Source organism: Ovis aries, chromosome 3 (assembly GCF_016772045.2).
Source record: "Ovis aries strain OAR_USU_Benz2616 breed Rambouillet chromosome 3, ARS-UI_Ramb_v3.0, whole genome shotgun sequence".
NCBI lineage: Eukaryota > Metazoa > Chordata > Mammalia > Artiodactyla > Bovidae > Ovis > Ovis aries.
In genome coordinates this window covers 136,282,153-136,338,831 of record NC_056056.1, presented here as the reverse complement: position 1 = coordinate 136,338,831, position 56,679 = coordinate 136,282,153, and the positions used below count along the sequence as shown (strand labels likewise).

Below are 56,679 nucleotides of genomic sequence, written 5' to 3'. Positions count from 1 at the left end.
CAAAGTTGAATTAAATTATTAAAGGGACACTCTTTGTTTCTGAGGCTTAACTCAGTAATCTATTTTTGGATGAAGATCAGATGCTACATGATCTGCAACCAAGAGATTAATACCAGGTTATGGTCATTTAAATTTAAAGGCTCCCTTATGTTGGGGACAATTAAACCATACTAGAGATAACCAGCCTAGCATCACTAGGAAGTTGGGCTGGGTGCTTCATGGACAATGCCGATATAGAATTTCCCTTAAAGATAACAGCTGGTATAGAACAGACTAAGTCAGACAAACTGAGACATACTAGGCTGCACCTAATGGAATTTCTTGACTTAAATTCTTACTTATGACCTTACTAATACTGCTAGCTATATTATTTTTTTATGATACCTGTTTTACAAAGCTGCTTTTTAAAATTACAAAATGTGTGACTGAACCTCTGATAAGATGATGATATAAGTTCCATATGAGATTCATGATTGTAATAACGTAATTCTAGATATGGGAAGAAACAACAAGAGGGGATGTTTTCCTGAACCATAAGAGACTAGTAAGAGACAGGGAGTCTGGAGATTTGGGGCTACTATTAATAAGGTCTAGTCCAGTAATAGCACGTGAGTAGCCTATCAATGAAATCTTCGCCAGACCTGGGAGTAAGGATTCTCAGCACTGTGGGATGAGAGACCATGAAATGACTCCCACCAAACTACGGTCAAATTCATGACCCTGAAGGGGCTCTGCCAGCTGAAAACTGGCACTGGCCGTCTGCCTCTGCAAGGATTAGCTTAAGGCCACTGCAGCCACGGACCTTCAACACACCCTGAAAGGAGCTCAGGGTGGAGATCAGGATGAGGTACTCTGTGCTCTGGAAAAAAAACTGGAAGAACAGGCCTTCAGATAGTTGGACACGCAGGAGATTTTACGAGCCCAAATTCTTGCATCTTCTCATATCAAGAAAAGCACTGAAATCATTAACAGTGACATCTGTTTTGGCCATGAGGAGGGAAAAACATTTGAAAATCAAAATGGAGTGTCTGTGGTTCAGACATCCAAGGTAAAGTTAAGTGACCATTGTGGATTTCAGACACCTTCCTGGATTGCTGAGAATTTGAATTTTCTGAGCTGCGTCACACTTAGGATGCGACCAGTCATTCTCAAAGCAATGTCTGCTGGCAGTTGGTAGCTGCAACCAGATGGTTTCAAGGTACCCACTTTAAATGATTAAATTTTTAGACAATAAAATTGGTTTAGGTCAGATGTTAGCAAAAAGAAAAAGAAAAAAAGGCGATATGTGTAGCGGTCAGTATCTCCTGTTACGTATATGTTAATGCTGTTAAAAACCTCCTTAGGTAAAATTAGATAACTGGCTACAATGAGTCTCTTCAAAGGGCCAGTTCCAGACTGAGTTTAGGTTTATTCTCCTGAATTTCTCAAGGAATGTGATCTATTTTGTCTATTAGAATTCCAGTTGTCACTATTCCAACTACTTCTAATTGGATCTGTTGCGCCAAGTTGTGGACCAGGGGTTTGCGATTTTAATCGAAACAAACTCTGATCCAGGATTTGAAACTCATGAATATTTCCAATTCAGTGTCTTGTTGAGGCAGGACTATGCCCTATTTTAGAAGGAAGTAGCCAGAGCGGCCACCGCCACTGAAAAGATTTCAGGAAGGTTAAAAAGAGAGGAGGAGAATTTCCTTGGTGGTTCATTAGTTAAGAATCTGCCTGCCAGTACAGGGGACACAGACTCCATCCCTGGTCCAGGAAGATTCCCCATGCCATGGGGCAACTAATCCTGTGAACTGCAACCACTGAGCCCATGCCCTAGGGCCCACACGCCACAGCTACTGAAGCCCACACACTCTGAGCCCATGCTTCACAACAAGAGAAGCACCAAGGAGAGGACCACACACCACAGCTCGAGAGGAGCCCCTGCTCACCAAAGCTAGAGAAAGCCCGTGTGCAGCAGCAAGGACCCAGTGCAGCCAACCGATTAATTGTTTTAAATGTTGGGACTTCCCTGGGGGTCCAGTGGCTAGGACTTGTGCTCTCAATGCAGAGGGCCAGGGTTCAATCCTTGGTTGGGGAACTAAGATCCCACATGCCACATGGTGTAGCCAAAAAAGAAAGAGAAGAAAGGGAGGACTGAAACTGAATCCCCCTAAGATTGAGTTCCTCTGCTGAGTTTATGATTAACATGCTTGCCTGCTAAGTTGCTTCAGCTGTGTCTGACTCTGTGTGACCCTATGGACCACAGCCCACCAGACTCCTCTGTCTGTCCATGGGATTCTCCAGGCAACAACACTGGAGCGTGTTGCCATGCCCTCTTTCTGGGGATTTTCCTGACCCAGAGACCGAATCTGCATCTCCTGCCTTGACAGGCAGTCTCTTTACCACTAGCACAGCCTGGGAAGCGCTTAGGATTAGCATCTGTATCCAAAATGATTATTCCCCTTCTTGCCCAACACCTGTTCTCCTCAGGATTGAGAAGTATCAAAGAAAAGAGGGTACTGAGATCAAGCAGGACCCTATGGAACTCTTGGGCACAAAAGCCTTTCTGAGTCACCTTCTCTGAATTCCAAAGGGCAGGTTCAAATAGTTGTTGATCAGGGAAGGGATGGGATGCAAAGACAAGGGAGGAGCAGTCAAGAAACAGTAGTACAGCCTTGGGGCCAGGGTCCTGGTTCCCCCTCAAGGGATATCCATAATGTTATCTTTGAACTCTTGCACAAAACTAAAATCCCCACCAAATGGAAGACATGATGAAGCACTCTTCGTTCCAGAGAAGGTCACAGTTCACCTATCACCTGATGCCATATGATCGCTAGGTTGAAGGAATGTGGGTCCTGCATGCACCCTGATCCTTATCAGCAACCCTGTCCCTGGACAATAAGACTCCTCACAGGCCCCCTCAAAGAGGGGACACACAGCTTTGAGGGAATTAGCCCACTGTGGCCCCCTTTGCCAGGCAAAGCAATAAAGCGATCCTTTTCTACCTCACCCAAACTCTGTCTCAGAGATTTATTTCAGTTTCAGGGTTCAGAGGCCAGATTCAGCTTTACTCTTCAAGTCTTTGCTCAGATGTCACCTTTTCAATAAGACTCTCACTGACAACCATTTAAAATTACAAAGAACCCCCTTACATATAAAAGTCCCCCTTAACATATTTTATTATTCCATAGCACTTCACCGGACTCTATTGTACTACATATTTTCCATATGTCTATTATTTATTGTCTGTCTCCTTTCACGAGAATATTAGCTCTACATGGCAAAGACATTGTCTGCTGTCTCATGGATATATCTCTAGTGCCTAGAACAGTGCCTGGTATGCAGTAAGTGCTCAATAAGCCTTTGGGGAATGAATGACTGACTTTTCCCTAAACCTGGGGGTGTGTGGAATCTTGGCAGCATCACCTACTGCTAACTACCCTGCCATTTCTACCCTCAGCCTGAAACTGCTGCCAAAGAACCAAGGGGGCCCAATATCAGGAGAAAAAGAAGGGGTTCCTCCTGAGAGATTCTAACTTTCCCTGCCACACACAGGGAGATCCATCTTCCAGCCCAGAGAGGTCCCAAGGAAGCATTCCTCTGGGACTGACCAGGAAGGATCCAAGTGCTCAGGGCAAAGCTAATTCCAGCATATGGGCACTCTTGTGACAGCTTGGGGGCAGAGGGACCCTGACGGTCAGAGAGAGGTAGAAAGGCCTCAAGCCAGGCCTAGGAAACATAACCAGCTGCCCTCATTTGAGCCACCTGGATAGATAGGGTCTTGTTCTTCAGCTACACCAGGTCAGTCCTGAAGCGCCTGTGGGTCTCATCTTAGCTCACTGTGTGACCCTGGGCAAGGCAGAACCTCTGAGTCTGATTTCGCTCACAGGTAGCTCAGAATTTAATCACACAGTGGAGGCCAGAGCCCTTGGTTAGCTGTAAAAGATTGGTCTCAAAACCTCAAGTAGGAGCTTCCTTCCCCTGAACACTACTGAGTCCTTCCCACTTTAAGACTGTGGAGTTTAAGATTTGTGGATTTATGAGAGCAGTGCCTTGAAGAGAGAGAGCGAAAAAAAGGATGGAAGGGGGTAGACTGGAGGCAAGACAGAGGTGACAGAGCTTAGTCCTCAAAGGCCTCTGGGGTCACGAATGTCATTGTTCCAGTCTGCACCGGTCTGTACCAGGCCCACAGACCCCTGTGCCCCCAAGCCCAGATGAAGATCCTGTCACCCTCTGCCAGGATCAGGGCCACAGGACCCAGGGCAGATGGCCCCCTGTCTTAAGAGGAGAGACCTGGGGGAGGAGCAGCTCCCGCAGGAAACCAGGGCAGAGCAGGAACAATAGCAAGGTTTCTTCCCCCCTTGTTTTCTTTGGCTTCTTAGCTGCCATGGAGCCCAGGTTCCTCCTCCAGGTCCTTGACTTTCCTCCAGCCCGCCCCTCAGCCCTCTGACGGAACAGCACCTGTTCCCTCCCTCTGCAGGAGGCTTTTAAAATTACAGTCACCATGTGAGGAAACTTTACTGGAGCCTCTGTGCCAAGCACCAGACTGTGCTTCCCAAAGATGGGGCATGGGAGCGGTGGAGGCGTCTTCAGTGCAGCTCCACTCCTGGAATCTCGGGGGTCAGTCTTTGCCCCTCTTCCAAGCTCTCAAGGGCCCTCCAGCCTCATTCCCCACATACCTACCCGGGGATTAGGAAAGAGGGAAGGATGGGAGGGGTGCGGGTCGGGGGAAGAAGGGGCGGCGGAGAGGAGGGACTGGGAAGGACTGGAAGAAAGTGTTACCCAGTTCACGGGTGGGAGAACTTGACTTTGGGGGAACTAAAAAAGACCACATGTAAGACATTCAGACGTGGAAAATGATGCAAAGACTGACAAAGTCACAGAGAGTAAAAGAGATGACCAAAGGTGAAATAGAGAGTGGATGCGAGGATGGCCAAGTCCGGGGCAGGCTGGCACGGTGCTCATTAATCCCAAACGCCCCGGCTCATTAATCCCAAACGCCCCGGCTCCAATCCAGGAGGTCTGCCCCGCCCGAGTCAGGGAGAGGCCCGCGATGGCCTGACCGCCCCGCAAGGCCCTGCCCGGCCGTCCGCCCCCGCCCCCGCCACCGCGGGCCCGCAGGGAGCTGGGTGGCGGCGGCGCTGTCCTCAGGGAAGCGCATCATTCCAGCCCGGCCGGGCATGAGGCCGGGTCAGGATGCCCAGGTCGCAGGAGGAAAAGGAGGAGCTGGACCCAGCGCCCGGAGAGAAGAAAAGGGGAAGACCACGCCAGAGATCAAGGCTCAGCGGAGGCACCCGTCCGGAGGGCCGAAGAGCGGCAGAGCCCAGAGCCAGCAAAGTCTCCCCGGGAGCCCGGGACAGACAGTGGAGTAGGAGCGCGGGAGCCGCCCGGAGCGCACTATGCGCGGGTCCCAGCCCGCCGGGCCGGTCTACACCGCCGGCCGGGTCACGTGGCCCCAGAGGGCGTGCGGCTGCCCGGGCGGGGGGGCGCGCGGGGCCGGGGGCGCGGCGGCCCTGAAGTGCCCTCCGTGCGCGCGGTGCTGGCCCCCGGGCGCGGGAGCCGCCCACTGCCCCCCCGGGCCCGCCCCGCCGCGGGCCGCCTGCCTGGTATATAGCGCGCCCCCGCAGGCCCCGTGCCACGTCGCTAGCCACGCCGCGGGCACCCGAGACTGTGCGGCGCCCCCGAGCCAGCCCCCCACCCCCTGCACCGCTGCCGCCCAAACGGGCGACCCCTGCGGGGGCTGCTGCCTCGACACCATGAAGAAGGAGGTGTGCTCCGCAGCCTTCCTCAAGGCGGTGTTCGCAGAGTTCCTGGCCACCCTCATCTTCGTCTTCTTCGGCCTCGGCTCGGCCCTCAAGTGGCCGTCGGCAATGCCCAGCGTCCTGCAGATCTCGCTGGCCTTCGGGCTGGCCATAGGTACCATGGCCCAGGCCCTGGGGCCCGTGAGCGGTGGCCACATGAACCCCGCCATCACGCTGGCCCTCCTGGTCGGTAACCAGATCTCCCTGCTCCGGGCGGTCTTCTACCTGGTGGCCCAGCTGGTGGGCGCCATTGCTGGCGCCGCAATCCTCTATGGGCTGGCCCCGTACAATGCCCGAGGCAATCTGGCTGTCAATGCGGTGAGTGCCCAGGGGGCTGGCTGTGGGGCAGGGACCCTGGGGTGGGCTCTGGACCTGGTCCCCAAGCCCCATCTCCAGGATGGGTGGCACAGAGTAGACCAGCCAGCTAACACCTTTGCCAAGAAGGTCATAGCACCCTAAGGCCAGGAAGATGAATCTCCATGGTGGTGCGTGCTCTCCGCCAGCTCCTCGGTTGGTATCCGCCTCCTCTGCCCGCCCACCCACCTCGCGCTGCCTCATCCCAGCCTCTCTCCTGGTGCCTGCTGTTTGCCTTTTCTTACCTCTCTTCTCCTGTCTTACCTCCGAGCTCTTCTGTCCTCCTGGGCACCTCATCGCTCCTGTGATGTCCTCAGTGGAGTGGTCTCATGGAACCATCAGTGACAGATGGGTTGTGATCCTGGCTTTGGTGACCCCAACCTCTCTGGGTTTTGTTTTTCTCATTCTCATTACATGGGAATGGCCATGACCTCCATAGAGTGGGACTCAGGGGGGTATGTTTAGAAGCCAGGTTTGTGGGCTCCCTAATCAGGTGCCCGTACATATGGTCTCTGATGAATATTGCTTTGTGCTCCTGGACCCCTCCCCTTCCCGCCATCCCTAGAACTCCAGTTTCAGCCCCCTTGTCCCATGCAAACTGGGTTCATTAATCAAACACAGAGGAGGATTTTCTCGGCCATTGTCAAACCATGAGTCAGCCCCACCGGAGAGACGGGTTTGAGGTTTGGAACTGGCAGTGGGTCAGGCACGGGCGGGAGGCGGGCTTGGGGGGTGCAGTAAGCAAACTGGGCAGCTGCCCACAGGAGGAAGGGTAAATGCCAGCTTGTGGGGGTTGGGCCTGGGCAGACTGGTGACGGGCCAGTGTCCAGGAAGAGGTCCCCCAGCTTTGTCACTTTGGCCACAGCTCTGCGTTCCAAGCTTTCTGAGCACTAGCGAGTATATAGTCTCTTTGGCAGATGACCTCCCTGAAGTGGCAGGGCTTGGCTTCCAGGCACTTGGGCCCTAGGAGTCCCTGGAGACCAAGACCCCCATCCCTGCGGGTTCCTGGCCATAGAGTCAGAAGAAAGCAGGGATCCTAACACACCATCCCCTTGCAGCTCAACAACAACACGACTGCGGGCCAGGCTGTGGTGGCGGAAATGATTCTGACCTTCCAGCTGGCACTCTGCGTCTTCTCTTCCACTGACTCCCGCCGCACCAGCCCAGTGGGCTCCCCAGCCCTGTCCATTGGCCTGTCCGTCACACTGGGCCACCTAGTGGGGGTGAGCAAAGGCGCCATTTGGCCCCTCAGGGCAAATAATGGGGCCCTGGGGCAGCACCTTCTGGATCAACGAGCACCCCAGTGAAGACCTAGAGTGGAGCTGCTAGACTCTGGCCCAGACCCAATCCCCTCCAGTGTGAGAAAATACAGGAGCGAGGGGGAGTTGGGATGGGGGCAGGAACCAAGCCCAAGCTCAGGACAGAGAGGAGAGGAGGGTCCAGAGGGAACTGTGAAGGGAAAGGCACCAGGCTAGGAATCGGGGGACAGTTGGATGCCTGGCTGAGCCCCTGAACTGCTAGGGGACCCCAGCGTGGGTCCAGGCCTTGTGAGTGTGGACAGGCATGCTGCCCTCCTCACGGCCTCCTTCTCTCTGTCTAGATCTACTTCACGGGCTGCTCCATGAACCCGGCCCGATCTTTCGGTCCCGCAGTGATCATGAGTCGGTTCAGCTCCGCACACTGGGTAAGGCTGGACCCTCCCCTGTCTCCCTGGCAATGAGTGCCTAGAAACCCAGCCTTAGCAGTTGACAGTTAACAGGACTTTCTGGATGATGGGGGCCCAGAGCTTGGGGGTGACTGGAGAGAGAAGGGGATGCAGCCAGAACCAGGGCTAGATTTAGATGGCAGGGGACCCTGTTTGGGGGGCAGCGACTATGCGTGTCTGTCCCTCTAGGGAAGGGAAAGGCACCTGTGCTCTGGAGTTGATCTCTGAGGATTTGGTTTCCATCTTTTGGGGTGGCAGGGGGCAGGGAGGTCCAAGTGTCTGTCCTCTCTGATGTATTATTTATCTGTCCCTGTTGGGGACTGGGGAGAGTCTGCCTTCCTGTGGGTCTGTCCCTCTGGACAATCTGTCTGTCATCTCCTTTGAGAGTTCATGGTCTCTCTCCAGAGTCTGTCTCTCTCCCTGTGTTCATCTCTCTGAGGTTCTCCATGTCTCTTCCCTCTGAAGGTTCATTTGTCTCTCTTTAGGGTGGGGTTGGTGGGCTTCCCAGGTGACGCCAGTGGTAAAGAACCTGCCTGCCAATGCAGGAGACGTAAGAGACTGCAGGTTCGATCCCTGGGTTGGGAAGATCCCCTGGAGGAGGACACGGCAGCCCACTCCAGTATTCTTGCCTGCAGAATCCCATTGACAGAGAAGCCTTGCGGGCTACAGTCCATACCGTCGCAAAGAGTTGAATGCGGCTTGCAGCAGTGGCGTAGTGGGGTTGGCGGGGGCCCTGTCCCTCTGGACCCTTTCAGCACCTGGGTGTCAGTGTCCTTGGTCATCGGGGAGTGGGGTGTCAGTTGATCTGTCCCTGAAAAAGGGCAAATTCTCTCTTTCCGGAGGTGTGGGCATGTCTGCGTCTGTCTCCTCTGAGAGGCCCGTGGGTCTGTCCTCTGGGGGGAAGGCTCGGCCCCAAGGCCTGGGCTCAGCCCTGCCGCTGCCCTGTCTCTGCCAGGTGTTCTGGGTGGGGCCCATCGTGGGGGCTGCCACGGCTGCCATCATCTACTTCTACCTGCTCTTCCCCCACTCCCTGAGCCTGAGTGATCGTGTGGCCATCCTCAAGGGCACGTATGAGCCGGACGAGGACTGGGAGGAGAGCCAAGAGGAGCGGAAGAAGACCATGGAGCTGACTGCCCACTGACCAGCATCAGACAGGGGCCAGCCTCTCAGCCCCTGAACTGCAGGGGAGAAGAAGAGAAGCGCACCACAGCAAGGCCTCCTCCCCCCACAGCTGGGTCCTCCGGGCTGGGAAAGAGGTGCTGCTCCCCAGGCTGTGCAGTGAAGAACTGGAAGCAAGAGCACAGGATGGGACTCTTGGGGTAGGGGGCCAGGGGCTGGGTGCTGATGGGGAAGAGACAGGGAGGTGAGCTCAGTGCAGGCTGCCCTGGGGCCAGGCCAGGAAGGGGTGGCTTGGCAGCCTGCATCCCCTCCTCCTCCCCAGCCCCTCTTCCAGAGCCAGGAGGACCCCAGCCCCTGGGGCGACAGGGGTTGTGTCACCCCAGAGCTTCTTAGGTTCATTATATGCCACCTTATTTATTTCTGCTCAAGGATGCAGGGGGTAGGGTGCTGGTGTTTAAGGTGGGGGCTTCCCAATAAACCACTGACATTCATGTTTGGCCTGTCTTGCTCCAGAAGATACTCAAGATACTGTAGCTCCTCACCTTTCCTCCGCATCATCCCACACCCCCCCTCCACATTCTCCGCAATCCTCCGCGGAAAGACGGGGAAACTGAGGCCAGGGGAGGCTTAGAGAGTCAGAGAGGCAGGGTTGAGAGGGCAGAGAGACCAAATGTAGGAACAGAGCGGGAGGTCAGAAGGGGGCAGTGGGAACAGAGAAGGTCCTCACCAAGCGACCGCCTGCTCACCCCTCCCTTCTCAGCTATGTCAGGTCCTTGCCACTTGAGGAGGGCCTGGCACCTGAGTCAGGGTGTGCTTAGCAGGGTGGAGGAGAAGTGAACCGGCCAGCAGCCCCTTGAGATGCCAAGGGGCTGAGCAGCCAGGTCTGTCATCGGGCCAGGGGACACAGTCCCGACTCCCCTCTCGTCCCCTGGAGGTTCCAGAAAGGTGCCACGTTGGGAGCCTGTGTCCAGAGGGAGAAGCCCCTGCCCCCACCCCTATCGGAAGCCATACCCGACGCACCTCTTCTCTGGGTCTGCCTCCACCAGCCAGGGTTCCCACTGTCCTCCCCTTGGCCTGTAGCGCTTACTGTCTTGTTCCCTTGCCATTGACGCTCCTTGGGACACCTCCTTAAACTCAACAAGCCTCTGCCTCTTAAACTATAAAATGAGAATAAAAAAGTGCTCCCTCACAGGGTTGTTGTGGGGTCAGATGAAGGGAGGGAGGGAGATTCCTGGGACTGGGCTGCTCTCTGTGTGGAGAGGGGCAGATAAAGCTCAGGACACAGCTCTGCATCAGAGTTAGAATCTGGCTTTGAGTTCAGTCTGGTTGTGCAACTCTGGATGACACAAGCTGTCCAAGTTTTAATTACTTCGTCTGTAAAAATGGGGATATTTGTACCCATTTCGTGGATTGTTGTGAAGATAAAATGAGACAATGGATAGAGAGGAAACACTTGGGCAGACATCTCAGATCATGGGCTTGATTTGCTTGTATGCAAAGAAACCAGCTGGGCCCCCAGCCACACCCCAGTTCTGGAGGGCCTCTCCTTTCCTGAGAAAGGTCCCGCTTCTCCCTGGCATGGGAACCTCTCCTTGTGGTTTTCAGTTTTGCTCCAGAAGAGAAGGGGCCAGGAAGGCCAGGAGATGGACTGAAAAGGGATGGGAGAAGCTACTGACAGTGGCTGACAAGGGTCGGTCTCAGGGGGTGGGGGTGGGGGTGGGGGCAGATGCTCCAGCCCTCCTCCCAGCTTGGGTGGTGAACGTGTGAGTGCTCGGTTGCTTTAGTCGTGTCTGACTCTTAGCAGCCCCATGCACTGTAGCCCAGCAGGCTCCTCTGTTCATGGGACCATGCACTGTAGCCCAGCAGGCTCCTCTGTTCATGGGACCATGCACTGTAGCCCAGCAGGCTCCTCTGTTCATGGGACCATGCACTGTAGCCCAGCAGGCTCCTCTGTTCATGGGACCATGCACTGTAGCCCAGCAGGCTCCTCTGTTCATGGGACCATGCACTGTAGCCCAACAGGCTCCTCTGTTCATGGGACCACGCACTGTAGCCCAGCAGGCTCCTCTGTTCATGGGATTCTCCAGGCAAAAATACTGGAATGGGTTGCCATGCCCTCCTCCAGGGGATCTTCCCCATCCAGGGATGATTGAACCCGCGTCTCCTGCATCTCCTGCTCTGCAGGCAGAGTCTTTCCTGCTGAGCCACTGGAGAAGCCCAAATTTGGGTCTGAAGAAGTGAAGTCGCTCAGCCGTGTCCGACTCTTTGCGACCCCATGGACTGTAGCCTGCCAGGCTCCTCTGTCCATGGGATTTTCCAGGCAAGAGTACTGGAGTGGGTTGCCATTTCCTTCTCCAGGGGATCTTCCCAACCCAGGGATCGAGCCTGGGTCTCCCACATTGTAGACAGACGCTTTTACTGTCTGAGCCACCAGGGAAGTCTTGGGTCTAATATCTGTAAAAGGGAGCTGCGGCCAGCCCTGCCCTGTCCTGCCTGCCTGCCTGGCAGCTTTATAGTTAACATCAAATGGCAGTGTGTGTGAAACCCCAGTAAAGGAGTGCACCCACCCCGACAGCTGCCACCACCCCTGCCTCTACCCAAGAGCCGAGCTCAAGTGCCAGCTCTGACCAGCAGGGGGGGACCTCGTCCACCGAATCCACCGCTGCTGAGCTTCCTAGTCCCGCAAGTCTCGGGTCTGGGCTCCAGTCAGATGGAGCGCCGACGAGAGGGCACCTGGAGTCTTTCAGGTCTGGGTCCTCTGGGGTGGGTCCCCAGCCCACCCCACCCCACCGCACTGTCGGGGAGTGGTCCAGAAGAGAGGGGATTCCTTCCCTTCCTCTTTGCCCAGGGGCAGCCAGTTTCACCAGGTAGGAAGGTGGACACGGTGATGGATGGAGAGATGGAGGAGGATCAGGGATCAAGGCAGAGAATAGACAGAGTGTTGGCTGTCCAGATGCATGGACAGGAGGGGTGACTGGGAGGGTCAGCTCTTTCAACCCCAATCTGTAGATCAGTATATCAGTATACAGTATACAGTATATCTGTATATCAGTATATCAGTACCTCACCTTTCCAAACGGCTCAGGTGAGGTACAGTCGTGACTGGGAGCCTGGCCTCTCCATCCAGCCCAGAAACTTGGTTCCTTTCTCGGACGGACCCCAAGGGAAGCAGGACGCGGTGAATGGCGGGTCGATGAGGGACAGACTCTCAGGGATGTGCGGGGCACCCCGTCTGAGGGAGGTTCGCCTAGGGCTTGAAGCGGACTAGGTGCCACGCGCCCGGCTGTTTGGCCAGCAGAGGGCGCTGCGCCCCCTCCTGTCGGATCCTCTCCGAGCAGCTCGCGTCCAAGGCTGGCAGAGACCTGCGCACACACGAGTCAGCACACGCTAACCCCGCTCTACGCGGATCTCCGGTTGCACCAAGCTGGCTGCGTCTTCTCCGCATAGACTTCTCGCTCCGCATGAGTGCGGAGCCGCATCGCCTGTCCCCCATTCCTTCTCACAGGACCGCTGGGCATCAGACCTTGGTACCTGGCTCCACGTGTTCTCTGAGGGGTACACGTGTGTGTCGTATCCAAGCACACACATGCTCAGTCACCCCCTCTGACCCTCTGCTCCATCTGAAGACAGAACCCAGACGAGCCTTGCTTCTCCGTAGGCTGCTTCCTCCCTTTCCCCTCCCTCTGCGCTCAGGGACGGCCAGTTTCCCCAGGTGGACATGGTGACATGATGGAGAGGTGGAGAACTAGGGGTCAAGGCAGAGGATAGGCAAAAGGCTGGCTGTCTAGATGGCTGGACAAGAGGAGGGGTTGCTGGGCAGGTCGGCCCTCTCAGCCGCCCTCTGAGCCTCCGCTTCCTCTGTCCAGGTTTTAGTGCAGTGGGTGAGGGGATACAAGGGAGATGACCTTGAATCCTCCCCTTTCTGTCATGTTGTTTCTCCTCCTCATCTCCCCATCATCCCTCCTCCTTCTTCTCCGTCTTGCTCCCCCATCCCTTCCCAGCCCTGAGATAGGACCTTAGCACTCACACTGCCCCAAGCGGACTTGCGCACACACACACACACTTGCTCATACACAGAGATGCCCACCCTGGTAGTCTAGAGTGCCCGGAAACAGGCCTCCGAAAGAGCGAGAGCACACAGCTACCTGGCAGGCAGCTACAGACAGCCAGGTATGGGGCTTGACAAAAACTCTTTTGCAGCATGAGTGACCTCAAAAGCATGCCACTAGGGCCCAGGAAGGCTAGGTTCAGGGACATGCTGGCTAGAGCGAGTTCTGGCCGATGTCCACCTGTCCTGGACAGGTAAAGGACCAAGTTCCAGGCCAGGCAGGGTCCCAGGAGACTCTGCTCCAGGTCAACTGGAGACCAGGGCCACCGCCCACTGAAGGCTCTCAACCCCGGGTCCCAGAGCAGGGGCCTCAGGTGCTGCTTGTCCTGGACCATTTCTAACCCAGCACGGTCTTCACAGCTCTCACTGGAGTGGGAAGGGAGGTGACAATCCTAATAGTCACCATTTTCTGACTTTCTCCAAGGCATCAGCACATTCACTCCTAACAACATACTGTTGCTGCTGCTGCTAAGTCGTCTCAGTCATGCCCAACTCTGTGCGACTCCATAGACGGCAGCCCACCAGGCTCCCCCATCCCTGGGATTCTCCAGGCAAGAACACTGGAGTGGGTTGCCATTTCCTTCTCCAATGGATGAAAGTGAAAAGTGAAAGTGAAGTCACTCAGTCATGTCCAACTCTTAGCGACCCCATGGACTGCAGCCCACCAGGCTCCTTCATCCATGGGATTTTCCAGGCAAGAGTGCTGGAGTGGGGTGCCACTGCCTTCTCCAACAACATATTAGGGAGGTGGGAACTAACATCTCCACTTTTTTGTTTGGCCTGGAGGCGCAGTTTGCAGGATCTTAGTTCCCCAACCAGAGGCTGAAACTTGGCCCCCAGCAGTGAAAACTCAAAATGCTAACCACTGAACCACCAAGGAATCCCCATCATCTGCACTTTAAAAGTGGGAAAGCTGAGGTGACAGGAGTTAACACTGGTCAGGGGTGCGGAACACATGGCAGTATTCAAATGCTTCTCTTTCTGGTCAAAGGTTCTCAACAGACAGGCGTGACTGCTGTTTGGTGCCTGTGTACAGTGCAGAAGCTGAGGCCAGGTAATGTGCAGGGACTGGGAAGCGTCTGTCCTCAGGCCCTCTGTGGCCCTGTCTGAGGGGCGCAAAGGAGGGAGATGCCCTTGAAATTCGTTGGGACAGCCCCTGGGCAGGGAATTCCCCCCACCTCTCCGTGCCAGGGAGTAATGTCACTCACACTGTGCCCACAGCCACATTCCTTCAGTCTGAAGCATTTCTTGTAAAACGCCTTCATGCCACGCAAGCCTGGGAGTCTGCACTGGAACAGTGGCAGGACCAAGGAGGTCAAAGCCAGAAGTAGCCACTAGTTATTCCCAAGCCCATCTTCTCTATGAAGTTTGCCCTGACTCTGCTGGAGGGGGGAAATTAGGGCAGGCTTCATAGAGGAATTGAACTTGAGCAAAGTCTTGAAAGAAAACCAAAAAAGAAAGGCATTCCAAACCCAGAGTCTCCCCTACTCGGTGATTACCCAGGCACGTTTCAAAGAGCCAGCCAGGCAGAGGGAGAAGTGAAAGTCACAGATGAGGCTGGGAATGGCCGAGAGAGGTCCCCAGTCACTCGAAGGGAGCCAAGAACCCAAGGAGGGGCCTCGACTCGAACCCAGGAAAAGGGCTGCCTCTTCTTCAGGACCAGAGGGAAGCTGGCAAGGGAATAGGGGGCTGCAGGGGCAGGGGATGGGGGAGGATACGTGAAGTCTTGCCCCCTAGTTTCACTTTCTAGGTAGAACAAGAGGCAAATCGATCTGCTGGAAGAAAGCCAGAGCAAGGCAGGGTACTCGAAGAGAGTAGGGAAGATTTGAAGCAGGGCTTAGAAGAATAGGGAGAGGGCTGCCTGGGGACAGTGTGGTGTATGGATTACTGAGACCCCCACTGAGGCCAGAGACCATAGGCTTGTCAAGGCATCAGTCTGCATGGCTGGCTGAGTTTCTCCAGCAGTGCTCAGCAGCACAGATGGGAGCAGAAGGGTGTGGAGGAGAATGTGCATGGGGGTCAGGGAGGACAAGGTGCAGAGAATGGGTAGCTGGGACAGGGACACTGCAAGGTGAGATGCCAGGGGATCTGGCTGGATGGAGTAGAGTCAAATCAGGAGGATGGGATGAACAGAAAGGGGAGAGGGGAGGATTGGGGGAGGGAGGTGGCTGGAATTGAAGTGGGGGAGGGTGATTGGACAGAGCCTGTGGTCAGAGTTTGGATATTTCACTTGAAGATTTCAGGCCTGTCCCAGGTAAGGACAGGTATAATAAGGCTGTAAGGCGAGCTGGCTGAAATGAAGCAGACATGAAAGCCTCCAGGAGGTCAGGAAACTTATTCACTCATGCATTCATTCAGCAAATATTTATTGAGCACCTGCTGCAGGGCTGAGCCAATCCCTATGCAAGAGGGTACATGTAGGGATGAACAAAGCTTGGTTCCTGCCCCCCAAGGGGCTCCCCGCCTCACTGGGGCGATACATTAACACCGTGCCAACACCCATGGTGACTGTAGTGTAAAGGGCCAGGTGTGGTGAGGCCTCACCCAGGAAAGGGCCAGGTGATGTCAATGCTGAGCCTTGGGAATAGATTGCTGCTGTTCAGTCGCCTGCTAGTCGCGTCTGACTCTGTGACCTCATGACTGCAGCACGCCAGGCCTCCCTGTCCCTCACCGTCTCCCAGACTTTCCCCAATGTCATGTTCATTGCTTTGGTGATGCTGTCCAGCTATCTCATCCCCTGATGCCCTCTTATCCTTCTGCCCTCAATCTTTCCCAGCATCAGGGACTCTTCCATTGAGTTGTCTGTTTTCATCAGGAATCAATTAGGGCTCCCCCAAACAAAGGACGTGGGGTGGGCTTTCCAGGGAGAGAAGAGAGTATCCCCCCAGGGGAGACCAGCATGAACTATTCTAGGACCACTGGCCATTTGGTGAGGCCAGAGAGTAAAGGACAAGACAGGAAGTGGGGAGAGGCAAGGCAGGAGAAGCGGGTCCCTCCCAGAGGACCGTGGAGGCCAGGCACGGAGCTCACAGAGGCGACCAGAAGCTTTGAAGGGATTTTAGCGAGGAGCAGCAGGATCAGATTTGCATTTTAGAAAGATCACTCAGGCTGCAGTGTGGATAATTGATTGGAGCAGAGCAAGGGAGACGGCAGAGAGAATGGCTGAAGGCTGCAGGGCAGCAGGGTTGGCAAGAAGAGGGCAGGGGCAGGAAATACTTCATCATGTAGGAAAGTCCTACATCAGTAGGACTCGATGCCTTGGCTGGACGGGGGCGGGAGGGCGAGGTCAAGGATGCCTCACAGGTGCCACCAGCTGAGCTGGGGCCAACAGAAGGAGTGCATTCAGGGGGCCCGGGGAGAAATGAGGATCTCATCGTGAGACACGTCACATTTGGGGAATCTGAAGACACCAGGGGACACCTGCTGGGCAGGGACACATGACTCCGGGCGCAGCCTGGGCACTCCGCTGCGAGGTGATGAGTGTATTATTTTAGCAGCTTGGCAGGTTCTTCTTAGGGACAAAACACTTCTGTTTGAGAAAATACCTTGGTATATTGCTGGGGGTTAAAGGGCAGAGCCTAGGTGTGGGTAAACTAAGGCCAGCACAGTCACAAGAATGGTAAGCTGCCCTGTGAAGAGGCACAAGAGGGCGAAGAGTCAGTGGAAACTCCAGACCAGTGGGCAGCAGAGGTACCCACCACCACAGGTGTCACCAGTTAGCTGTGGAGCAACCCTCCCCACCTGCCCCTCTGCACCCCTGCAGGCCCACGTCCTCAGTAAAGTTGACCCCATTCACATCAGCTTTCAGAAAATGGTGCTTTAGGTGGAAATGAAGGACAGAGCTTCCTTCACATCTGGGTTTATGGGGTGCAGAATAGTGTGAGCCCATTTGGAGGCCAAGTCTGCAGGCAAAGGGGGCCAGGAGACTAGGAGCCTGGGGGCGGGGGGTGCACGGGGCCCTCTGACATAGGCCTTGGACATGGGGATCTGAGTGATCTCGTTCTCTCTAAGCTGACGTCGCAGATGGGAGCATCCTAGAGTCACCTGCGGCCCCCAGACTGGGTGTCGGCCAGCAGCAGAGTTAGGCCTGTCCACCTTGGAAAACTCCTGGAAGGTTCCAGTTCAGTGCCCAAGGACAGCCCCCCTCCTTTGGCTGTCACGTGAGTTTAGGGTGGGGCGAGCGTGTGGCCACCCCCACACCTCCCACCCCACCCCACCCCGGCACACATAACCCTGTCAACCTGCCCCCTGCCAGTCTGACCAGCATGGTCCTTGAACCAGCAGCACCGTGAAGGAGCTGCAGGCTGGGGCCGGAGCAGCCGGAAGACCGGAGATCAGAAAAGGCACATAGACCTGGGAGCAAAGGCACCAAGGCCTGGGCGCGATGGAGTCAGGCCGGCGCAGCTTGGCCAAGATGCTGGTGTGCCGGCTCTGGATGACCATCAGCAAGGCTCTGTTTGCCGAGTTCCTGGCCACGGGGCTGTACGTGTTCTTTGGCGTGGGCTCGGCTCTGAGATGGCCCCTGGCGCTTCCCTCTGTGCTGCAGATTGCCATCACCTTCAACCTGGCCACAGCCGTGATCGTGCAGATCACCTGGAAGTCCAGCGGGGCCCACGTCAACCCTGCTGTGACGCTGGCCTTCCTCGTGGGCTCCCACATCTCCTTGCCCCGGGCTGTGGCCTACGTGGCTGCACAGCTGGCAGGGGCCACGGCGGGAGCTGCTCTGCTTTACGGGGTCACGCCTGGGGACATCCGAGAAAACTTTGGGGTCAATGTGGTAGGTGCAGGGAGGGGGAGAGGCAGGTCTGTACAGGTGGTAAGTGGGGAGCGCCAGGCCGGGGCAGAGGGGGTACAGCAGAGCACGTGCTCCACACCTGCGCTGGGGACGTGGGGCCCTGGGGAAGGACCATGGCCTTAGTGCAGGCAGAGCAGGAAGGAGACTGCAGTTTGAGGAACAGTGGGAAGATGGGGGACAGGAAGGAGCCACACTAAGGCCCAGGAGTGGGAGGAGGACCAGGCACTTCAGGGTTGGAGCAGCCAGGGAGAGGTGGGGCTGTGGGGGCAGCAGGGGACCCTGCACCTACTTCACCTCCCCAGTCCACACCCCCCATCCCCTCCTGCTCCTCTGTCCCCAGCACTCTGCGGACTGGCTCACCTCCCCAGATTTCTCTAGTCACCCGTGTTCCACCTGCGTCCCCCAGTCCCCACCTTCCACTCCTACGCAGCCCAGGCAGCCCATGGGCGAGCATCGCGCAACGCAGCTTCTCCAGCCTTCCCTCTCCCACCAGCCCTGGGCCCCCACCTCCCCTGGGACCGTGGCCCCGACCACCCTGTGGAGTGGGTAGGGTGCTGCTCACTCCCGCAGGGAGCAGGTGTCCTTGTGGGCTCACTTCAGGGCTCACCTGATCCCCAGTGCACCGCTCTCCCCAGCCCATTAGCTCCTTAAGTCCTGGGGCTGGCGGTGGCAAGGTGTCGCAACCCTTACCGTGAGGAACGAGGGCCCAGGGTCACTACCCCGGGCAGAGTCCGCTGCCTCCAGCGCGCGCCGCTCCTCGCACAGGTCCGGAGCAGTGCCTCGATTGGCCAGGCGGTGGCGGTGGAGCTCATCTTGACCCTCCAGCTCGTGCTCTGCGTTTTCGCCTCCACTGACAGCCGTCAGAACACGGGCTCCCCTGCAGCCACAATTGGAGCTTCGGTGGCAGTGGGCCACCTCATCGGGGTAAGGGGACACCTGCCTGTGCACCCACTGGCCCCTCCCTGGGGAGGTGGCGGGGGCCCTGGGGGCCAGAAGAGCCCCTCCCCGGACTTCTCATGCCTTGCAGCCAAGGCTATGCCCCATTTCAGGCCCAGGGCCGGGGGACCCAGAGCCCCAGTCTGGGGCTGAGGCTTGAGCGAAGGGGGGGAGGAGGACTGTCCTCTCCTAGGGCTGCTTTCAGGCTGCTCACGCCCTGCCCTGCACTCGCTCCTCAGTTCTATTTCACCGGCTGCTCCATGAACCCAGCCCGCTCCTTTGGTTCCGCCGTCATCGTGGGGAAGTTTGAAGTCCACTGGGTGAGACCCTCTGCCGGCAGCCAGGGGAGGGGAGAGGCCCCAGTGCCCACAGGGACTTTCACCAGCAGGGGGGCCCCAGACACTGGGGGAGACAAGTCTCCCTGCCACGGACCATCTTCACTCCCGGTGGAGGTTTCCCTAAGCTCAGAAGACCAGGGCCAGCATCCTCTCTTGCCCGCCTCAAAAAGTCGGGGACACCCAGTAGACTGGCGAGAAGTGGGCCAGGGCCGGCGCTGCAGCACTGGCCTGGGCCTCAAGTCCTGGCTGCTTCCTTATTCACTTCCTCCAGCTGGACCAGTTTCCAAACTTGGATGGAGAAAAAGACAAACAGAAATAGACACACAAACACACCAGCAGGGACAGGAAGAGCACCAGCCAGGGTTCTGGGCTGGAACGGGGATAAAAGGAGGGAGGCAGGGGTGGTGGGGGCCTGACCCAGGCCAGGGGAGGCTATGTCCCTTCACCTGCAGAGACACAGGGTCGGGGTTGCTGGGGGTGGGGGGGTGGGGGCAGTGGACAAGACTTGTGCTTCTCGAATTTGCCACCTTGTAGAAAGCTCCAGGGCTCCCAAGAGACCAAGTCAACACTGGAAAGCAGGTGGAGTCCCAGAGCTGCCCTGTGGTCTTGACGGCTCACGAGCAGGGCGTCTGCTTCTGCCTCCTCAGATCTTCTGGGTGGGACCTTTGACGGGAGCCGTCCTGGCTTCGCTGATCTACAACTTCATCCTGTTCCCTGACACCAAGACCCTGGCCCAGCGACTGGCCATCCTCACGGGCAGTGCAGAAATGGAGAAAATGGAAGGGGAGCAACCCCAGAAAAGAGAAAGCCAGTCCAACTCAGAGGACACTGAGATGGAGAGCGTGTGTCAGGTGGCATAGAGCTTGGCCTCCGCCCTCAAGCCTCTGAAAGGAGCCCTGAAAGTGGACAGCATGCTTTGTATAACCAGATTTCAGGTTTTCCTGGGGACATGGGGGGCTTGTGAGGTAGGGTGGGAAGGCTTGGCCTCTTGACCTAAGAGGGTGGGTGGGGGATCCCCAGCATTACATTTCTAGAAGGAACCTGGGAAGCAAATCTGCTCCGTTTCCTCTTCTTCCATCACTTTTAATGGGGCCAAGCAGAGGGAGGCAGGGGAATTCATCACCACTCTCCCTGTCTCTCATCTGTCTGGACCCCAGGCAGGACCCTGGGCTTCCAGGTCCCCATGTCTTGGAGAAAAAGGAATCTGAGCCCAGACATGCTCTCTGCTCAGAGGCTGTGGGGACCTCCGGGAACCCTAACTTCTCACCCCACTGTTGGAAGTAGGATCCAGGCTTCCCAGAAGAATCAGGTCTTAGGCCAGCCTCTGAGCTCCAAGGAGGGATGTCTCTGCCCTTGGAGGTGGATGGGGGATGTGGCTTCCCTCAGACTGGAGGCTTCCTGGGGCCAGATTGTCCCCTCCAAATAGATCTTCATTCCTCACCCCTCCAAATGAGGAATCAGCAGAGAGCCCCTCCCTTGGGAAGAGCTGGCACAGAGAGGAACCTTTTGTCCAGCTAGTGGAGGGGCAGGATACGGGTAAGGGAGGTTCAGTCCAGATGGGCCTTTCTCCCCAGGTGTTCTCTTGCCTTCCACTCCAGCCCCATCCACAGAAACAGTCCTGACGGGGGGCGGTCCCGTTGCACCACTCAGTCCGTGAGCTGGGCCTGAAGAAGCCATCACCAGACTCATTCTCAGCTCTGCCGGATGCCCCATAAGCTGTCGAATATGCCCAAGGATGGTGGGAAGTCAGGAGTAACCCAGGAAACCAAGATTTGCAGTTCAGTGCCTCTGAAGGACTACCGGAGTCTCACCTAGCTTGTTAATATTTTCAAGCTGTTATCAATCTACTCTGCCTATGACCTGGGATCCAGTCTGAATCTCAGCTTCCTCAGCTGTAAAATGGGCTGTAAAATCTACCCCTGAGATTGATGTTAAACGAGATTGGAAAATGTGTTTGGAAGTTAAAATGATAGAATAGAAAAACAAATCCAATGAATGATGATTATTGTGGCTGTTACTGTAATTATTGGGTTTGAATACAATTGCTGTTGATAATGGGAAGAAGGAGGAAAAAAGGGAGAGGGAGACGACTGAGAGGGAGGGAAAAGTCATTTCATCTGCTCTACTTACCCAGGGCCCTGCCTTCTTTCCTGGACCTACTGACCTTTGAGAGCTTTGTGAGTGTGTGTGTGTGTGTGTGTGGGGGGGGGTGATGGGGAACAAGAGTCAGGTTGGGGAGGGACCCTGGAATGAAGAGACAAGCCAGTAAGTCAATTTTTCTCATCTCTATGGTGCCCATCACTATGGTACCCTGCACTACAGCAGTCAAAAGCATGAAAAACATAGGTCCTTTTCCATGATGTCTCTAAAGGGGCTAGAGATAGGAGAGAGGCTTCCCATCTCCCAAGGACAGGGCAACAGGGCCCATTCTGTGACAGTGCAGTGGCTGAGTCCTAAGAGCTCGCGGCCACAGCAGCCGTGTTCTGTAATGTGGTCAGTGCATAGAACCACTCACATCTCTCCAAGCTGGGCCCCACTCATTCATCTTCACAATCTCTCAGAGCCCAGGGCCTCCTGTGCCCTTTTATGAGCAGGGACAGCTGGGCGTACACGTGTGTGTGTGTGTGTGTGCATACACACGTGTGCATGTGTGTGACTGACTTGCTGAAGGTCACCAGCTCAGTACCACAGACCCCTCAAGGTCTCCCCAGCTCCCAGCTTAGAATTTTCCAAAACAGAGCTCCAGGGGGGCTTATACAAGCAGCAGCCAGAGAAAAGAAGGAAGCGGGAACTGGAAGGTTGAGGAGGACAGGGGGATGGGGCTCCTGCAGCGAGCTCTTAAGCTCTGAGACAAATTGTCTCTGCCTCCCTGAGAACCAAGCACGCAGTGGGTGCTCAATAAAAGTTTGATGAATGAATGACTGAGGCTGGGCGGCTGGGGAGGGAGGGGTGGTGGTAATTGATCAAGAGAACTCGAGAGTCACTGCTCCAAATAAGCCAAGAACACAGCAGCTGAGAAGCCTACGCTGGAAGGCTGGGGGAGCTGGGGAGAGGCTGCACAGCCACTCGAGCTCCTGCCCCTGCCCTAGAGCAGACCGTGGAACCTCTGTCCCAGGAACCTCCTGGCCAAGAGCATGAGGGTGCCTGCCTGAAGAGAAAGCTGGGGGCTCTTTTCCCAAATGGTTCTTTAAAGCTGTGCTCTGTCAGAATAGACTAGAGCAAGAGAGAAGCTTCATGAGAAGTGAGGAATTAGGTTAGAATCTGAAGAGCATCCAAAGTTAGACACAGGAATGAGTAACCAAAGGTTAGCTTCTCCTTCTCTGGAGCCCTTTAGTAGGACAGCCGGCCATCTGCTCGGATGTGGGAAGGGCTGGCCTTTGGGGAGCCAAATTTCAGTGGCTCCAGCCAGGGTCTTCGCTTCACAGGCACAACTGGAGCCTGAATGGGGCGGGTGGGGAGCTTGGGGAGGACAGAGACCCAACCAGGCAGACCCTTGGTGTGCACTCCCTTCCTCCCTTTTGTCAGGGGAAGTTTTTAATTAATGGTGTGTAATCTGATCTGGCCCTTCTCCCTGCTGAGTGCTGCCTTCAATCAGCGGAGCCATCTGCAATTGCAATTCATAATTCTCCCGAAAGGGAGGGAGGCCTGGGACGGGTGCCTTGGTGATTAATACAATTAGCCTTTTATGTTGATGATTGTCTTAGCAGGAGCAGATGATGCGAGCGCAGAGCCTAGGCTGTCGCATCCCCATTGGCTGGCAGACAGCCCCTCTCCATCCCCCACCCCCACTGCCTCCTCCGGGTGTAAAGAGGACACAGGTCTAATCTAGGACCACGCTGCACAGTGGGGGGTCTCCACGGAGGGAGCTCCTGGGACTGAGAGGAGAGGAACAAGACAACTATCCAGAGATGTTCACTTTCCAAAGAAAATCACTTGGACCTAAAGTAGTCTGTGCATCAAGGTTTTTTTGTTTCTTAAATAGTAAAGACCATATTAAGATAGAATAGGTGTTGAAAGGGTTGAAAGTTTAAACGTGGGCTCAGCTGCACGGACTCTGGCATGGACTTCAGGATCCCGAGCCTTAGTTTCCTCATTTGGAAAACAGGGTCTGTTCATAAGGGGCTGGAAGAACCCAACAGGGCCTGACACACAGATCTGGTGGTTTTCAGCGTAATCGAGGTAGACTAAAATGCCCTCTGCCGAACAGTTCAGCTGTTTCTCCTGCAGTTTTTAACATGGCCAGGCTACTACTAAAGAAGGAGTCAAAAAGTAAGGCCCTCTTCAGAACACAGTGGTGAAGCATTTGGACAGATTGAGGTTTGGGGGAGATTCAATGGAGCAAAGGAGGCTGGGTGGATATAAAGTGGTGAAAAGAGCAGGGCTTTGAGCGCCTGGAATCTCATACGAAAGTAAACAAAAGGGGAGCAGCCAACAGAGCTGAAGGTTTAAGAGGCCGCATAGATCAAAATCTGTGATCTTTAATCTATAATGAGGTCAAGTGATCTGGAACAAGCTAACTGGGGTTTTGATGGGAGACTCTGCTGGGTCAGGAGAGGTGATCAGCTCAGCCCCTTTGGGCTCACAGTGCAAGTTCTCCAGGACCTGGAACAAGAAGACAGCTCCTAGCAAGAGAGGTGTTAACCGATAGCCAATGCCAGGCCTCTGGAATCTTAGGGGGAGGACAGGGAGGGATAGAGGGAGGGGAGAGGTTAGGGCTAATCAAGAGGAAGCTTCCGGCCAAGAGGTCACCACTCGGGCAGCTGGGGCAGGGGGTCTGCACAGCCAAGCTCTGTAATCACTTCTCAGGGGGGAGCAGCTACACTGAGGAGCAGTCACATATTTAGCAAAAGCTGCAGAGGGGAGGCATGGTTAGTGAAGGGGGGGTTATGAGACTGGGGAGCCCTAAGGCACTAATTAATAGGCTGCAGTTAAAGGGCAGAAAAGCAGGGAATGGAAATTTTTCAGAGCTCTGATTAAGTCAGATAAAGAGTCAGTTTCTGCCTGAGCTGGGGGTGGAAGACGCCAGAGAGAGACCAACTCCCCTGCACCCCCGCGGACAGACGGAACAAGGCTCAGGCAGGCCAGGGTCCAGCTCTGGGTCAGAAGAGAACAGGACAGCAGTCCAGGACAGCGACCAGTTACAGAGCACCCACCCAGAGGCCCTCCCCAGCCCCGTTGATGCTTCCAGGCCTCTCGAGCGGCCAGGTTCAGCCCGAGTCCCAGCTTTCAAGTCATCAGCTCCGGGCTCTCTGAAGCCTCCAGTTCCTCCCTCCTCTAAAGTTCCGCAGCACTCTGCACCCACCTCCGTCCTGGCACTGAACACATCTCTTCATAGTTTTGGGAACACCTCTCTCTACCCAAGCAGGAAGACTTTCTTAAGCAAAATTATATTTTTAGTCTCATCTCCAGGCAACAGGTTCCTTAACTTGACCATCTGTCCCCATTTTTTATCGGTGCCCATAACATGGCCTTCCAGTTTCCAGTGAGGAAAGTGAAAGTGTTAGTCGCTCAGTCACATCCAGCTCTTTACAACCAGGCTCCTCTGTCCACGGGATTCTCCAGGCAAGAATACTGGAATGGGTTGCCATGCCCTTCTCCAGGGAATGTTCCCAACCCAGGAATCAAACCCAAATCTCCTGCATTGCAGGCGGATTCTTCACTGTCTGAGCCACCAGGGAAGCCCCACTTCCCCAAGGAGGAAAGACCTCTGGCATTCCGGATTTGGTGAGCCAACTGGACAAAGGATTGTACAGATTATCTAACACCTCCGTGTAAAGAACCTTGGATGTTTCAATACTGTACTGTGATTTCAGAACTCTACCAGGATGTGTTGTTATATCGTGGCCAGAGCCTCACTGATCCACAATGTCTTCTTTTCCCCCTTCTCCAACTCGGGGGTCACATGTAAGGGTTCTGGGGGTCATGACTGGGGCAGATCTTGATTCTCTTCTACACATTGCTTGTTTGCTTCTTCACACCAGTTGTCCTGGGGCTAAGCCTTTTCTTATACTGCAACTGCCCTCAGACCTGGGGAAACTCCCCGTTTTAATCTCTCTCTGATCACAGCTAAGTAGAAGGTTCCCTTGTCTCCACATGGGCCAGCCGACAGCCTACCTCTCATGAACAGCTATTTCCAAGCCAAACAATTTGGATGATAAGATGCACCGCTACTGTACAAACCACTGAAGAAAAGCACTGTTATATACCACTGATTATAAGAGAATCTAATTCTCATTAAATTGCATTTTTAAGTGCATTTTACAGTCAAGGGAATGATCATTTCTCCTTCAAGTCTTGGCTCCTTAACTCAGATTTGGGAATGGAAGGCCCAAGTGGGATCGAATCGCAGGGCTCAAGTCTTCTTCCTTAGATGACACTCATTGCCCTCGTATGCACTCAACTCCTCTGTGCATCAGTTGCTATTCCAGCTCTTAAATGCCCAGGCCGCCCCTCACAGTGAGCATCTCTTCTCCTTCAGCACCAGGGAGTCCACTGAAGAGAACCCCACTTTTTTCAGAGGCAAAACAAAACACAAACCCTGTCAAAGCCGGGACTGCCATTTTTGAGATCACCTAGCACTCCGACACCAATTATCCAACCAGTTTCCACCCTATGGGGCTACCTGCCCCCGAGCCTCCAGACCAGGGCCCTGAGAAGATGGTGAGATTAGTCATTTCCTCTGAAGCGGGCTAAGACGGCGCCAATAAGCTGCCGACTGCAGGCAGTTCCCGTTAAAGCAAAGCAGCTGGAAAGGGCTTAGCCCTTTAATGCTAGCAGCTGTATCTCCACAGTGTGGCTGCTCTGCTGAGGGGCTGGACTCTGTCCAGAAGCATCAAGCATTTAGCCCCAGTCAATGTATATTAACCTAGGAGAGCAGCCAGCTCCCTGGGAAGAGGGGAGGTGGTTCAGTTAAGCACCTCCACCCCCAGGCTTTGCTTTCCAATGAGGAAGAAAATCCCAGCACCTTTGTAGGGCTTGCTCTACTAAAATCTGGACAAACAGTATCATCTCACAGGCAGAAAGAGCTTTTCTCACAGGTAGCAAGAACAACTCCATTTTTAAAACTCACCTAAAGACAGAGCCACTTATTTTTTGCTTGTTTTTAACATTTGGCCGCATTGGGTCCTAGTGGTGACTCGCAGGCTTAGTTGGCCCTGCGGCCTATGGGCTCTTAGTTCCCGGACTGGGAATCAAACCCATGCCCTCTCCATTGGGAGGATGAAGGCTTAACCACTGGGCAGCCAGGGAAGTCCCTCCACTTGTAGCTTTAACAAGACTTTAGGCCACTAACAGGCACTCGTTCTCCTTTGACCTTACTTTTTTCCTCTGAGGTCTCAAGTATTCTTTTGATGCCAGGTGTGCATTTGTGTGAACACAACAAACAGGCTTCCTCTTTTCCAAGAGCCCTGGGCTCTGAGGGTGATGAGGGAGAAAGCTGAACAGCCCTCAGAAAGCCCTGGCACAGAGCTGGCTGCTGAAGAGAGATCACTCGAAGACTTCTTACTCAAAGCCAGACGGTGAACATGAGACAGGGTGAGAGCATTAGCTCAGGGGAAAGCCAATGAGCTAATCCGCTGACACGTCTCTAGAAGCGGCCTGATGGCTTTGGCTCAGAGTCTTGCCTGCTCTTAGCTCTGAGCTTCAGAGAGCACACAAGATGTACATGGGTGGCCTGGGAACAGACTCCCACCAGGACAACCTTAAGCTCATTCTCCACCAGCCCATCCTCTTTCCACACAGAGGACTGCACCGGACCACCAAGCCCAGGTCCTCCAACCGACCCAACAACCCAACATTAAGGAATAGTCTCCAGTCCCAACGCTTTTCCCAGCGGTCTGGGCCTTCCTGCTCTTTCTGGGTCATCTGTCGAGAGCGCATAGGCACGTCTGCATACAGCCAGCCCTGAGTCGAATTATTTACATACTTAATATTACAGGCCCCATGATGCTGAGGAAGTCTGAAGTAGCAAACACCACAGCTAACCTCTGGAGCAGGAGCTGTAATCTCCATGTTCTAATCCCAGCTAAACTACAGTTTATGAGAATGTGAGTCAAATTACTTCACTGAGTTTGTCATCAATTGGGATCACATCACCTATTCCACCACCACACATATGTTAAATGGAAGCACCCTGTATATTATAAGTCACCACATTACATTTTCTAGAAGCTTTGTGGAGAATCAGTTAATTCCATCTTCATTGATGACCAGAGAAGATATTAACTGGCAAGTGCTTTATTAGAAGTCTAAATATCCATTTACATGTGTCTAAGCCCAACACACATATGGTGTCCAACTGTGTGAGATGCAAGAGTAATGCTGCATAAAAACAGTGAGACTAAATGAAGCCTGGCAAGAGTTAGAGAGGGAGAAGGTATACAAAAGGGAAAATTCCTGCTTCCAACTCCCTGTCCCTGAAAAGTGGCCTCCTTTCCCATCCTACACGACTGCAGAGGACAAGGCTCCCACACACTGCAAGGTTATTCCTGGTGACGTCAAGCTGTCTTCAGCCTGACTTCGTGAATAGAAACCATCAACAAATATAGACTCTGAAAATGAGAATCTCACAAATCACCCAAGTTAAGGACCTCTTGGTCTGGGGCCTTTCGCTTATTTACAAAATGTACCAGCTACAGGAAGCAGATTTTATTTTTTTAATTACTAAATTCTTAGGTGAAGTGGCCACCCTCCAAACCCTGTTTATACTAACATCACAATGACTAACATGCCCTGACTCTGCAGGCTTAAAAGCTTTTCGCTCCAGTGGCTGAAGCTTGAGTCACGACCGAGATTATCATTAAAGCACACAGAACAAGAACCTACTGTGTGAGCTGCGCCAACTTGAACTCCGTACCTGCCACCCTTGCTTCTCAGGTCTGGACACCACAGCAGCTCTTTCCCTGCTCCTGCTGAGAATCTAAGATAAGGTGACACACGATTAAGCAGACTGCTCAGTGTCCCAGGCACGGCCTTGGGTCGCCCACACACTTTCCAATAAGAAACCACATACTGGATGTGCGTGCACGTGTGTCTGTCTCCCTGTCAGAAGGCCGAGGTGGGCAGAGAGGCCCTACTACAACCAAACAAAAATAGCAAGCCTGGGATCTCTGCTCTCAGCACTCACACAGTGCTCCTTGTCACTTTGTGCCGCTAGGTAACTGAAGCATGAATTTAGGAACTTAAGATACCTTTCAATGCCACAGGGTCGGTTCATAGACAAAAATTACTTTTTTCCCCACAGTTAACTCAGTTGAGCACCCTACAGTCTTCTGATGGAAACTCAAGATGTCTTCTTGTCCTCTATTTCTGCAAGCAAAGAACTCACCTTCTCAAGGAAGAAAAAAAATAATTAAATATCCAATAATAAACACCAACTGTTGCTCCTAAATCAAACCATGTAATGCTTGCCCAGTTAAATCAACATCAAACTCAGGAGCCTTACACAGATGGATGGAGATGAATGGATTTAAATGTAAATATTCTGGCTATTAACAAGTGGGATAATAAAGCTAAACTGCATTAAAGACAGAGTAAGAGGCAGCATCAGACAGGGTTAGGAGCAGGAGGTGGGGGTGACACCCACCCCCAAGCCCCTGCCACAGATCTATCAAGGGAGTACAATTTAATTAAGAAAGCCCTCGAAAGTCAAGCTGTTCCGCATGAAGTACTGTTAAAAGAAGTTGAAGGTTGCTGCATATTTCCCTCTGCTAATATCATTATTATTTTCATGGCTAAGGTCTCTTGGCCTAGCCCAGAAACCAAGCAACTGGCTGCCAACATCTGACACACAGGACCATTTCCTTTTTCGTTAATGGGCCATCAGTTCCTGCATAGGGTCTTCTTTTGCCTTCACTCACATTATACAATCCATTTGCTTCCTCCAAATTAGTGACTTAAAACGTACCTTGGGGAGATACTACAGAACAGCAAACATGGAGACAGGCCGACACTAAGCTTGCAGAGAAATAAGACAGACAGCATTTAGGACTAAGTTTTTAAAAAAATCCTAAAAGGCACACGTGTGTGTGTGTGTGTAAAGGGGGAAAGGGGAGAGGGGACCCATCCTCTGTCAATTTGCTGAGGCAGATGGGCCCTGCTGCGAGAGCTACCACCTCCTGGGAAAAAAGCCAGTAGGTTGCCTCCTCTCTCCACAGTTACATATTAAGCTTGCAACTGTTTACGTTCAATCTCAGATACATTCTGTTCACCAGCTTCAGAGTTCCAAGTGCAGGTGCCCTCCGTTAATCATCCCAGCTCACTCCAGAGGCACTTCCAGCAGTGATGGGTATTCTAGGCAGTCAGCCAGACAGTCGTTTGTGTTTTTCTTTCTTTCTTTTCCCTGCACCATCCTCATCCTTAAAGACTTGTTTAGAAAGTTTGCTTTTGTTTAAAGTAGTTTCTTCAAATAAGGGGTTAAGAGTCAGGACAAATCCAGGACTTCAGTTTGGACAATGAAGGAGACTGAAACAAAGAAACAAGCTCCTGGTGGTGGGGAAGCTGGGAGGTGGGGAGGGCGGAGGGAAGCAGTGAATGACAGGACACTTTTGGGGAAATATATTTTCTTTAAAAAGGCACTGAAGGTTATCTTCCAGACAAGAAAATCAATCTCACATTCATTTTGAAAAAACTATTTACTTTTTTTCCGAATATTATTCCAAATGTCTGTTTTACAGGCCACTATGGGTCAGAAACATTCTATAGAAGGAATCATTTTGATAGGCTTTGTAAACAATTCTAATAGAAGAAAAAGCTCATATTTATCTAGATGTGGCTATGCTCCATAGGAAGATTTCAGCATCCAAAGTGCAAAGACAAAATGACTGTGGCTTTTCTTGCCACTCAAAATATTGACAATCTTCCCTTACAGCCTACTCTTGTTAGTTGGGTGTTAAACAGACGGTACACTGACCTTTAGAAGTAGAGCTCCAATGGACAAGGGGTGGTGGGGGGTGTTAAGCATCAGAATGAATTCAACTTAAGAATAAACTAGCTTTGACCCCAACCAAACCCAATGTCCCAACAGAGGCCCATTAGAAATAAATATAAATTGTAGTATAACTTTTACAAGGTTGTGCCACTTAACACTATTAAACCTAATCAAACCAAATTAAAGCCAAGTACACTCCCATTACTAGTTCAGTCCTCCCCATATCCCAGTTCTATGTAGGTTCTGTTGTTACAGCTCACCTCCTAACGGGGGAAGGAGAATTTCCAAGTTCTTGAAGGAGCCATCCTAAATTCTCTGCCGAAACCTTTCTTTACCCTGCCCCCCCATTTCCTACCTCAAGACAAGTCAGTCTTACCAAAGAGGCAGGGCCTTCTACCACCAGTCTCATGGAAATTACATCAGAGAAATGTCATTACATGAGGGAATCTGGCTTTAAGCCAAAGGGATGTACCTCCCAGCCTGCAAAAGAATCACAGTGAATTTCATAGCCCTGTAAAGATCTCCCATCTAAGAGCTCCCAAAGACAGCACAAAGTGTTGATATTACATTACTTGAGAAGGAGAAAGAGATATATATAGTTTTCATAAAACCCCCATGCACAATTAAACTTGATTAAAAGCCTGGAGAATGCTAAAAGCAGTAACGCGGCTACAGAGCAGAGAGTCCAGGTGCACTCTTCCTCACAGGCAGTAAACGCTGTCAAGCAACAGGAGGCACGACTTCACTTGAGCATTGGAGACGCAAAAAAGTTGCCTTGTCGTCCTAGGTTGGTGGCAGACTTGCTTTTGCTCCCAAATCTAAAGAAAAAGAAAATGAACTGGAAAAGTACTCTAAAAAACATGATAAATAAACAACTAACATTACTTGACAATCAACTAAAGTAGGAAACCCTCAGCAACTATTTCATAAGCCACTCTCTATCACCTGAGATGAGGGAGGGGAAATACTAAAGACCTTTGCTGCTGCTGCTGCTGCTGCTGCTGCTGCTGCTGCTGCTAAGTCACTTCAGTCGTGTCTGACTCTGTGCGATCCCATAGACATCAGCCCACCAGGCTCCCCTGTCCCTGGGATTTTTCAGGCAAGAACACTGAAGTGGGTCGCATTGCCTTCTCCGCTAAGGACCTTTGCTACTACTGCTAAGTCACTTCAGTCGTGTCCGACTCTGTGTGACCCCATAGACGGCAGCCCACCAGGCTCCCCCGTCCCTGGGATTCTCCAAGCAAGAACACTGGAGTGGGCTGCCATTTCCTTCTCCAATGTATGAAAGTGAAAAGTGAAAGTGAAGTCGCTCGGTCGTGTCCGACTCTTGGCGACCCCAGACCCTTTCAAAAAGGGTATCCTTACAGCTTTTAAGGATCTTAGCTGCTAGCTAAGATCTAATTTAATTTTTCTTTCAATAAGCTTCAGCATGATGGGAAGGAGGTCCAAGGAAGTGACCATTTCCTATTTCCTGAGCCAACCAATTCTACATACCTGGGGGTGTTCTTGGTGAGGGTGGAGCGGACTCTCTGCGATAGGGAACTGGATGAAGGAGTCTTGAGGAGCTGATGCTCAGGAGTGGTCACAGGCCCCAGTAAACTCACTTCAATCAAAGGTAAAACATATTTTTAAAGGAGGCGGGGCGGGGAAGAAAGCATTCTCCTAAGGCAACTAGTATTAAGCTACAAATCCTGTTAGACACTTAGAGCTAAGTTTAGAGACCTAGCAAAGTCCCGGGGGTCATTTTTGTCATCATTTTATAATACACCAGTATATTTTTTGAACTATGCAGGCAATGATCAATGAGTAGCTAACATTCGTTTTCTGACTTAAGCCATTCTCAAACTCCAAACTTCACAAATCTACCATCTATTTGATTTTTCCTGTACTAGAAAAAACAATATACTTCCTTAAAAAGCAACTTGCAATAATAAAGGAACAGGTCTCCGATGCCAGTGAAGTTGGAATGAAACCAGTCTCATACACTTTTGGTGGCAATACAAATTGGCAAAAGCCTTTAAGAAATCAAGTTGGTAAAGCATATCAAGAAACAGAAATGTTTAAAACCTTTATTTCAATTCAGTAATTCCCACTCCAAGGAATTTACCATTAGGAAAAATAAAAAGGTCTATACATATGTTGATGCCATCAGTATATGTAATTATGAAAAACTGAAAAATAAAATCAGTGCCAAATATAGCATATTTAAGTAAATTATAGTTTACAACCATAAAAATGATAAATAAGATCATACAGTAACAGAGAAAGTTCTCACAAAATGCTAAATGAAATAAGTACTAATTATATCTAAATTATTAGATCTATATTTATAAAAATATCCATATGGGTAAAGAAAGAACATGGAAAAGTAAAAACAAAGTTAGGATGGCAGAACTGTATAGCTTTTTCTTTAATGTTAGAATTCTCAAAAACATTTTAATTTACTAAAGAATATGTATTTCAAATGGCTCTAGCAAAGGGAAGGAGAGGGCACCCAGCCAAAAACCAGAGAGGGAGTCAGGCCCTTTAGGAAGCGCGCCTTCGGCCTTACCTTTAACATCTGGGGTCTGTGGTGCTGAGAAGGCATTTAAGTTTTCAATGACATGCATGGGGTCAACGTTTTCTTGTTCCACCATCATGAACTGACTCCAGTATTCCAGGGGTAGTGACAGCAGGCGTTCTACCACCTGAAAGCCACCCAACGTGTTAGCAAGCTGTCAGCACTCAGGGCTCACTTCTCACCAGTCTGTCCTGTTTTGTTGGATGAGTTCATGTAACATAACATGCCTGCTTACCTTGGGCTGACGCTTGATGTCCTGTAACATTATCACTGGATCTGGATTGGGTACAGCATGGGCAACTATCGTAGGGCCAAAAATTTTGGCCAGATTGGCAACATCCATTTTAGTGTTTGGGCTCTGAGCCACTCTATGTAAAAGAGCATTAAATTAGAAGACTTGTCCTTCTGCTTAAAAGTAGACCAAAATATAAGATCTACAGGAAAATAATTCACCCTTCACGTTCTTCCCTAACATCCAACCCCCATTCTCTTCCGTGTGGCAAATTCCCAGACTCACAGAGACAAATCTCTGCTCTACTCACCTCTGCAAGTGAATCATGAGGAAAGCTAGTGTGTCTCTGTTGGCCTGGGGCAGCTCACCAACAGCCTGGTACATGGCTGCTATGCTGTTATCGTCATCTGTGATTTCTGTAAATGAAAAGAAAGCACCAAGAGGCCTAGACTTCTTTCCCTCGACAAGAGCTTTTCAAGCTATCGACCACAAAGTCTCATCTATACAGTAAGCTTCTGAAACTTCTGATTAGGTTCGTGACTGCATCAGTCTCTAGTTTCATTAACAAGTAGGATACTGGCCAACAGCTCAATATTAGAAATCAGAACTTAAAAAAAAAAAAAACAACTCTTGCAGTTAGGGAGAGCAGCTGGAAACTCATGTTTCCAGGAAGGCAAACGTGTAACTGCAGTTTACAACTATCAAGAAGGTACTTGTTCACAAAACATGTTAAGAGCCTACCAGGTGCCAGGCACTGTTCTAAGTGAGCAGCATCAAGCAGAACTAAACAAAAGCCCTTGCCCCATGCTACTGGAGGAGCCAATCGGAAAGCAAATACCTATCAGGCAGTGATACATATAATAATACGGCAGGCAAGAAAACTAGAAGCAATGGGAGCTGTTCTTTCTGACCAGCTGGTCAGGTGCTTCTGTGGACAAGCTACCCAACAAGAAACCTGAAAGAAACAAAGGAGCAAATCCTGCAAATGTCACTCCAGGTTGAGACAACAAGTGTGATGGCCTCTAATCGAGTTGGGAGTAAGCTCAGTTATGGTCTAGGACTTGCAAGAATTTCAGTGTAACTGGAAAAGAAGGAAGGAAGGAAGACGTGTTGATGGAAATGATATTGGAGACATAACCAGGGCAAAATCATGTGGGTCTTTGGGGCCTGTTAAGGACTGTGGATTTTATTCTGAGACTTATGAGAGGCTTCTGGGAGATACTGAGGAAAGAAGGGATATCGTCCAATTTAAATTCTGAAAGGACCATTCTAGCTACTGTGTGAAGGTTATACTGTAGAAGGCAAGAGTAGACAGAGGAAAACCAATAGGGTCTTCAGCACTCCAGGGTAAGAGAGGTCAAGACAGCAACAGGAATGACACATTTTAAATCTAAGGCATGTTGACAAGGCTTCTGCTGATGAGATGCGACAATGGCTTAAATGTAGGGTGCGAGGTGAAGAAACCAAGGGTGGCTCCAAGCTCAAAAGGATAACCTAGAGCTTGACCAAAACCACAACAGAAAGTACGACCAAAAAACCTGTTAGGACCCTATACAGTTCAGACAGAAGAGCACAGGGAACACGGAAGAGTTATGCATCCATCAAAGTATCTGAGCACTGTACTTCAGGCACTGCACCCGGCAAGGGACAAAACCGGAAACAGAAGCACCGAACCTCCTGCCCCCACGGGCTCACATTTAAGCATTAAGATCTGCCCCACCTGCTGCATCCATAAAGGCCTTGTTTAGCCGAAAGGTCAGAAGGGGTTCTTTGAGGTTTCGAAGGAAGTCTTTCAGGAGGCTACAGATAGCATGGATGTCATCCACTTTGCTGAGGAGGGGTACAGTTTTCACTCTGAGGAATTTCTCTTTTAGCTCTTTTACTGTCCGGTCACAGCCTGAGATCCGATACAGGCCTGTCTGTTATCAAGATGACATTTTCAGTTAAAAACCTCTTAATTACTGATGCAAATAACAAACTCACCCTCTCCAAGGATGGACTCTTACCTCAGTCAGTCCTCTTTGCTCAATCTCATTTACACAGTGGACAACAATTGACGGTATCATTGGAGAAGTCTGGGACACATAATCTGCCAGCATTCCCTGAAAAAGGTGAGTTTAAAGTTATTATTTATACCACTTAGACTAGCAGATGAAGGCCAATGGGAAGAGCCATCCCCAGACTAATACTGAGGCTGGGACACCATGCCTACTTTAAAATTCCTCTTCCCAAAGCATAAATAAGACTAGAGCCGCTCAATTATTCTTCCTACCTCTACACCAGGACTGATTTATGGTCACATGTACCACACTCTCACATGAACAAGTAATAAGATCACTGGCTACAACTCCACCCCTGCTCCTCTTACAGTCAAGGGCATCAGAAAGAAAGCAATAATGAGATTACAGGTGTGGAGTGTAATATAAACTAAGTTATTACTCTAAAAAATCTGTTCTATCCTGTAATTACTCTTAGTAAGAAAAATTATTTAATACAACTCAGTTGACTATGACACACACTGATCTGTAGGAGAGAACTCCGTGGCTCTATAGTACAGAAAATCTGTAAAAAAAACTACATGCATGGATAAAAATTCTTAAGATTAAAGGACTTCCCTAGTAGTACAGTGGATAAGAATCCACCTCCAGTGCAGGGGACATGGGTTTGATCCCTGGTCTGGGAAGATTCCACATGCCACAGAGCAACAAGGCCCACGCGCCACAACTGCTGAGACTTACGGGCCTAAAGTCTGTGCTCCACGAAGAAAGAAGCCCGTGTACCACAACAAAGAGTAGGCCCACTCACTGTCAACTAGAGAAAGCCCTCGAGTAGCAACAAAAACCCAGAACAACCAGAAAAAAAATAAAGATTAAATGGGAATCATGCACTAAAAGAAAAAAAAAAGATTAAAGAAAAGTAATATTTGATTTGCTGGAGGCTGAGTAGCAGCTCAATCATTTTGTTTTGATTCTTGCTAATGTTGCTTCTAACAATAATTTCTTAATGAATTGAATCAAATTTTAGAAATGAATCTAATCTTAACAGCCTAGTATGGAATATCTCCAACATAAGATAAAGAATATTCAAAGATGAAATTATATCATGGCTGGGATTTGCTTCAAAATAATTCACTGAACAGGGTCAGGAGAAGATGGAGGTATTAACAAATCAAGACTGGACATGAGTCAGGGATCATGAAAGCTGAATGATAAGATATGAATGATAAGAATGATAGGGGTTAGTTACACTCATCTCTCTACTTTTGTATATGTTTGAAATTTTACAAAAGTAGATGGGATGGGGATGGGAAGGAAGAGAAGAATAGGAAGCGAAAGGAGGGAAGGGAGAAGGAAAAAGCAAGAAAATAAGGAAAGGGAGGGAAAGAGGAAGAGGAAGGGAGGGGAAGAAAAGGAAGAAGAATTTGGTTTAGAAAAGCTACTAATCAGACAGACAAACCCAAACAGGATTCTTCAAGTTAACATTTTATAATTTCTATTCACTATTTGAGGGAGGAAATGTACATGGCGTCAATAATTTTTGAAAAAAATGACCATAAGCTTTTAAAGGGCTTCTCTGGTGGCTCAGAGGTAAAGAATCCACCACGACACAGGGTCTATCACTAGGCTGGGAAGATCCCCTGGAGGATGGTATGGCAACCCACTCCAGTCTTCTTCCCTAGAGAATCCCCACAGACAGAGGAGCCTGGCAGACTACGGTCCATGGGGTCACAAGGGGTTGGACAGACTGAAGCGTCTGAGCACAGAGGCTTTTTAAAAGCTAACAAAGTCATAACACAGTGAGGGCTCCCACAGGTCATATACATACTTCTCCAATCTTGACAGGTGTCCCTGTCAGGGTAGGAATACAGGGAAGCGGACAGCGGTCCCGACATTCTGGATGAGAGACCACACGACAGTCTCGACACTTCAGAGACAGCTTGCCAAATTTTATTCGCTTTCCACATGGTACACAAGATTCGGGTTTAATAACCTGAGGATGAAACAGGGAATGGTATGAATTAGAACATTTATCATCAATCAACATTTATTAAGCACTTAGCATGTGCCCAATAGCTTTCTCATCCCTTTACACATATTTTTTACTTGTGTAATTCTCACAATAATCCTATAGGGTTTTTTTTTTTTTTTTAAGATAAGGAAACAAGCAAAAAGAGGCTAAGTAATTTGCAAAGGGATCACCATACACTAGTGGAAAGAAACTGCTGGCAAGGAGTCAGAAAACCTCTATGTTAAACTCTGCTACTTACTGTCCTGTGGCTCAAACAAGTCAGTTAAGGCCTCTGTGCCCCTGTCAGTTTGCTTGGATTTTTACCAGAAATCAAATGGGACAAAGTTAAGGCGTGCCATATTCAAGCATGAACTGTAAATACATATCATGATAAAGCAAACACTGCTTCTGAAAAGTTGCTTTCTTTTACTATCACTCACAGAATGGAAAGATACACACCCTCTCTAACCCTGGAGAGGGGGATGAGGAGGAAGGAAATTTGACATTTAACTTTACAACACTAAATATTTAAATTTGTGATTAGCAAATATTACGCCCACCGTTAAAAAATTAGATGTGTCCCAAAGCAGCAGCAGCCCCAGCTTTACCGTCTTAGAGACGAAGTCGTGCAGGCGCATCCCCCCATTGCTCTGCGGAGTGCTGGAGCCGTCTGTTTCGGTTTTTGGCTCTGGCTGCCTGCTGCTCAATGTGGAGTCACTGTTCCAAGGCTGTAAAGTACCTAGAAAACAGACAACTCCAAGCTTTGTGTCTTAGATGTTTCGTTCCTTCTGAATTTTTTTTGCCGCACCCTGTGGTTCATGAGACTTAGCTCCTCAACCAGGGACTGATCCCAGGGTCCTTGGCAGTCAGAGTGCGAAGTCCTAACCACTGGACCGCCAGGTAATTCTCCCGTCTGAATTTTAACCCCAATTCTAATATAACCAGTAGGGACTTCCCTGGCAGTCCAGTGATTAAGAATCTCCCTTCCAGTGCCAGGGGACATGGAAAAGAAATATGTCTTCCATGTTGGGAAACATCCCACATGCTACAGGGGAACTAAATAGCCTGTGAGCCACAACCAAAGAAACGTGCACGCCACAACAAAGATCCTGAGTGCCGCAGCAAAGATCCGACACAGCCAAATACACAATATAACTAGTAGATAACCAGGAGTCTATAACACCCAGAAGTGAACTATGCAACACAGTTTCCAGAGAGACAAGCTACACACCAGCGGTGTAGGTCAGGCTAGCAAGCCAAAGCAGGGCATGACAAAACAGGGCTCTGTCCCCCAGTAAGAAGCAGTACAGTGAACGACCTGAAACATCCAGCCCCTGACTCATGAGGGTTCTAAGAAACCAGTTCTCCCCGGATTTCACCAGTTGTTTTTACATAGGCAATTCAGCCACAAACCCAGCGGACCTGTTTTCCTTCGGCTCCGGGTCCAATATGGCACGGTCTCAATAGTGGACACAGCCTCGATGGGCCCGCCATCATTGGGAACAGTCACTGTAGTTTTAGCAACTATGGATTCATTTCCCTGAAACAAAGGCAGTAATGAGGGAAGGATAAATCTAATTTCCCTTCTACTATGGGTGGTTTGGTGTAGTTAAAAAATTCCTGAGTCTTAGTAAGGACTTAAGCCCCTAGCCCCAAATACTCTTGAAGTTGAAATCTAATACTTTCAAATGAAAATACAGGTCACAGGGGTATACAAGCAACTGAGAACAAGCATGAAGCTGATGTTGTTTACTATTCTATTCAGATGGATAAGGATCCCAGTACAGAGAAGAATTTTCACCAAACAGCTCTTTCGAAATAACACTGCAATGTTGACTCGGGATTTTTTATGCTTGGGGCCACCACACTTTGTTATGTTCAAGACCACAATTCTCTCAGCCTAGTTATTCTTACTTGGTCTGCAGTGGAGCCAATGGAACGCGTTTTCTTTACAGGACCAGGTGGACCATCCACGAACTGTCGGCTATTCGAGCGCTAAAAATGGGGCAAAAACCAAGAACTTTAGTGTCAGATAGGAGATCTGAAGCACAAAAAATAAAATTATTCCATTAGACAACTTGGATGCAAGTCCTAGGTACCAGGGCTGCAGGAAATAACAAACAATCTGCTCTCTCTCACAGCCTATTTCCACAAAAAGGCCCTGAGTGCCCTAGAAGAACAAGCAAGCTTTGGAAAAATTTAGATGGCAGCACCAGAAAAAGTAGAGTGTAATCCTATCTAAGAACATGAAGTCCTAGAAACATATTAAGGACCCTAAACAAGCACAGATAGATCTCTGTATATCCCATTATATACACATTTCATCTGAAACTTCTATTAGAGCACAAAAGTTCTGCATAAAAATTCATATGACATCTCAAAACAAACTTAAATAGATCCTTTTCCTCTCCATGAATGAACTTAAATCAGCTCAGAATAGTGAAACAGGCAGGACAGGATTCTGTCCTGAGTTTACTACCTCTGCTCCTGCTGCTGCTAAGTCACTTCAGTCGTGTCCAACTCTGTGCGACACCATAGACGGCAGCCCACCAGGCTCCCCCGCCCCTGGGATTCTCCAGGCAAGAACACTGGAGTGGGTTGCCATTTCCTTCTCCAATGCATGAAAGCGAAAAGTGAAAGTGAAGTCGCTCAGTCGTGTCCGACTCTTAGTGACCCCATAGACTGCAGCCTTCTGGGCTCCTCTGTCCATGGGATTTTCCAGGCAATTACTACCTCAGGGAACATCAATACTGCCCCCGCCCCCAACATGGATTCACTTGTAATATGTGTTTAACACCAGCTAGAGCAACATGTCAGGAATGTAGCACAATGGCAACATTTCGGAGGAAACTCTTTTATTGCTACTAAGTAAAAACAGACACACACACACAAACCCAAAAGTAAACAAAACCATACATACCCTCTTTTCTCTCTTCTTCAGTTTCAAAGTCTTTACCAAAGAAGAATCCCAATCCTGTTGACAATTATACTGTATCAATTTCCTTCTTTGGTTAGGCCTTCCCTAAATCCTATGCAAATACATTTACAGAAAATTTTAAAAACCTCCTGAGTCTGAGTATCTAACTCACAATTCTCAAATGTTATAGCCATAGTGCTGTGGTAAGTGAACATGCCTTCTTTCCAAAATTGAAGCTATTATAATAGAATCAGGAATCAATACCACAGAGGCAAGAAAAGGTTAAAGAATCAACTTCTGTCGTGATTATCTTCAGTACCTGGTCCTTTGTTTCTGATTATTTTTGTAATTAGTTTTAGAACTCACAGAATGGTGGGCACTATACTAATGGTTCAGATGTGATCCTTGCTCATAAGGGACTGCTACCATCTAATTCGATATTCTATACAAGGTAGCCACTTTAAAAGTTCTAGTTTAGAATTCACATCTCTCAATCATCCTTCCTCCTTGAGCCCTAAAAAAGTATTCATTTGTCTTTCACTGTGGTCTAGTTTTACTTCACTCACTTCAACCATTTGCATTCATCTTTTGTAGCTACCTATGACCTCCTGACCCTGATAGTCTCTGAAAACACAAAACCCCTAAACAGTTGTATATATTATAGCTTAGCTAAATAAATTTAACCTTTCCAATTTATGGTCAAGTAATTTAGCTACTGGTTGTTTGACTCAGCTTCAGTTACAACAGATATTACAGCAGAGGTCTAGCTCTAAAATTAGCTAGAAATATATTCTAGTTTTATTAAAAATCCCAAACTGTGTCATTCCTTATTCCCAAAAGGCGATACCTAATATTAATATTTACAAAAGAGCAATTACTGCCCTAGTCAAACTCTGAATTTGGACAGAAAACTCTGAGTCTATGTAACAAGCAGTTGTCATTTGTTTTGCTATCATCAAATGACCAACTACCAATAACCTCCTGACTTGTTGTTTTGTTTGCTAGCTTTCCACCAGTCAAAGAGGAAAGCTACAGAAACCATAAGCTGCAAGTCTCTGGAACAAAGACTGAATATCAGAGTATGACCTCTTATGCAGAAACCCCACCATACATTACAAGAAGGGTGCTGCCCCACAACAGCAGGGCAACAAAGGGCTCAGACAGGTGAACCACTGCTCACCAAGGTATTGTCTAGTGCCTGGAAACTTTCATCAGCCTTTGGGCTAAAGTTCCAAGGCACTGGTTTCCTTCTAATTGTGAAGTATGACTAAGTTTTCCTCAAGAACTAATTTAATTTAGAAATAAGGCACACATCTACTCTAGCCAAGAGCAGCAAATAAAGCCTGCCTGGATAGAGTCTTGATAATTTTTTTTCCCCCCTAGCTGGGGTTTTAAAAAGTCAAGATGTAATAACCAATTAGTATAGGCAGCTCACAGATTCATTAAATAAATTTAACCTCATGCCAAATCCTAAATTCCATATTCTCACTTCCAAAGGCTAAATATATAAGCCAATTTCTTTCAGGCTTGTGTGTATTTATATTTTTAAAAGCTAGTCATTATCTATAACATATCAACTAATAAAATAGTAACAAGGGAATTTCAGAAGAGAGGACAGAAGAGAGATTCCTGACGGAGCAGGGTTAAGAAAAATAGATAATTCTCAGAAATTAAGTGTTCATTACCAGGGATTCATCGGTCTTGTCAAAGCTGATATCGGATAAAATGGAACCAGATTCATCAATGGTTGACAGTCTAGATGAGTGAAATAGTAGTTAGAAACAAGACTGTGGAAAGTAAAATCCACCAACACTGGAAAAAGTCACACTGGTCAGGTAACATCAGCAATCTCACAGCAGCATCTTCCCTGTGGAGATAACTACAAGCTCAACCCCTAGCTGTGGTGGCCGCTTTTTACGGTTTTCAAGGGGGACTATGTGTATGTGTGTGTGTGCACACACGAGCACACATGCAGCACAGCTGCTATTTCAGCAAAGGGCTCATAACAGCAGTTGAAAGTTACAGTCGGGGTATAGGTGCTATTTCCTGCTGAGTCTATACTACAGGCTGCTAAAAAGTCACAAGGCGGAAGAGTGAAGTTCAGTTTGATCCCAACTGTGGTTGTTTTCTACAAGAGAGAGAATTACCCAGCATTAGCTTTCTAACAAATTAAGCCCGTAGATCTTCTTAGTTATAGATTCCCATAAAACAACCAGACAACAAAATAAATACCTCAAAGAGTGCTGACCTTTCCCTATGTATTGTATTGGGGGTGTTAATTGAAAGCTTGGCTGAGACTATTTTAAATAGTGGTGCAGTAGAACCAAAACTATCATCTGGTCTTGGCTCACAGAGGGTCTTTCTTAACCAGAACTACGAGAGCTCTCTAGAGAGCCAACACTGCAAGTATTGCCACTTCCACCTTTAGGTTTCTTAGCAATGGGCAGGATTATTGATGTTGGTACAATTGCGCACCAACGTCAAATTTTACCCTTAATGAAAAAACCTAAGATAAAAAAATAAAACGGGACGCCCCTGCACCTTTATTTCCCACCCAGCCTTCCTCCAAAGTCTTTTCCTGTTTTATTTAGCACACATTCCAAAAGCAGTATATCTAAGAGTTTAGACAGCAAGAACGTCTGAGAGCTGTGTTCCTGTGATCAGGTAACAGATGCAGTTCCCCCACCTTTTGTTCCCAGCGTTGCCACTGGATGGGTGGCCTCTGTTGAGAAAAGCCAGGGCTGATTTTTGCTCTTCACTTAGTTGGATGCTGCCAGATGTATCACACATGAGCATCTCTCGAATCAGCTGAATCTGTCTTTCCTACAGACCAAAGCAGAGTAAAACGTCCTAACTAACCAGGGGAGAAAGCGTCACCTTAAATTTATGGGACAGGCAGACCAGGAGACATTAAAATACAGCATTATGCAAATGAGCCTCCAGGAAGGCTGCTACACCAATAGCATATTAATTCACATCAAGCCCAGATTGCGTCTCTGATTTCTGACTGGTAAAATGAACTCTATCCAGAATAGTGAGGTTTCTGCTACAAGACTTTTGGATCAAACCGCTAATTCAAGAGAAGAGAGGACTGCAAAATCAGAGTCCCAAAATAGATTTCACAGAGCAAAAACACTTTAGTGTCATCTTATCAGGACAATTATTGGCTTCTACAGATCAAAGCAGCCACCCACCTTTCTAAATGGTGGAGCAAAATGCATTAAAATGGATACAAAGCTGTGACGCACTGGAACCAGACAATTTGAGCCTGCTGAGGCGCCTAACAGTATACCAAGATGGATTAGTCCCTCCTAGTAAGGGCTTCCTTTGTACCATGACCCACCCTGGTACATCAGAATGACAGTGCTCTATGTCCCAGTGCTCATACTGGTTGAACATAGCTAGCCCTTTTATCCTAAATTAAGAGCCGCAATGAAGACTTAAGAATTGTCCTGCTTATGTCAATGACAAAGTACTAGCCATTACTATCTTACATGAGGATGTTCTAGGTAGCATTTATAATCAACAATAAGAAACAGATCAAATATGCTAGGATTTCCCTGCCTTTCCCCCTAATTCTTGAAATTCTCATTTGAAATCTGCATATTAAGTAAATGTTTGAGATCTAAAGGAGAAAAAAATTTTAAAAATTTAAATTTCAACCTATGAAAAATAGTATTTCTAGTTACAATTTCAGCTCCAATCATGGAAAAACTGCTTCTAATTCTTTAATGAAGAAGAAACTGGGCACCCCCACCATCACAGTGCTAGCAGAAAAACAATACACACCAGCTTCTCACAGTCAGCCTCAGCTCGCTGTCTCCGTTTGATCTCTACATCCACCTGATTGCGCGCATGTTTCAGTTTAACATCCAGAGCACTACGCTCAGTCTCTGCTTTCATCAAAAGATCCTTGTATTTGCCCAGCTCGTGGTCTGTTCTCTGCCACTTTTTACGAAAATCTTCAAAGTCCTTTGCCAACTGGATAAATTCTAAGAAAAGGGGGAAAGTTTAATAACTCAAGCACCAAACAGAGTATAAATGCTGTAATATATGAGTACTCCAGTTAGTTTTACTCCAAATGCATAATTAAGGGACCGGCTGAATTATGGGCAAATCCAGCTGAAAATAACCAGGAGCAGATCCTGGATATATGTTCATCACTCTGGTCAAGAGTTTTGTGAGAAGCAACTCCTATTCCAATAGGCCACTTACTTTTGGCTTAGCCAGTGGCATCTGCTATGGAATAAGTAACTCATTAGTCACCTGGCTCCAGATGTAACACTAACAGTGAAAGCATCTGAACAGAAGGCAATCAAAGGAGGATACCTTTGGGGCAGCTGTCATGCACCAGGACAGTTAGGCCATAAAACAAAAGCAGCCTCCTTTAGAGTCACATGTTGCTGCACCAAAGAGGCGTTAAACAGCACATTCAAATGTAACTGCTGTAATATGCTCCAGTAGATGTAGATTAACATTACAGATGTCTAGGCCGCAATCGCATTCAGCTGTATAATTATACAAATATTGATTTGAAAGTAAACAGCCAATTTGCTTTTGCTGTTTAACACAGCCCTGAAGGGTATGTAAACATTCCAGGTGGAAAGACACAGGAAGAGAAGATCATACTAGCTTTGGATGACTCACTGATAAGAGGAATGTGGACTCTCTTCAAATGTCTGCAAAGGAAGCATCTCTTCCAAGGCAGCACCTCAAAGCCTGACAACCCTGGTGGCATCCATTCTTATCACCTGCAAAGACTACCGCAAAGACAATTCTACAATGCCCTGCTGCTGCTGCTGCTAAGTCGCTTCAGGCGTGTCCGACTGTGCAACCCCATAGACGGCAGCCCCCCAGGCTCCCCCGTCCCTGGCATTCTCCAGGCAAGAACACTGGAGTGGGTTGCCATTTCCTTCTCCAATGCAGGAAAGTGAAAAGTGAAAGGGAAGTCACTGAGTCGTGTCCAACTCTCAGCAACCCCATGGACTGCAGCCCATCAGGCTCCTCCGTCCATGGCATTTTCCAGGCAAGAGTGCTGGAGTGGGGTGCCACTGCCTTCTCTGCTACAATGCCTTACTATTCTAGTTAACCTCAATGTATCTCTAAGCCATCACTCCACCAGCATCGTGGAGGAACTTTCCGAGGTGTACATCTGCTGCTGGTCAAATTAACCCAGTTTACAGTGGAAACTAGGCCAAATTCACACAAAGCTAGCAGATTCTCTGGTAATAAGGGAGCCTTTCCTATTCGAATTTAACATAAGAGCATAGCAATAATATAGTGCTTTTTAAAAGGAATTTTAATTATTTGACCAAATTTCAAACTTACAAATTAGGATAACAGTTCAATCTAGAGAAACTGATTCTGACACACAAGTAAACAGGTTTTTAGTCAACAAGAGTCTAGCAAAATAGGATATCATGACCTAGTTATCTTACATAATACAAATATCAAGGATCTCAAAAAGTAAAATATATTATTACAATTCAAATAGTTGTAAATGATATACTGGTTTAGTTAACAGTTTAGAACCCATTACTAAGGGGCTTTTTTCTCCTTAACTGAAAAAGAAAACAATATATCCTTTTGCAACTTTAAATATTTCAAAATTATAGATTCACAAAGAAAAAGTTTAAAAACAAGAGCTGGTTCTTAGTCACATTTACTCTCACGATTCACCAAGCAAGGAACTTATTGTTTGCATATTTTCAATGTATGTAATACTTCCCTTTTTCAAAAATAAAGAACAGGAAACACACTTTCCATAGTTTAAAAGCTTTCTAGTTCTACACTGTGGTCAGTGTTTCTAAATACAGTGCTGCCTACACACTCAACTATTTCCTGAATTGAAAAACAATTTAAGAATGAAAAGATTTTTCACTTGACCTAATTTGCTGGTTAGCTTGTTCTTTAGGATACTCCTTGAAAAGTCTTATTTGGGGTTTAATTCCCATTCATTGTTAAATGGCATATATTACAGATCTAACTGAATTGGACAACAGAACTGAAACCAAATAAAGTATCAGTTCATTTAAAGGAAGGCATTCCTATTTTAATACAAATGATTAAATATTTGTTTATATTAGACCAAAACCAGAGCATTTGCATACATGACTAAGATATTACTATACAAAAAAAAAGGAATGAAGTTACTATGATGAAAAGCAAGAGTAAGGAGTCAGGGGACAATTAGGCATGGGAAGAATTCCTAGGCTCTAAGACAATAACAGACTAGAGTGGTTGCAGTAAAGGAGATTCTAGAGTCTAGAAGACATTAAGTCATTTTAGTTCCTCAAAAGCCAACATACCAAGTTAGGGATTCAGAGAGGGTACAAAATGTACCTCTACTTTGTAACAGAAATTAAGGAAAGACAGAAATTTACTTATAAAATAAAGGTTCCTGTAAGAATAAATATCTTGTATTTTTACAGCATATTTTTTCCATAGGTATTTATTTTCACAACTTAGTATCTCATTTATCTCCAAATCCTTGTGGCAAAATTCCTATCTCACAGACAGAAATAACAGTTAAAAGCCAGCACTAGTTACCGAGACTCCAAACCTCAAATTCCTCCCTCTGCCCCCACATGCCATCAGCTGCCTCCTCCTAGAGATCTTAGTATCACAGCCTTTTCTGCCGATTTCCATGCTCACAATCATCACTCCAGTTAGGGCTCCCCAATGCCTCTTTCCTGAGCTAGGGCAACCACCTAATCAGCCTCACAGCCTCCACCTCTAATGCAGCCGCCACCTCTGGCAGGGTAACCTTCCAAAAGCACAGCTCTGATTAAGTCATTCCCCACTTACTCTTATTCACCTCACATCCCACATCCTCTTGCCTCCACTCAGATGTCTCCCTTAACACTCAATGACCTCTTTTATCTCTGTCTGTTGGGATCCTACCCTATACCCAATTGAAGGCTCAAGTCAAACCCTAGTTTTTTCCATGGAGTCATTTAGTCATCCCTTTCCCTCTACATGTGCTAGAAGTTGTGACAGGTTCTCACTGAATATGGGCTGACTAAACCTGAATTTTAAGATCTCTTCCCCACTGGACTCCAAAGCAATCTGTCTTCTGAGATGATGTGACCTCAAAGAAAAGCCTAATTAGTATGCCATCACGGTTACTGAGTTGGTACCAGATGACAAGGTCATGCAACAGTTATTAGAGAAAAGAGAATACTGTTTTGAAAAGGCTGTAAGTCAATGAAAGCTATTAAAAGCATGAATCAAATTAAAGAAAGCACTGAATGGCACAAGCAACACACTACAGTAAGTGCTATGAAGATTCTTAAGACCTAGTTCTTGCGTTACTTTTATACCAATGAGACTGACTTAGCAGCAACACCCACTGAATTAGGTATTCATGAGAATCTGAAATAGGAGAGGATGGTAACACAAAGAAAAGCTGGTAAAGAATAATTCCCTTAGATCACCTAAGTCAGAGCTATCAGCTCCACCTTTCTTTGTCACTAATCTACTTCCCGGAAGACTATTCTATCACCACCTCCTTTGCCTCCCTAGCTCTCCACCCAACCTCAAACCTTTATTACTAAGCATCAAATATATGAAGTAGGTGAAAGCAGATGGATTGTCCTTCCTTCAAAAAGAAATTATGTCATTTTTCTCCTTTCCAGTTGAAAATGTTTTATAGAACATAGGGAAAACCTCAGATAAAAAATGTACACAACTAACTCCTCTAATGAAAAAAAGCCCAGTTTGTTATACAAAAATGAAACTGGAAACTAATGCCAACAATTCAGTAAAAAGAGAACTTTAATAACGAAAAAATCTGAGTAAAACCCATTTAAAAATAACCACAGGAAAAAAAAAAGTGACCATTTAGAATCCATGTCCATGAAGCTTTGATCACAAATAACTGACCGTTGTTTTTTTTTTTTTTTTAGGTAACTCAAAATGAAAAACAATTTTGCTTGGCTATGGAGAAAGCCCAAATCTGAAATCTGTTTTTTTTCTCACAGGCCAGCTCAGAATGACTTACGGAGTTCATTTCCTTCACTGAGAATCTCCACACGGCGTACAAGCTGCTCAAACAGATTCCGCATATTCAGCATTGTAGTATCCATCTTTCTGCCAAGAAATCAAATATACATTAGGGGTCCTGCCATCTCCCTCAGACAAAAGATTCAGTAGCAATCCAGCACAGTGATCAGTGACTAACATCTGGACTCATCCATGTGTAAGCTACCACTATGAGAATCTCAAGTCAACAGCTGATGTTTTGTGTAATCCTTATTATAAAAACAAAGTGAGAATGTTTAAGACTCATTTGAAAATTACAAAAGCATTTCAGTCCCCTGAATATAACACCTCTTCCTGCCTACTTCTTTTCCTCCACTCTGAATCACTTTGGAGCTGAGAAGAAAGCAATCAGGGACAAGTACGTCAGTTTATTACTAGGTGATCAACTACTTAGTCGACCCTAATGATTAATATAACATTTTTGCCACTTGAATCCTGCTGTACTTTGAAGACTTTCAATGTAACTTAAAAGGTTTATTTTTAATTTCATTTTTCGCTAGTACCCATGTGGCAACTGCCTTTTAAAACGTAGGACATGGTCAGCACATTTCCTACCAACGGCACAGATGACGTCACACGAGCGATTAAGTGGGTAAATCGCCAGCTCAGCAGCACAAGAATTATTTCTGTAATGCAGGGCTCTCTGCTGGACTGCGTGCAGGGACTATGTCTAATAAATTTATACTAAGTATAGGCAAAGGATTATGTTGTACCACATTCTGGCATCAAGGAGACAATACACCACCTTCACAGCTAGAAGGGCAAAGGAAAAATCATTTGCTACTGTGTTCTGTAATAGTGAATTTCAAGCTTCATATTTCCCCCCTAAAGACTTGCTGATATTACATTAAAAATGGTGTCCTCACAGGCAGTTCTGTTTCAAATAGACTTTAACTGGGAACACTTTGAGGAAATAAGATCTTCATTTAACAGTTGAGAAAGAAAGACATCAGTGCGATGTTATGAAAATTATCAAGGAAATGAAATTAAACAATCAAATTTCATTTGAAACTTGAACATCCTCCGAAACACCATTAAAGGCTTCTTCTTATGTTCTCCTAATCATCCCTTGAACACTCTAGTCCAGGTCCTCTTTCATGCAGCTAAATAGAATTTTAAGAGCTCTTTAACGAAGGATTAGTAACTTTACAGTGTTTGTAACATCGTACTATAAGCTAAGAGGGCAAGAAAGGGGAGGGAAAACCAAGGGAAAAAGAAATATATAAACATTAAGATATTTTCTATTAAATGCTACAGAATTACTCATTTGTACTTGCATGATGATTGCTCTAATAGCAAAAAAGCTTTCAATTCTAAGCTTGGATGCAATATATACCTGAATCAGGGCCGGAAACCAAGATTTTTCAAATGGCAATGTATCTGTTCCAAGCTACATAATAATCACAGCAAGCTGCTAAGCAACCAGACTGACAAATTTATTACAAAGTTCTTTCTCTAAACTAAAAACAAAACTAAAAGACTAGTATTAAAACTGGCAGGAAAAGATGCAGAAGTCACAGAGATGCCCATGGGTTTTAACAATATGACCAAAAAAAGGCAAATACCTCTCTGTGCTACAGGACAGAAAAAGGGATAGGGTGTTCAGTAGCCTATTCAAATGAATTCCTTTGGCTCCCAATAAAAATGAAAGTCGGTGGTCAGTTTTAATATGGGGTATTATTCGTGTCTATCATCTCTTCCCTGATCTGTATAATCTGAGAATGTAGAAGAGTGAGCTCAGTACACAGAAAAACTTCTGCTTCACTAGGAATGCAGAAAAGGTTCAATCCCTGGGTGGGGACGATTTCCCTGGAGGAGGAAATAGCAATCCACACCAGTATTCTAGCCTGGGAAATCCCATGGACAGAGGAGCCTGGCGGGCTACAGTCCATGGGGTCGCAAACAGTCAGACCCGACTGAGCACACAAGCAGGAAAGGAAAACCTGACAGTGCAACCAGAACACTGAAAACTGGTTATTAAAAAAAATTCAGAGGACTTTTACGGCTTAAATGACAACAATCTGATTCTCCGTCCCCTTTAAGAGAAATTCTTTATTTTCTCAAGTTCCTCTATTCTTGTTTCACTATTTTCTTTGTGTACACCACTCCCTAGAGTGAGCACTGTGTGGAGGTACGTTCTTGAAAACACAACTTGACTCCTGAAAAGACTAAAGACACAGAGTACCTACTTGGGGACGTCTCACCATAGTAACTGTGATCTCACACAACTACCTCAATCTACATTGTTCTCCTAACACGATGCCTAGTACCTAGGAGACAGCTGTTTGAACGTATCCAACTACCCCATTTGAGTCATTACATTGCCACAGACAGCCCCCCCATTTCTCTCTCTGGCCCTCAGCTCCCCCCCGACTGACTCAATCCTACAACTCTCAATTTGGGATGATCTGGATGCTGAGCTTGATTTTGAAAACAACCTTCCCTCACATATATTATCAACTACTCTACCCACTGACCTACCCTAGTCCTCCTCCTCCTGACATCAACTTTTATTTTATTTTTATCATTCTCCCAGTCACTCAGTTTCAAACCTCAGAATCACCTTAAGTTACTCCCTTTCCTACAAATATAGTCATCAAACTTTGTGGATTCTTCTCTCATGCATGTTACAGCCAGCCCCTCAACACTTGCAGGTCATTAACATTCATTTTCCACTGACCTCTCTGGTCCCAATCTTTCCTCAACTGCTTTGCTCACGTGGCACATTCACCTTGTACTCTATCTTAACTTCACCAGCTATGTCCCAACTAGACTCTAAATTTGAAAGGAGAAACCTTACATTTGGCACTACTATATTGCAAAGACTCAGTATTTGAAAAAAAAAAAAAAAAACTTGATAAATTGAAGTCAGAGAACAAACTCATGAATGAATACAGACACATTCCCCACCATGATTTAATTGTCAAAAGCATTTCCATTCTACCTGAACATGTTTAATATACATGAAAACAAAGAGAACAGTTAAATAAAGGTGATAGAAGCCCTAGGATAAACTTTTAGTTCTTTTATTTACCTGTTGTATAACCATGGATAAGTCACTTAAAATTCTGAAACACATCTATAAACGGGAACAAAAATACCTGCCCTACTTGCCTCACAGAATTCTACAAATTAACGGAGATAAAAGTTTTATACTGTATAAAGCAAACCTCACAATATGACTATAGAGTATTAGAGTGGGTATAAATTTTTTGGTTTTGTTTTCGTGTGATTGTTGTTATTTACATCCTATAATAGTGATTAGCAAACCACAGCCGGACTTCAGATCAAAAAGGGACGAGACAGTAAAATTTGACATGGTCTAGGCTCTTAAACAAGCTCTTCTACATGAGCCTCACAGCATCTGAGAAGAGTTAGCTTTTCCGCTAACACAGAATTACTTTGGGCAATCCAAAATAGCACCAGAAAATATAATCCTCTTCACTTTATATGCTGGGGAACTATGTATTTTTATTAATGTTCTACAGAAGTGAATCAGGAATTATTTATAGATGACAAAAATATCATTCTGTATCAGTACTAACCCTGATATCCTGACAAGTTAAAATTTACTCATTCTACTCAATATCAACTGAAAATGGTGTTAATTTTCCTGCTGGGTCACATTTTCACCTTCATGAATACTTGTTTATTTCTCCCCCTTTATTATTTAGCTCATAGCTAGGAGATACACTAATGTGAAAGGAAACACAAACAAAGTCATATTGTAGTACATTGCTGTGCAGCTGTAAAACAGCTGTCACTTTTTCACTACAGAGGCGGCTGTCTTCTGGGAAAGCTGAAATGATCCTTGTGTGTAGCAAGGAAATCAGTTTGTGGAGCACTTTAAACAAAAAGGTACTAGAGAATTTCAGCTGTTATTGATGAGAAGCCCCAGAGGTGGAGAAGTCACTATGTTACAGATTCCCAATCTGTGAGTATCCCTAAGGGAGCAATTTGGCATCACCAGGAAAGAGTCTCAGCTTGATGTGATTGCTTTGAGTCCCCAATTTAATTTCAATCACCCAGCCAAGAGAACAGACATCATCCTTCAGAATAACAGACTATTACAGATCTTACTGCAGAGTATCCTGGGGAAAGTCTCTATCCTCTTCTTCCTCCCCCTACAAACAACATTATTAAGAGACCTATACATCAGGTTTTAGATGCATCAAGAGTGTTAAATATTGTAAGACAAAGCAATGAGTTTTTCAGGAAAGAGTTTTGATGAAAAACATTCTCACAAACATTACTAAATCTGGAGAGTCCCAAGAAATTGACAATATCAGTTCTCTGCTGCCAAGGAAAAACATCCCCTAAGACTGTCTCAATACTACAAAATGCTTTCATATGAAAGTATTTCAGAACAATTCTTTTTCCCAAATGTCCAGCTTCTGCTTTACCATATCAAAGCCTCTATTCAACTGGCAGACAGAAGGAATATCTTGAAACCAAATGTTCTCATGAGCAAGTCAACTGCAGAAAGAGTAAACAGAACATATTCAGTCCAACATGAATGAAGACTAAAATACGGAATAAGAGGGAATTCCCTGGCAGTCCAGCAGTTAGGGCTCTGTCTGCACTTTCACTGCATAAGGCCCACCTATCCTGGTGGGGGAGCTAGGATCCCACAAGGCCGTGCAGTACGGCCCCCCAAAAAAAGCAGAATGAGACAAATTATTATTTTTCATAAAATCATTACCAGTTCATTATACTAAGTTCTCCTTTTATTTATTTCTTCTGTAAATTCCTTCCATTCCAAAGTGTTCCATTCTTCAGGGTCTAATATAAGTATTATCAACTTATGGAAAACGTTCTGTAATCATTTTAGTACAAAACAACCTCTTTATTATCTAAAACACTCATCTGGCAGACATAAAACACTGCCTCATACTGTTAGTTTTCTCTGTTCAGAAAAAAGTAACATTTTTTTAATGGTGAAACTAAAACCTCACCACCCTGAACTATATGCACCTCCCTAAGTAATCTTTGCCCATTATGCATCATATTTCATAGAACTGCATTCAGATTTATATATTGTCTTACTTTTTTCTACCATATTTCCATTAAGTTGCAAGAAGTTGATGCACATTTATTTAACTGTTCTCTTCCTTGAACATTTAGGTAATTCTGTTTACCTCTACTTTTATGGTCACTCCCTCACTTTCTTCAGGTATTTATTCAAATGTCATTTACTCATACAGATGGCCCATAAGCACATAAAAAGATGTTCAACATCAGTAATTATTAGAGAAATGCATCTCAAAATCACAATGAGGTACCACCTCACACAAGTCAGAATGGCCATAATTTAAAAGTGTGCAAATAACAAATGCTAGAGAGGGTATGGAGAAAAGGGAACCTTCCTGCGCTGTTGGCAGGATTATAAATTGGAGCAACCACTATGGAAAAAACAGTATGGAAGGTCCTGAAAAACTAAAAACAGACTTGCTATATGATTTGGTAATCCCACTCCTGGGCATATATCCAGAAAAAAAACAATGGCTTGAAAAATATATGTACCCCAATGTTCACAGCAGCACTATTTACAACAGCTAAGACATGGACACGACCTAAATGCCCATCAACAGATGAATGGATAAAGAAGGGGCATGTGCATGTGTATATATATACACATATGTACACATATATATATACACACACAGTAGAATACTACTCAGCCCTGAATGAAATGATGCCATTTGCAGCAACATGGATGGACCTAGAGATTATCATACTAAGTGAAGTGAAAGAGAAAGACAAACACCATGACATTGCTCATATGTAGAATCTAAAACACAGCACAAATTAACTTATTTATGAAACAGAAATGGAAAACCAACTTATGGCAACCAAAAACGAAAGGAGGTGGGATAAATTAGGAGTTGGGATTAGCAGATACAAACTACTATACATAAAACAGACAAACAACAAAGTGCTACTGTATACCAGGACCTGTAATAATTCATGATGGAGAAAATCCGTAATGGAGAAAAATATGAAAAAGAACATGAATCACTTTGCTGTAAACCAGAAACTAACACAACACTGTCAATCAACTATACTTCAATTAAAAAAAACATTGTCCCATTGTTAACCACTCTTTCAAATTGCATCTTTCCCCCCAAACTCCTGCTTTAACTCCTGCTCAAAAGCATTTATCCACATCTAACATATTTACATATTAACTGACTTATTTGGTTTATTGTTTGTCTCCCCAATAGTTTAACTTCCAAGAAGGCACAGATTTTTGTTCACTGATGAGCTCCTGGTGCCTAGAACAATGCCTGACATTTGGCAAATGATGACAAAATATTCAATGAACGAATAAGCTGAACATCACTACGGAGAGTGTTTTTCTTCAAGTGGCCATGTTCCTTAAAAATGCATTTCCAAGGCTTGGAGTACCAAGTCAGACGGTAAAAAAAATCTCTTATGACTCTTGATAAATGGTGCCAAAATATTTTCTAAAAGGGCCGGACTAACGTACAGTATTCTCAAGTGTAAAGGCCTACTAGATTCACCACAGTTATCTTTCTAAGTTCTATTAGCACAAATAAGTTGCAAGCTCATTTAAAGCCAAGACTGTCTTGTACTTAATTTGGCACTGAATACCTGTTGAATGATTAACCTACAGGAAAGGCGTATTCTCTAAACACTTTCAATAACTCGAAAGCTCACCCACCACATTAGAGTACGATGACGTTTGTTAAAAAAAAAAAAAAGCTTATCTTCCCACCCACCCCACAATCCTATACATTCCCACCTATAGACTCCCTCTGTTGAGAGATGAACAGGGATGTATGTGAAAGGACAAAGTAAGGCCTTGTGTTTCTAAGGCTGAGATTTTAATGAGAAAGGCAAATGTCATCATTTCCCGAGACTCACACAGCCCACTAGAAAGAGGGGCTCCACTCCAAGCCGCCTCGGCCTCCAGAACATCAGGGCTTTTCCCTTTGAAAAAGTTTTGTCCCTCCGAAAAGAACCCTCGAAAAAGTCTTGCTACCCCACCTACTTTCTGTCTTTAAGTGAAAGCCATTTCTTTGGGGTAGCTTCTGCCCTGCTGAAGTCACCATCTCAAAAAGACGCCCCCGGCTTTCCACAAAACATGGCGCCACGAAAGAAACCCCCCCACTCCCTAAGCAAAGCCCGCTCAGGCAGCCCGCGCCCCGCGGCCCCCGAGGAGGGCCGCGGAGGAGGAGCTGTAGGTGCCGGCCTCCCCCTACCCCGACCTCGTGGAGGCCACAGCTCACTACCAGGGACGCCTCCCTCCCACAAAAAACCCAGCGCCAGAAACACCTCTTCTCGCAACCCCCAGCACCCACCTTGTCGGGTCCGCCTGACCCCACCCGGGCAGCTTTCTACTCCCCTCCGCGTCTCACCCAACGGCGGACCAGCACCCCGCCGCCAGGCCAGGTTTGAAATCTGCACCAACCAATCACAGAGAAATTTATTCCTCCCGCGGTGTTTCCCCCCCGCCCCCCTACGCTCTGACGCACGGCCAGGGCAACGGAGAAGGGCGGGGACAAGAACGGGCATGCGCATTCTGATAGAGCGAGGCCAAAGGCACCCATCTTGACTAAGGTCACCAGTTTTTGGGGTTTCTTTCTCCCTTCCCCCCACTCCCTCCGGAGCCGTTTCTTGAAGGCATTGAAGATACCATGTTGACTAAGGGCAAATGAGTCTTTTTGAGGGCAAATTATTCTGGGCCTGTTTTCCCCAGACCCGGAAATAGGACTTTTGGAAATTCTTAACTGATCATCTCTCCATTGAATAGGAAGAATTCCGGAAGATTTACTGAGCTGACAGTTCAGTTCAGTTCAGTCCCGCAGTCGACACTTTGCGACCCCATGGGCTGCAGCTCTCCAGGCCTCCCTGTCCATCACCAACTCCCGGAGTTTACTCAGATTCATGTCCATGGAGTCGGTGATGCCATCCAACCGTCTCATCCTCTGTTGTCCCCTTTTCCTCCCACCTTCAATCTTTCCCAGCATCAGGGCCTTTTCAAATGAGTCAGCTCGCATCAGGTGGCCAAAGTATTGGAGTTTCAGCTTCAGCATCAGTCGTTCCAATGAATATTCAGGACTGATTTCCTTTAGAATGGATTGGTTGGATATTCTTGCACTCCAAGGGACTCTCAAGAGTCTTCTCCAGCAACACAATTCAAAAGCCATAAATTCTTTGGTGCTCAGCTTTCTTTATAGTCCAACTCTCACATCCATACATGACTGCTGGAAAAACCATAGCTTTGACTAGGCGGACCTTTGTTGGCAAAGTAATGTCTCTGCTTTTGAATATGCTGTCTAGATTAGTCATAACTTTTCTTCCAAGGAGTAAGCATCTTTTAATTTCATGGCTGCAGTCACCATCTGCAGTGATTTTGGAGCCCCCCCCCCCAAAATAAAGTCCATACCATTTCTGTCCTTTATTGAGCCCCTCTTTGCATGAAATGTTCCCTTGGTATCTCTAATTTTCTTGAAGAGATCTCTAGTCTTTCCCATTCTGTTGTTTTCCTCCATTTCTTTGCATTGATCACTGAAGAAGGCTTTCTTATCTCTTCTTGCTATTCTTTGGAACTCTCATTCAGATGCTTATATCTTTCCTTTTCTCCTTTGCTTTTCGCTTCTCTTCTTTTCACAGCTATTTGTAAGCCCTCCCCAGACAGCCATTTTGCTTTTTTGCATTTATTTTCCATGGGGATGGTCATGATCCCTGTCTCCTGTACAATGTCACAAACCTCATTCCATAGTTCATCAGGCACTCTAACTATCAGATCTAGGCCCTTAAATCTATTTCTCACTTCCACTGTGTAATCATAAGGGATTTGATTTAGGTAATATCTGAATGGTCT

General features: G+C 47.7%; 3 protein-coding genes across 8 annotated transcripts; 2 read left to right on the top strand and 1 right to left on the bottom strand.

Moving 5' to 3' along the window:
* Nucleotides 1-5,622: 5,622 nt before the first annotated feature.
* On the top strand, nucleotides 5,623-9,455 carry AQP5 (aquaporin 5). 2 transcript variants are annotated; one of them, XM_012159416.4, is made up of 4 exons: nucleotides 5,623-6,104; nucleotides 7,199-7,363; nucleotides 7,741-7,824; nucleotides 8,909-9,455. In XM_012159416.4, the coding sequence occupies exons 1-4, from the start codon at nucleotides 5,742-5,744 to the stop codon at nucleotides 8,984-8,986; spliced, it is 690 nt and encodes a 229-aa protein (XP_012014806.1). In that variant the 5' UTR covers nucleotides 5,623-5,741; the 3' UTR covers nucleotides 8,987-9,455.
* Nucleotides 9,456-14,711: 5,256 nt separating this feature from the next.
* Nucleotides 14,712-21,143, top strand: AQP6 (aquaporin 6). Its single transcript, XM_027967352.3, has 4 exons — nucleotides 14,712-17,849; nucleotides 18,633-18,791; nucleotides 19,043-19,123; nucleotides 19,789-21,143. Exons 1-4 carry the CDS (start codon nucleotides 17,457-17,459, stop codon nucleotides 19,999-20,001), a joined length of 846 nt encoding a protein of 281 aa, XP_027823153.1. The 5' UTR covers nucleotides 14,712-17,456; the 3' UTR covers nucleotides 20,002-21,143.
* An 8,614-nt stretch (nucleotides 21,144-29,757) lies between these two features.
* Nucleotides 29,758-55,255, bottom strand: RACGAP1 (Rac GTPase activating protein 1). Of its 5 annotated transcripts, none has more exons than XM_042246753.2 (17): nucleotides 54,717-55,255; nucleotides 47,788-47,876; nucleotides 43,575-43,777; nucleotides 42,472-42,608; nucleotides 41,471-41,540; nucleotides 39,789-39,842; nucleotides 38,783-38,863; nucleotides 38,291-38,408; nucleotides 37,477-37,607; nucleotides 36,686-36,850; nucleotides 34,867-34,962; nucleotides 34,581-34,779; nucleotides 33,171-33,276; nucleotides 32,864-32,996; nucleotides 32,620-32,755; nucleotides 31,563-31,671; nucleotides 29,758-30,886 (listed from the first exon to the last, which is right to left on the bottom strand). In XM_042246753.2, exons 2-17 carry the CDS (start codon nucleotides 47,870-47,872, stop codon nucleotides 30,811-30,813), a joined length of 1,899 nt encoding a protein of 632 aa, XP_042102687.1. In that variant the 5' UTR covers nucleotides 47,873-47,876; nucleotides 54,717-55,255; the 3' UTR covers nucleotides 29,758-30,810. The 5 variants fall into 5 exon arrangements, with proteins under 5 accessions (XP_042102687.1, XP_012029718.1, XP_004006418.1 ...); XM_012174328.5 differs by having other exon boundaries at nucleotides 54,844-55,255; XM_004006369.6 differs by having other exon boundaries at nucleotides 55,154-55,255.
* Between the last annotated feature and the right edge of the window lie 1,424 nt (nucleotides 55,256-56,679).

What these genes read in the sequence shown, in the direction of transcription:
- AQP5 (XM_012159416.4), top strand. Translation starts at nt 5,742, where the DNA reads ATGAAGAAGGAGGTGTGCTCCGCAGCCTTCCTCAAGGCGGTGTTCGCA. An exon ending in GCAATCTGGCTGTCAATGCG is followed by an intron (nt 6,105 to 7,198) that starts GTGAGTGCCCAG and finishes ATCCCCTTGCAG; the next exon opens with CTCAACAACAACACGACTGC. An exon ending in CACTGGGCCACCTAGTGGGG is followed by an intron (nt 7,364 to 7,740) that starts GTGAGCAAAGGC and finishes CTCTCTGTCTAG; the next exon opens with ATCTACTTCACGGGCTGCTC.
- AQP6 (XM_027967352.3), top strand. Translation starts at nt 17,457, where the DNA reads ATGGAGTCAGGCCGGCGCAGCTTGGCCAAGATGCTGGTGTGCCGGCTC. An exon ending in AAAACTTTGGGGTCAATGTG is followed by an intron (nt 17,850 to 18,632) that starts GTAGGTGCAGGG and finishes CTCCTCGCACAG; the next exon opens with GTCCGGAGCAGTGCCTCGAT. An exon ending in CAGTGGGCCACCTCATCGGG is followed by an intron (nt 18,792 to 19,042) that starts GTAAGGGGACAC and finishes CTCGCTCCTCAG; the next exon opens with TTCTATTTCACCGGCTGCTC.
- RACGAP1 (XM_042246753.2), bottom strand. Translation starts at nt 47,872, where the DNA reads ATGGATACTACAATGCTGAATATGCGGAATCTGTTTGAGCAGCTTGTA. An exon ending in ACGACTTCGTCTCTAAGACG is followed by an intron (nt 36,851 to 37,476) that starts GTAAAGCTGGGG and finishes TTTCATCCTCAG; the next exon opens with GTTATTAAACCCGAATCTTG. An exon ending in GGCCTTTATGGATGCAGCAG is followed by an intron (nt 33,277 to 34,580) that starts GTGGGGCAGATC and finishes TTTCATTTACAG; the next exon opens with AAATCACAGATGACGATAAC.